The sequence below is a fragment of the Manihot esculenta genome, chromosome 9 (genome assembly GCF_001659605.2).
Source record: "Manihot esculenta cultivar AM560-2 chromosome 9, M.esculenta_v8, whole genome shotgun sequence".
NCBI classification, from domain to species: Eukaryota; Viridiplantae; Streptophyta; class Magnoliopsida; order Malpighiales; family Euphorbiaceae; genus Manihot; species Manihot esculenta.
In genome coordinates, this window is record NC_035169.2 from 28,462,628 (window position 1) to 28,533,981 (window position 71,354).

Here is a 71,354-nt window from a genome sequence, read left to right on the forward strand (position 1 = left end):
CCATGCAACTTTCGGCGGCCGAACTTCACCTTCGGCGGCCGAACCTGGCTTTTGTCCCCTTGGCCTTTTCATTTCAAAACTCAATTTTCTTAACTCAAAACATGCAAACATGATAAAAACACTTAAAAACATCTTAAAAACCTTTCTTATACCCTTAGGGCAAGCTCCGACATCCTCGAATCCCGACTTCCAACGGAAAATCCGCCGGAACGTAGGAATTCCGATACCGGGGTCTAGCCGGGTATTACACAAGGGCAAGGCAAAAACAAGCATGCTATATATTTACAAAGTACTCTTGAATTTCCTCAAAAGAAGCAAGTTTAGCATCCAAGTTAGGCTCAACTCCAAAGATGGAAAGAGTAATACGAGTAGCCTCAATAGTCAGGTCTGTAATAATAACATCTCTCGGGAGAGAAACTTAGGCATTTACAGCCTCTAGTGCAGTAAGATTGTCAATCATCTGACCAGCTGGATCACTATCTTTCCCTAAAGTACCACGAGAAGAGGAGGCAGGAGCCTTAGAAGTTAGGATCTTCGAGACAAGGGCCTTGGCAGGCTTTTGAATTGGCAAGTCGTCAGGGATATACTGCATGTCCATACCATTAAAATCACACTCAGCTAGTTGAAGAGTACTAAGAGGCTTGCTTGGCTCATTACGATCGGCCTTTAGCCCTAATTATAGCCGCTAGCATAAAAACGCATAGCAGAGTTGAGAATCTTAGACTTGTGCTCATCAGACTGCAGGTATTTTCGATACATGGTCCTGATGATGCCTTCAGTTTTCCTACCCATGTCCACAATAACTACCTCATACTCTTTACAACGAGCAGAGAGCTCGGTCACCTCCAGCTTATACTGATTCTTCATAGCCTCACTAGTGTGAGCATCCTCCCGAGACCTTTCTAAATGATGACAAGCCCCCTTCAAATCTTTGGATATCTTCACAAGCTCACCCTTGAGATGGGTAGTCCGTGAGAGCAAGCCTTCAATTTTCAGCTTTGCATCAGCTTAGACCTGGGACAACTGAGCTGTCGTCTCAGACAGCTCTTTAGCCAATTGACTCTCCAGATAAGCAGTCCACAAGACAGCTCTACTCCAATAACTCATTCAATCTCCTCACCTCTGCCTTGTGCTCCCCTTTTCGCAAGGGAGCAACATGAGCAGCCTACTCTTGCTTAACCCTTTCAACTTCAACACGAGCAACCTCTTGAGCACCCCTCATCTTCTCCTCCAACTCGACAAGGGCACTGAGAACTTGCAAATATAAATAGACATTTAGTATGATAATGAAAAAAGCTAATAATATAGGAAAATAAAGAAGGTACTAGGAGGACTTGTCTTTTAGAGTCAACAAAAAGCTCTTCCATCGGCTTCAAGTTGCTGGCCTCTGACTGAGCATTTGGCTTGACCAGATGGAAAAAGGTCCCCAGGAGCCGAGGGTCGGAGATATCAAGAGAAGACCTAAAAATGTAGTTATAGAGAAGCTCTGCAATAGAAGTAGAGGTCAACTCCTGGTTTATGGTGTAAGCAACCCTCGACTCATGAGGAATAAGAGTTTGAGGAAACTCTATGCTGACACTAGCAGATAAGCCCTCCTTGCCTCCCCTTACCGCATCGGGAGCACCTCTCCTATGATCACCTGAGGTGGTCTCCCCACCTTGAAGCTCTAACAAGATCAACCCTTTCCTCCTCCTCTGAGAAGCGATCAGAGTGGAGCACATGGACAGCAGGGATCCCAGTGGAACAATGAGGGTTGTTTCGAGCAGTCTTTAGGGCATCTACTTCACCCATAGACCCTGTGGATCCCTCCTTAACGACCCCCTCGGAATGTGGTCTCACAATCACCAATGGAAGCACATCTTCCAATGCCTCGTGAACGGCCTCTATGGTCTTTCGACGAGTGAACTGCTCGACTGCTTGCTTGATAAAATCCCTGAACAAGGTAAAATTCCTGGACGCTGAAGTCTCTCCCATCGAAAAGACAGAAGTTGCAAGACCAAAAAAATAAGCTTTAATTAAGAAAAAAAGAACCAGAAACATAAAAATCAAAGCAATAAGTACTAGTAGCACAACAATCACTCCCGGCAGGGAGCTCGAGACTCCAAAATTCATTATTTGATTTGGTGATCCTAAAGAAATACCTAAAAAGGCTAACATATGGCCTGAAGCCCCAGCTCCAGCCCCAACACACTGCCTCAAAGACTCTCATAAACAAGATAGAATTAGGAGTTAACATCCTAGGAGATACTCTGTAAAACCTAAAAACCCCAATGAAAAAATGAAAAAGAGGAAAAGCCAACTCGTACTCAAATTATTTAAGGAAAAAAACTAACTCCTTCTCGTTTTGAGCATCCTCAAGACCAGTGGGAGGATGAGTTGAAAAAAGCATGATCCGCTCAGTAGAATAAGGAGCTTGAATATAACAAGAAGGAGTGGACAAAAGCTCCTTAAGAATAGCCCGACGGAGGTTACTAGAGGTAAAGTTAGAAGGGAGCCTCTCCACCATAGAAAACTCAATAGGAGCCATGGTAAAAGGAGACATACTTATAGTAAAAAAATCCAATAAAGAAAATAAAGGGAAAGGAGATTTCGAAGTAAAAAGACAAAATTCAAAATGTCAAAATATACTAAAGCATCCAGAAAAAGGCTTTTATAAGCCACATAATTCAAATTTCAAATTCCCCAAAAGGTCTCAAGCGGTGATTCTTCGAAAATCTCTCAATAATCATTTTCTTCATTTAATGGCACCTGTTCGAGAAACAGTAATGATGAGGGCTTGTTTCTCGAAGGGAAATGCGTTGAAATCCATCCATAACGGCTCAATAAGATTAAATTTGCTCCTTCAACCATCAAAAATAACTCTTAGAAAAGCGAAAAAGCATCTGATAATATATAAATGACAGACCCATTAAGATCACGACACATATACATGAGATTTAGAAGGGTCATGTGAACTTTTCCAATTGGTCCGATTAGGTAGTAGGAAGCTCAATCTATAGGGTACGAAGATCCGGCCACCAACATCCCTGGCCTTACCAAAACCCAAAATGGATGGGCAGACCTCTTCAAAACTTGTGCCACAAATGGGAATTAAATACGGATACTACGGACCTAAGCGACCGAGGGGACCCCACCTCAATGCAGATCGGGTGAGCCAAGCACAACTAATGAGACTAAAATAGGATGTTGACTTCCTACGTGTTGGTCGTCTCCTCGATACTTCATCGGGGTTATAAATGTGCGTGTGGTGAAATAGACTGACATGACGTACACGATGGACAGGGTATGGATCAACCAGCTCCGCATTTATTAGCCAATCGTCCATCATTAATAAGCCGCCTGATGCGCCTGCAAGAGAAAACCTTAGCTGGGACACGACACAAGAGGTGTCAGAATGATTAGGGATATTTATCATTAATCTAGCCTAAAAGAGAGACAATACTCTCTCTCCGACACTCACACAGAAACTCTCTGACACATCCTCTCTTTTTCTCTCTAGAGCTTTCTCTTTCTCTTCCCTTCTCCTTGTATCTTGATACGGATCCAATAGGGCAAATTTCTAACAATGGTGTGGAGCAAACTTATGTCATTCAAATGGATCTAAAAGGAGTTCAAAATCATATTCATATGATCCATATATATTTGGGGCGTGCTTCAACTCATATGGGACAGATTTGGTGCAACACTTGCAATCATAGGCTTAGGGAGCCTAATCAAACCTATGGGCTAAAACTACACAAAGGGAAGCCTAAAGTGAAGATCAAGTAAGGTTTTTGTGAAGATTCAGCTTTGTTATGATGGGCTTGCAATGTTTTATTATTTGAACACTTATTTTATTTTAGCTTTGTTTGGGCTTGTATTCTGGCCATATTTTATCTTTTAAGTTTTAGAGTGTTGGGCCATGTTTTGGGCTTATGTTTTAATACTTATGTGTTATTTTAGTGTGTGATTGGGCTTGGGCCTTATGTGTTTAAGTCAGGCCCAAGAAGAGTATCTTAGGGTTTTATTTGTTTTTCTCCTTACTATATAAGGATAAGAAACAATTGTAAGAGGTAGCTTTTAATCAAACTTTTCAGAATTTCTTTCATGCCTTTGGCGTGTATTGCTTTGAGTGAGAGTGAGGATTTGCTTTCATCAATTGCACCAGGAATCTTGGCTAACTTATCAACTATTCGTTGTGGCGTTTGTCGGATTCTCATCTAAATCCTTCGATCATTGGTGTTTCAGCTTCTCTAAGTTTGGGGTGCCATAGGAGGTGGGTTTATCAGATCTTTGGATTCCGTATCTACTTGTGCGTGTGAGTTTGAGGCTTGTGCCATAGGGTTCCGCGTCAGTTGGTATCAGAGCCAAAGTGAGGTAAATTCTTATTTATCTCAGGATCTAGAGTTTTTTTTTTTTTTTGAGTTTTCCTTTGTCTTTTTTGTTGATTTCGGTGAAAGCTTTTGTATCCATGGCTGCACCTTCTTGATTATTAATGTAAAAAAAAAAAAATTGAAATCCAAAAAAAAAAAAAAAATCGCCTTTGCTTTATTTACCTTGATCTGGCCGAAATTGTGATATACTTCCTTTTTCGTCCATATTGCCTTACCTATTTCAATTGATTGCAGTAAATTATAGGAATCAATTTTGAATTTTGAATTTTGAATTGGGTTGAAATCAGATTATGAGATAAAAGAAATTCTGCCTACTGCCTAAAGTGCACATTTAAGGCAATTGCATCTACATTGATTTGATGTCAAATCCTTCTTTTAACACCAGAATTTTCGTCCATGTCTCTGATCTGAGAGAAATTTACATTTTTTTTTTCTGATTCTATTTGCAGTGTTTTGATACTTTCCTTTTTGGGTAGATTTAATTAGATCCATATTTAATTTGCTTTGAAGTGAATTAATTTCAAACTTTTGTCCAGGTTCGTTTTTTTTTTAATTCAAAGTTTCTTTTTTGATTTAAACTTGCTTTTGCTTCCTTGACATTGCTGGAGTATTGTTTGCTTGGGTCTATACTCTAGGTGATATTTTCAAGTAGCACAAAACCTAGTTCTTGTGTTACTTTCCAAATTGTCAGTGTCTTCTTTCTAGTTTTTGCGCTCTTCGTTCTTTCTTTAGGTTTTCTCTTTTTTGTTTCATTAAATGCACCTTGTGGTTAGTTGGTTGACCTTAGTTTCTGAAGTGCAATTGAAGAATCAGCAAAAGAGTGGTAAGTGTGCAAACACTTGAGTTCTTTCTTTTCTAACACAATATTTGCTAGTTCTCTTTGTTCTTTGTTGATTAAAGGTAGGATGAGTAAAGATCAGAATGTCTCACCAGCGTCCATTTCTACAAGAATACCTCAAAGAACTCATAATTGCAATAATGACTGTGATGATTCGGATGTGTTTGTTAATAATGTGTTGCTTGCTGCACATTGTGAGATGCTTGTTGCTAGGCGTGCTCTGAATATGCAGGTTAAGGAAGAAAGCCTGAAACAACGGGAAAACATATTTCACACTAGGTGTTTGGTTAATGGAAAAGTGTGTACTGTCATTATTGATGGAGGTAGTTGTGCAAATGTGGCTAGTGTGTATATGGTGGAGAAATTGGGCTTGGCTTCTATTAAACACCCTAAGCCATACAGATTGCAATGGTTGAACGACTGTGGTGAGGTCAGGATTACACGCCAGGTGGTTATACCATTTTCTATTGGTAGGTATAAGGATGAGATCTTGTGCGATGTGGTACCTATGCAGGCAAGCCATATATTGTTGGGTAGGCCGTGGCAATATGATAGAAAGGTGCAACATGATGGGCTCAATAACAAGTACTCCTTCACTCATGAAGGACAGAAGCTTATACTCGCTCCTTTATCACCTCAAGAGGTATATGCCGATCACATAAAAATGCTGGAGAGGGAGAGGGAGGCTTCGGCCTTGGCTACAAAGGAGAGTGAGAGCTTGAGTTCTGTGGAAAAAATGAGAGAAAAGAGTGAGTTTGAGGGTAACGAGGCTGGAAAAGAATCAAGACTACTTCAAGGAGGGAAGATGGAGAAAGAAAAGGAGAAAGAAGAGGCTCAAGTTCCAATGTCAACTTCCATAGAGATTGAAATTGAAAATTCCATTAATGAACTTATAGAAGAGGTTGTGAATGATGGTGGACATGGGGAGCACATGATTGATGAGGTGGAGGAGGTGAATAAGACTGTTTTGGAAGTTGTAGAGGAGAATGGGTCACATCCACATGATCTTTCTATGACTAATATTTTTATGTCTAGTTCATTTGTTCTTGATGTGCAGGTTGTTGATGAAAACATCCATGATGAAAGTTTTATACTATTTCCACCTATTCAAAAGGAGGTCTTTGAAGATACATGGGTGCCTAAAGCTTTCCTTCTTGACATAAATATCAGCAAGATTCGAGGACGAATCTTTTCTAAAGAAAGAGGGAATGATACGGATCCAATAGGGCAAATTTCTAACAATGGTGTGGAGCAAACTTATGTCATTCAAATGGATCTAAAAGGAGTTCAAAATCATATTCATATGATCCATATATATTTGGGGCGTGCTTCAACTCATATGGGACAGATTTGGTGCAACACTTGCAATCATAGGCTTAGGGAGCCTAATCAAACCTATGGGCTAAAACTACACAAAGGGAAGCCTAAAGTGAAGATCAAGTAAGGTTTTTGTGAAGATTCAGCTTTGTTATGATGGGCTTGCAATGTTTTATTATTTGAACACTTATTTTATTTTAGCTTTGTTTGGGCTTGTATTCTGGCCATATTTTATCTTTTAAGTTTTAGAGTGTTGGGCCATGTTTTGGGCTTATGTTTTAATACTTATGTGTTATTTTAGTGTGTGATTGGGCTTGGGCCTTATGTGTTTAAGTCAGGCCCAAGAAGAGTATCTTAGGGTTTTATTTGTTTTTCTCCTTACTATATAAGGATAAGAAACAATTGTAAGAGGTAGCTTTTAATCAAACTTTTCAGAATTTCTTTCATGCCTTTGGCGTGTATTGCTTTGAGTGAGAGTGAGGATTTGCTTTCATCAATTGCACCAGGAATCTTGGCTAACTTATCAACTATTCGTTGTGGCGTTTGTCGGATTCTCATCTAAATCCTTCGATCATTGGTGTTTCAGCTTCTCTAAGTTTGGGGTGCCATAGGAGGTGGGTTTATCAGATCTTTGGATTCCGTATCTACTTGTGCGTGTGAGTTTGAGGCTTGTGCCATAGGGTTCCGCGTCATATCTCTTTCCATTAAGACATTACTCTAAAAGTTTTAGATATAACCTGAACGTCGGAGGGTTTTTAATGGAGCATTTTCAGCAAATCCCTGACCATTTTTCTATATTTTACAGGCTCTTTCCTTATAATCGAGTATGGAGGAACTCATATGAAATCTCAAAGACATTTAATTCTCATCGAATCAAATCACAGTTCAAGTGTATGCATTTGATGACCCATTAAATCTCTTTCATCATATATATATATATATATATATTAAAAAAAATATTTTTTGCCAAAAGAAAATACTTACACTTAATATCGAATTTTTTTTTTTCAATTGATTAAAAATTTAATTTTTTTAAATTTTTTTAGTAAGAGATTGGAGCATGAAATTTTAAATATCGACCTTTTAGATTCAATAGATTGTGCAAACTCTGTTATTTAGTGATTATTAAAAAAAAAAAAAAAAGAAATTATAGACAACATAGATACGTAGTTGAGAAGAAAAGACATAAAAAAATATGGAGTGGTGGGTCTGGTGAAAGCAGCATCTCTCTTAACTCTTTCTACTCAATAATTTCAAGTATAAAGCTAATGGGCTGGCTCTCTCTCCCTCTGCCTCTGATAATGACCCTTTTCTTTCTTAATTTATGTTATGATCTTAATTATTTTATTTTATTTAATTATTTTATTTCTTTATAATTATAATTTGCTGGACTTCTTAGCTTTCAGTAGGTGAGGGCGGTTGACTCAGAAAGCTACATCAACGGAGATCTTTTACACTCTTATTATTCACCATATCTAATGAATATTATCATTCATTTTCCACTATTTTTTTTTTATTTTAACAATGTGTTTCACGTTTCTGAGTTATCTGCATCGTTCACTGTTGTAATCGCTTTGTCCAAAAAATAATATTTTAAAATTAAATTTAATTTGAAAAATAATATTTTACGGTTCACGTTTCTAAATTCTCTTCTTCGTTTACTATTGTAATCGCTTTGTCTGGAAAATAGTGTTTTAGGGTTAAATTTAATTCGAAAAATAATGTTTTATGTGAAGTGAAATTGAATTTAATTTTATTAAAAAGATATTAAAAGTAATAATTTTATTAAATAGTAAATAAATCGAATTATTATATATTTGGTAGTAAAATTTTATATTACATATATTAAATTATTTGCCATTTAAAATTTGTGCCTCTTGAAGAGTTACAAAAGCTTATTCTTCATGATATTTATGAATTTCATACTAAATGCTTAACCTATAAATTAAAATTTCAAAGCAATGATTGAAGTTTTTTTATTATTATTATTATTTACAAAACCTACATATTCTCCACTCCCTATCTGTTTGTTTTGATTCAATTTTATCAAATATCACTACTAATGGCATGAAAACTTTAAAAGTATTTATTTCCTTAGTAAATTTTTTCTTTAATTTAATTTAGTTCAAACAAATGGCAATATAAATTGACAAGTGAATTTGCTTGTCACCTTATTATATTAAAAAAGAAAATTGAATTTCCAAAGTAAAAGAATCCTCTAGTGCTTGACTGCATTATGGGAAAAGTTGCCAAATTAATTTCAATGGCTGAATTGGTCAATAGTGCAATTGTTTTGATTTATGTTGATAATCAACCCTATGAAACAGCTCTGCTTTCAATACAATTTCCTTCTAAATTCCAACCCAAATAAATACAGTATGTTAATTAGTGAGTATAAGAAATATTCTCTTCTCCATCCCATAAGTTTTATTCATTTTATTTTTTTATATATATTGAAAAATATAATTTTTTATTAATTTTCTAATTATATTCATTTTAAATACATTAAATTATTTCTTTAAAATAAAATAGAATTATAATAGTTATGGGTTATGTAATGACAATTAATTAGTGTTCAAACTTTGTCTTTAACGTTGATTAGAAAATTCTATAATATGAATAAGTTCATAAAGAAAAATGAAAAATTGCCAAAAGAGGAAAAATCCCACTTATTTTCAATCCACCACTAATTGCTTAGAGGAGCAATAGCACATTTTCTGTTTTATTAGGACAACCTGACATTGAAAACATCTCATTTTCTGTTTTCAATTTTATTTTCTTAATTATTTTTATTATTTTAAAATTATATAAACTACCATTATTAAAAAAATTTAAATATTTATCTAGTTAAAATATTTATTTAATATTAATATTAATATTTAAAATAAAAATAATGTAACAAATAATAAAAAATGAATTAATTCAATGTCCTAAACTTTTTTTACTTTTTCTTTTATTAGCATACTTTATTAAATATTAGCAATCATGACTTAAGAAGTTTCTAAGATATTAGCGGTGTAGTTAGACAATAACTGAAATGGCTGGAAAAGTTTTCAGTAGTAGTACTAATAACTATAATATTATTATTATATTTAACAAATAATATTTTACTTTATAATTTAAAAATTGTTGGTATTAAAACTAATAATATGTATTTTTTTTAAAGAGAGAAAAAAAAATAGACAAAGATTATTATAAAAAAAAAAGAGAATATATATATATGTGTGTGTATTTTTTAACCTATAAGATAATAGGAAGTTTTATGACAATAAAAACAAAATTGAAAGAATTTCAAAAGAAATTTAAATTAAAAATATGATCAAAGTTGAAATATTGTGGATGAAAATTAGCATGGAATGTGTTTGCTTTCCAACAAGGAGACCATTAATATGGGAAGTTATGGGCAGCCTTTTATGCATAAAAAGCAGCTACAGTTTTCAGTTTTGTCCAGTGTGATTTCCAGGTAGACCACTGAGTTTGTGACCTTACCCTAATCAAAATTTGCAGTCTCCTATCCACACAAATCCATTGCTTCCAAAAGAAATGTCAAGCATCTTCTTTGAACAATGAACTTTACACAAGTGTGTGAATTTGTGGCTGATAAGATTTGGTGACTACTGACCACATTGCTTGTATACCTGACATTCACTATGTATCAGTTGTTATCTGCTGTTACGAGATGCCTATTCATCTAAAAGAAACTAGAATCCTGAACTGATGATGCATTCCTCAATTCCAAAATCTTGGCAATAAAAAAATTTTGAGGTTAAGAGACTCTGAAGGGTGAGCTTGTTCTTTTTGAAGGAGACAAATGTTATTATCACACAAAAGCCTTGTGTGTGGAGGGGAGGCAATTAGGCAAATACAGTTGATGGGGATACATTTCCAACAGCCTAATTTGGCCAGTCAACATCACAATCACAAAGTTATATTAAATAAAAATAAAATTATTTTAAAGAGCAAACCTACATCACAAAATTATATCTTAATTAAAAGAAATTTAAATAAAAGGGCAAATTATATTTTAATTAAAAGAAATTTAAATAAAAGGGCAAATAGGCACCGTGCATCCACATCCTTTCAATTTTCTACTAGTTAAATTTAGCCGTCACCGCCAATGAGGAATAAGTAACTACAAAACTTAGAATCCTCTCCCTGCTTACGCAAAGATGCTAGAAATTAGAAAAGCATTCTTTTTTTTGTGCATCCAATGATTTTAGCATCTTCCAAAGTAATGATCGTAGAAGAAAAAGAAATGAGAGCTGATGTATTCTCTTATAAAATAAACCGACCAAACTCTGTTGAAACCGATAGGCCAATTCATAATTAGCTGTATATGCATTTTGAAAAGCTTTTGGTATCAATCATCAAATTTCAAATTCAGCATACAGGTCCAGAAGAACCAAGTTGTTGAAGATGATCTTTGCATATTTCTTGAATTTTACAATTTCATTTAGTTCATGTTAAGTAAAACTAGCAAGTTAATTTGAAGAAGAAAAAAAATCCCATTTTCACATCCGTAAATTTATTATCCGCCGGCTAAGCTGGAACAACTGGCGGTTCCAAGTTTGATGATCCATCCTCCTCCGAGGTCTCAGCTTTAGTTGTTTCTTTAGGTTCATTGTCATCTTGGAATCCTTCCTTGAACCTATCATAATTAGTGGGCTCACTTGACTTGAAAGGACGTTCACCCAGAACTCTAACCAAGTCATCTTGATGAAGGACTTCCTTCTCAAGCAACAGCTCTGCAATCTGAGCCACTTGCTCCTTGTGTTCCTCTATCAACTTAACAGTGCGTTCATATGCTGTGGTCACCCATTCTCTTACTTCACTGTCTATGATTGCACCTGTCTTGCTACTGTAGGGCTTAGTCATCTCAAATGTATCCTCTCTCTGGGGAAAGGATAAAAGACCCACCTTCTCGCTGAAACCATAAACTGCGACCTGGGCATATGTCATTTTTGTTACTTTCTCCAGGTCATTCTGGGCTCCAGTTGAAATCTTCCCCAGCAAAACCTAATCAGAAAAAAAACCACAGCACAAGTATGTAATTCAAAAGCAATGTATGCATTTTCATATGATCAATTAGAGTATAAACAAAACTTATTATTATCCGCTCAGCTCACTAACAAATTATTGACTATGAATGACCGGTTATTTATTTTTTGAATTGTCAAAACCTATAAGAAGTTATTGATGGAATGAAAAAACATCCAGCAAAGATGATTCAACAACCTACACCTGAAACATTGTAAGCTAAAGTATAAGAGCTAATTTAGTTTTTTTTGTATCAGGTCTCAATTTCAGACTCCAAGGCCTTGACGTGTAGTTTATTCCATAAGCATGTTCCCAAGGCTAATGAAGATACTATCATTAATTCCTGGAAGCACGTACAACTGGCCTCCCATGTTGCCTGACTCCCTCCATTTCCATATCAAGTTTGGTTCATAAGGAACTAATATATATTTTATGGATTCTCTCACCCTTAAATAGGAGGTCTTTCCCTTTGTGGTCGGCTTAACCAGTTGCTGCCCAATTAGGGAGCAAGTGCATATGCCTGCATCTCTTAGGCACAACAATTATAGTTCAAGTATTATCACAATAAGAAGTTCTAAAATAACAAGGTGATGCACAAGCACAATTACAATTCAAAATAATTATCATAATAAAATGTTTTCAAAATTAACAAGGCGTTGTGTAAGCAATGCGACAACCTTTAGATGACATTCCCAAGATAAGGGACAAATTTAAACATTAAATACACATGTTTAAAAAGCCAAAGCCAGTGGGATTATTTTCTTTAATCCAGAAAGCTAAACCATAATATGCATCTCAAATCAGATTCATGAAATTAAGAACTTGTCAAGACGTATCAAGATTTTCAAACTCTAGATTCAAACAATTATCCAGAAGGCCTGAACCCATAACCTTAATCCTCAAACCTAACCCATTATGCATTTGACACAGACATCTCAAAATGTTATGTAAGTGCTCATGTTGATAGATCAAGATTTCTTGCTTCTTCACAAGTGCTGACTTGGCCATTCCTGACAACATAGAAAGATAAAAGGAAGAGGATGGATGGAATCACCTGCTCAGCAGCTCGACCACCAAGTGTCATGCAAGTCACATCAAGAAGCTGCTCTTTGGTCATCAAAAGATTTTCATTGGGAACATACTGAGCAAATCCCAATGCTGCAGTACCACGCGGAACAATTGTTACCTTAAGCAAGGGCTCTGCATGTTCCAAGAACCAACCAGCAACAGCATGACCTGATTCATGGTAAGCAACTGTCTTCCTTTCAAGCTTGCTAATAACCTACACTCAAAAAGATAAAAGGTTTTGTTTTCATTTTCACAAACTATGGAATAAAGTAATGGTCTAACAAACTAGAGGCCAAATAGGAAGGACAAGGAGAACCTTATGTCCAGCATAAATGCTCAAAGTTATTAATACAATTACAAATGACAATGTGACACACAGTCTTTTGAGGTGCATTTTGACTTGCATGTTATGGGGGTCATACAAATGAAAAGTTCATAGCCTTAATGAATTAAATCCGCATAATGTAACTGGCTAATCGCAACATACTTCATATTGCAACTGTATATTACTCGGAAGAATATAAAACAACATATTATTTTATCAAACTCATTGAAACGGGCTACCCACAGCTACAGATTATCAACTGTAAGATTTTAAGGACAAGCTCCTGTACAAGCTATCACCATTTAGTAAGCATGCATTATCCAGGTTACTAAAATTAAACTCACATGCCCAGAAAGAAAGTAAAAATGATTGATCATTTCAAACTTCCATCTGATTTAGAGGTTGATTCCTTTCACGCCTAAGTTTTTAATATCATAAATGTGATTTCTAATGCAAGTGATATCAAAATGTTATTTTCAGGTTGATTAACAACAATGTTAACAACTTTAAGCATAGAGTTGCTTTGTTGTATTCAAAATGTTTTGGTGATTTATCATATGGCTAGGCTAAAAGCAGAGCTGGAAGCTATATCAGGGGTTCTTGAAGATACAGTTACATATCAACAGGTCGCAAGGCATTTGGAGAATCCTAAGCTGTGTTTCACTTGTTGAAATCCAAGAAGATAAAATTGAGTCGGAAAATTTTGAGCAACCTATTCTAGAGAATGAAGCTGTTGAGAACGAGCAATAAAAGTTTGACTATTCAATCCCAGGAAAGAAGGAAAATGGAGCATTAAGGAAACAAGGTAAATGAAAATTTATCTAATTCTTTTGCTCCTAGTCAATTGAAGAACCTTTCAACTGTAATTGTGACTATTTTTGTATGTTCAAATGTTTTCAAGCATGCGAAGAAAAGCAGTTATTCATTTCAATCTTATTGCTAACATCTAAGAATATAAAGTTTTATACCATCCAAATTCAGTTTTTGAGTCAAGGCAATACAAAACTTGAAGTTCGTGTTCTCCGATCAATGGAGAATGATGCAATGAAGGAAGATCAAGTTTACAATCAATTTTTTTTAGTATTAGGAAGTTTAATAATTCTATTATTATATAATAAGTAGTATCTTTATTTAGAAAGTTTGAGTTTGTTTAGTATTTGCTTAAAGTATTATCTTGTTTGGAATGCCACATCCTAATAGTAAAACGATCAACAACTGTGCCATAAATACGATCCTCTAAGCTCTACGTATTTTGGCAGACTTCTTATTTACAAATTGACAACAGAGATTGAGAGTTAATAAAATATTGAAATTGTTTCTTATTCCCTTTAGGAGTTCTTGATCCTATATCAGTCTATCTCCAAAACAGTTAAACTTGAAGGAATTGATTATAAATGTAGCATTTATATAGACACACAATTGTAAATTCACTAAATTAGACTTAGTTCAGTATCAACCAACCAATGGTTAATATATTAGCCATGCCCGTGGAGAGCATCAAGAACAAACAAATGCTACCAAATAGAAAAATGCAGAAACAATGAGACAAAATACCTTATTCTTCTTTTCCAAGCCACCAATTACCCTGTCTATCGCTGCCTCAAAGTGTTCCATGGTGACTTGCGCACTCTCATTTCTTGCTGCAATTAAAGCAGCTTCATTGCAAACATTAGCAATGTCAGCTCCAGCAAATCCAGGAGTAAGAGCAGCAAGTCTCTGAGAATAATAAGATGGATCATTATCAAGTTTCAGCTTTTTCAAATATATCTGGAATATCTGGTTACGGCCTTTGATGTCAGGTTTATCAATTGTAATTTGACGGTCAAACCGACCAGGTCTTAATAAAGCTTTGTCTAAGATATCAGGCCTATTTGTTCCAGCAAGTACAACTACTCCTGAGGTGGTCCCAAATCCATCCATTTCTACTAGCAACTGATTAAGAGTACTTTCACGCTCATCATTGCCACCCGAAAAGCCTCCACGCCCTCTTGCTCGACCAATTGCGTCTATTTCATCAATGAATACAATACTAGGTGCACATTGCCTTGCCTCCTGAAATAAACTTCTGACCCTAGATGGCCCAACTCCAACAAACATTTCCATAAAATCTGACCCAGATATAGATAGAAAGGGCACACCAGATTCACCAGCAGTTGCCTTAGCAAGAAGTGTTTTTCCTGTGCCAGGTGGGCCTACAAGAAGCGCACCTTTTGGAATTTTAGCACCCAACTCCTCATATTTCTTTGGATTTTTCAGGAAGTGAACAAACTCCATAATTTCTTGCTTTGCCTCATCACACCCAGCTACATCTTTAAAGAATACCTATACCACCAAATGAAACATCGTAAGGGACTAATACGCTGGTCATTTTCAATTTTAATTCATTATTTTAGAAAAAAAAATGTCCAAGCATGTAATACTTCAAGTAATAACAATTAAAAGAGAGAAAAGAAGAAGAATAAGAAGTTGCATGAGGTTTCCTTGCTGTAGCCTGTAGCTTCTACAAGAGAATAACATACTGATATTATTCTCATCTCATCTACCCAGGAAATTGTGTGCAACTAACCTTATCTTTGGCATTCTTATCCATTTTCGTGAAAGGAGCCTTTCCCATGTTAAATATTCCACGGCCCCCTCGTCCACCAGTGCCACCAACACCAAGACCACTCTGCATTCCTCGCCCCATGAACCAGAGCGTTCCTAAAAGCAAGACCGTAGGAGCAAACCTCATTAACTCTTGATACCAGTTCACTTCATTCACATAAGTTACAGGAACATAATCATGGGGATCTATTCCTAGCGCTTCCTGTGCCTCCTCCAGCTTCTCCTCAAAAGACTCTATACTTCCTATGTTAAAGTAATATTTGTAGAGGCTGGTATCCCTTCTAGCAGGGGTACTGTTGGCAGGAACCTGAACAATATCATCACTGGTTTGATTTCCATTCTTTGGTGAGCTTTTTACATACACCTTAGCAACTGATTTATTTGAAACGATAATGCGATCCACCAGGCCTGGTTCAAGTAGCTTGGTTTTGAACTCTTGGAAGCTAATCTGAAACAAATTAGACATGGAAAAAGGGTACATAAAGAAAGTTTTAACATAATAAAAAAACCTATAAGACACAAAGCAGCAGAGTGGAGTATCAAATCTGGAATAAGAATGAAACCACTAAGATACATGGCATGCAATAAATTAATCCAGAAATGCATATATACACAAGCAATTCTCATCTAATTACAGCGTCATTATTTAGCCCCTTACAGGATATAATAGCAATTATATAGCCAGGCTGCCAATGCTTCTTCAAGAATGTGCCTATGTGGCTGGTGAGATGTTTTTTGTTTAGGGAGACTGGTTTTTCAAAGATTGAGTTACATAATACACGACATTGATGCATAATAAGAAGTTGGAGCAGAGTGAAACTTGGAGCACTAGAATGTTATCATTCTTGCATAATAGCAACAAGTGCTTCATAAAAGATCAAACTACAGAGAAGAGGTGCTGCTTACAAACTTGACCTCAGACTCATTAGCATTCTAACAACATCATATACTTGAGCCTAAAAGAGAACAAGCTGCAGCAAAGAAAAGAAGCATAGCAAAAGGAGTTTCTTGCATACTACTGAATGTCCATGTCTGGACCAATTCAATTCATATCAAATTTAGCAGGTAAAATATGTTGAAGCATTTATCAGCTTATTTAAATTTCTGTAAGATTGTTGCAGAATCTATAACCTGTTTCTGGTCGTGAGGACCAAAAAGAACTGATGAATACAAAAAGGCAATCAACAATACAGGAGCAATGAAATTTTGGAACTGTTTCATAAAGTTCTGGGAGTTTCCACCGCCACCACCACCACTGCCACCAGCAGCACCTGAGTCCTCTGCAGAAGAACATAGCTTTCTCATTGTGGGGTCTAAAACTATGCATTGTTTCATTGCAAGGAACTAATTAAGGTTAGAAGAGCAAAAGCATATACAGAATCTATTGAGCCTATGGAGATGACCAATAAGACAACTGTATCAACCATAACTTGGATCATTTATAAAAACATTGGATTTCCTTTTCAAGCCAAAATTCAAGAATTGGACAAGCAAACTAATCATACAAATTGTACTACTAAAGCTCCTTGGAGTAAAAATATATCAGTACCATTTCTTCTCTCTCTCATATATAAATTCGACATGCAAACACAATTACACACAGGGTTAGAAGAAGATATAAAATATGGAAATTCTATTTGCAAATCAATTAACACTATCTTCTTCACTGATAGCAATAAGATCTAAATGATGAACTTCATTCTGTCCTTCACGTCTCTGAAAACATCAAACATATTTAATCAGGCACAACTAGAGTAGAAAGACTTTTCCATTCACTAGGAAGTGGAACAAGAGAACTAGCTAAATCCTAAATTCCCATCATCTTCTTTATGTGTTCTTTTTGTTGTTTCCTTGTCTTCTTGATGATTTAGTTTTCTTCTTTACCTAAGGATCTATTGCTCATTCTCATCAGCTTATTTCCCTAGCAAAGGTTCCTCTAAAGTATCCAACTTAATCTTATCATTTAAATTTTCAACCTCTTAAGTCTCTATTTAGATTATTCAAATTTCAAACTACTCTTCTTGTTCTTCACTATGAAATTTTGTCATCACTTGCATTTGAGTTTTTCTTTTTTAGGAAAAAAATTAGCTAGTTTTTGTTAAATTAACATTAGTTTTTAACACTAAAAGATTTAAAATAGCCTGATAGCCATTAAAAATTAATAGTAATGGATTAACTAACACAACAAAGTATCATGGTACTGTTCACAGTTATCAAATCGAGAATCGAATTGAATTGTAAGATTGATAAAAATTCTACAACTTAATTAAAAATAATATATATTCTACAAATGAGTAAAAAAATCTTATAATGACATATTTTGATAAATATATAATTATCACTTACATAATTAGAAATATTCTTTATAATAGAATAAAATCTGTTTTTATTTCACAAAAAAAATAAAAGAATAACATGTGTTTCTATATTATATGGCTTTATGTTATAAATTATAAATTTTGAAATTGTAGACGATAGTTATCATTATACAGATGCTGAAACTCTCATTTAAATTTAATCAAATAAGCAAATAGTAAGAAAAGATAGCAAGTTTTAATATTATTAATACAAGGAAAAATTAATCTTTCATCCTTGAGGTATAACATAATTGACAGAATTGTCTCTCTATTTTTGAAACCCAATACTTTAATTCCTGAAATTTAATTTCATCAAAATTAAAAATCTCTCCGTCCAATATTTCTATTAAGTCAATGATTTATGCATGGTCAAAGGAAAGATATTAAAATATAGTTCCAAAAATATCCTTATTAACGATAAAAATTACACCTCTACCCTTCAAATTCCTAAATCCTCTTCATCCCTCTTCAAATCCCTAAATCATCTTCATCCTCTCCAAATCTTGTTCATTATTCATGCCTGGTGAAAGGAGATGGAGATAGAGAAGCAAAGGGTGACGACAAGCAATGAGCAACAACCGGCAGCTAGCCGTGTGAGATGATCACGAGTAACAATGCGCGATGGCAAGCTATGTAAATCACGAGCAACAGTGAGAGTCGTGAGATGATGAGCAGCGTGAGCTGCACACAATGGCGAGCAACGAGAGATGTGAGCGGTGGGGAACAATCGGCGAGCGATAGTGAGCAATGGCAAGCGGCAAGGAGGGACCTCTATTGAGTTTTGATTTTTTATTTTTGATAATTTGGATTTTATCTATTTTGATTTTGTTAGATTTGTTGAGTTTGAATCCTGAATTTATTGAATTTTTTTTTGTGGAGATTGACTTTGAGATTTCAATTTGTTGCTTCAATTCTTTGAGAGAGAGACCTCTTATTTTGATAGAATCAAACTTCAAAGACTAAAATATTGAGTTCAAAAAAAGGGTAATTCGGTCATCACTCCTTTCACTAACGACATTTTTTGATGGAAAGATTTCAAGTTTTGATAGAATTAAACTTCAGGAATTTTAGTATTGATTTCTACAAATAGAGGGATAAATATATTATTTATACTATATTTAAGGGATAAAAAAGTAAGTTTCTCTTAATATAAATTGATATAACTTGACAACTATAATTAGTTATGTAAATTAATTAACTACAAAAAAAGGGAAATGAAAGAAGGAGAGGGAAAAGAATGGGTGGTGGAAGAAAAAAGTTTTTAAAAAAAGTTCTATGTACACTTTTCACAGCAAAAATGAACGAGATCTTAAACTTTAAAAATATAAAGTTGACTGAATTAGGTGAAGATTCGGCCAATTCATATTAATTCACTTGATTTATTATTGATTCTTCCAATTGAGTTACAATTCAGGTGCATTTGCAATTTACTCTATATATTTGAATCGCTAGGATGTAGAGTCGAAACCAGAATCATAAAATTCGAATCAAATTGTAAGATTCAGGTACATTTAAGATTTGCTCTTTAGATTTGGATCGATTTGTTAGGAAATTGATCGAGTTGTAAGATTTGAATCGAGAATCATAAGATTCTGATAATAATGGTACCATTTTAATGTTGAAGTGTGACAGTGACAAGAGCAAAACCACCTGGTAAGTTGACCTTGAAAATAATCAAATGAATACATTTCTCATACAAGTGTTATTAAAGGGACAAAAGGCATAGTGCGAGGCGAGTTTCCTCACCTAGCTCAAGGCGCAAGGGAAGGCATCACCTCTTGAAAATAACATGGATGGCCTTTTTTTCTTTCTCTGTAAAGACTAAACCCTAATACATATTTCCTTTTATTCGAAAACTAAATTTTAGGTATAAATTAGAGGATATATTCCAATAAATAATCTAATTAATTAGGGATTTATATCCTATAATTAGGCTAATTAATTAGAGATGTATTCCTAATTAATTAGCATAATTATATATATATATATATATTAACTAATTCGGAAAGAAATAATATAATATCTACATAGTTGACTTCCAATCTTCAAGTACATTCCAATATTGAAAAAGATTACATATTAATATATAAGTATAACTATAATTCAGCTAACTAATTAGGAACATATATCCTTATAATTATGCTAACTAATTAACTAACTAAGAAGGAATTAATACGATATCTATACATATATGTATGCATATATATCTATACATTATACATAATACATATATATACACAATATGTATATAACTAATATAAGTATGGTGCCTCACTTCAAAAAGGCATCACCTAGCCTCTCGTCTTAGGCGAGAGGGAACCTTGTCCCCTTAGTGTCATGACTCACCTTGCTAACATTTTCTCATACTTTTACCACAATAGTGCATTGACAATCACAATACTTCCAATCCATGGTATACATTCTATTAATCATCTTACAAGAACCTTCATTTTATTCTATTATATTTCAACATTAAAAAATGAACCAAATCAATTTGGCAATCAGGAGGAGAAGAAACCCGTAGACTGGCTCACAAACAGTGTATATCCTCACATAAAGGAAAACTTCAACAAAAACCCATTAGCACTCAAACTTCATTGCTGCAACATAAGCCATAAACGTAAAAGCACAGGCCACTCTCAAGACTAGCTTCTAGTCTTTCTCAAATAAATAACTATTGCATTAACATAAAACAAATAAGTCTGGCAAAAACAAGAACTTTATTTGGAAATAATAACAATAAATTGGAAAAGGGACGATTTGAAGGAGCAAAAGTTTCGCACCTTTATATTCAAATTTGCTCTCATTTTCTTTTGGATTTTGCTTTCTATCCTTCGGGAAGTAATTCTCATATTCTATACTAACCAACAAAAAAACAAAAACATCAATATATAAAACCAAAACAGCATCTTAAAAATAAATAAATAAATAAATCAAACGCCACTTACTTCTCTTCTTTGGAGCTTGACTGGAGAAAAATAGACGAGCCCTAGGTTTTGCAAGAAGAGACTTCGAATTAAACAAATTTGTTTTTGACAGGAGCTGCCTCACACCTCCAGCAGAAGTTAAATAACCTCTAATAATCCCTAATCCGCCATCCACGCCAGAAATGCACGTATTCTCTACTGGCATAGTCCGTGCATTACAACTACTGGCTATTACATTCTAAAAAAAAAAAAAAGGAGAATCGGGTAACCAAAAGGAGAAATCAAATCAACAAAATCCATGAGAACAAGGGAAAGCGAAAAAAAAACTTGCTTTTGCGTTTCCTCTTTGGAGAGCGGAACGAGAAGAGCGAGATAGAGAGTGAACGATCCTTGAGAAAATCATTTTACATAGAAGATTGCGACAAGAATAGAATCGGTTCAATTGATAAGAGGGCGAAACCCAAGTAGGGATCTTAGCGAGTATGTTTGGATGACGAGAAAATATAATGATCGCAAATTTATAGGATTTCTAGTGCAATCACAGGTTTAGAACCCGAGCAAAGGAAAAGGAAAGAAGACAGGGACTTGTACTGTGGGAAGCCACACTTTGAGTGATTTTACGTAGTTACCCTGACGTTTCTTGTGTCAGCAGCATGATGAGGAAGTGTAATTTCGTCATTAAGATGGTTTTACGTTACACTTGCCTGGGCCGTTCCCTTCGGCTGAATTTAGCAACAGAACAGTTACTGGGCTGAGCTCTTTCCTTTAATTCCAGACCCAACCAAATAAGTCAGATAAGCCCAATCAGCTCGAGTTATTCATCAAAGAAACAACTCGCCTAAATTGAGTAACTATAAAATAATAATAGAATTTATATAAAATCTTATATATTTAGTCCATAAATTTTAAATAAGAAATACTTATTTTTTAAATATAATTTTCAACAAAATCATTATTTTAACTCATAATATTTAGGTAAGAATTATCTATTTTTTAAATATAATTTTCAGCAAAACAGTTACTGTTAACTCATAATATTTAGATAAGAATTGCCTAATTTTTAAATATAATTTTTAGCAGAATCGTTACCGTTGATTCATAATATTTAGATAAGAATTACCTATTTTTTAAATATAATTTTCAACAGAAAGGTTACAGTTGCTAATTAAGATAGCTATAATTAAAATATGATTCAAGCTATATTAATTAATATAATTAATGTAACTTAATATTAAAATATATTAAATATATACAATTGTGATTAAACCACTCTCAACTCTTATTATATTTCATTTTGAAGGAGGCTAAAACGGTTCAGGTGGCATGACAGAGAGACTCGCTGTACAATAATGGGTTGAAATATTTATTTTTCATTACTTGGCAACCAGGTGACTTAGGATGAATAACTGTTAACACAGATATTAGAGTGAATTCTCATAATAGAGATTGTACTCGTATTTTCAGGGACCATTTCGATCGCTGGCTTGACGGTTTTACACTTGTTTTTGTGGTAGATGTGATCATTTGGAAACGAAGTTGTGGGGGATTTACATTGCTTTAAGGTTGGTTTGGGAAAGAGGGCGGAAGAAGATTGAATTACAATCTAATTATGCAGCTAGTGTGGTTTTAGCTCAAGGATAAGGTCAATGAGCTTTCAGAATTATTAATTTATTAAAGAACACCAATAGGCTTTTGCAGTAAGGTTGGAAAGTGGAAGTTAAAAAAATTTTTAGAGAAGCTAATAGTATTACGGATCATTTTGCAATATTAGCAATGGCAAGAGAGGCTAAACTTGTGTGGTTGGATAATCCAGACTGTGAGACTGGTTTACTGCTAAATGCAGATTGTATTAAAGTTGTTTAGTCTAAATTAATTCAATTGAGAATTTTTCTTCCTATATATATATATAAAAATATATTAAATTTAAATTTTAATAATTCGTGTCAATTATTCAAATATTCTATATAACTTCAAATAAAGTGGTAGAATATTAATCACAATATAATAGGTTACATATCAGAATATTATATATAAAATTTCATATTCTATCTTATTTAAGATTTGATATTCTATTTTATTTAGAATTCTATATCATATTAAAACTCTATATAATACACTAAATTACTTAAGTATTAGAGAGTATACAGATCCATATCCGAAAAATTATAATATAAACAACATTAATAATTATACATTATTACACCATAAAATTATCTAATCATTATAAAAAAGCATAAAATAAAATAAAATAAAGAGGGATTATAGGGTTATACATGGACTTATTCAACGTAAATTCTCCTTCTGCTTGATCAAGCCCTGATTCTTGCATGCACTCATCAATCGAGCTAGTTATAGTGGCAGCAATTGGGCTTGCTTGTGATGGGCATTCTTGGGTCTCTTCTGCTGTTTGATGGGTTGTAGCCTGTGAATTCTTGGGCTTCTTCAATGGTGGGTTGATGAGACGAGGTTGGTCCATTACAAAATATGGGTAAGCAAAGTGTAAATGGAATCCTTCACAGGTGATAATGAGTGTGTCTTCTTCCTCTCTGCATCTTTCAACCTGCTTTTTTGCACTGCATTTTGGGTTTGTCCACTTGTAATAGCTCGTCTCCGACAAAATAATGTTTGTGTTGAATTTTTTATAGGCATCTGAATGTATTTACATTCATTTAATAAAATATTATTAATTTAAATTTAAATATATATATATAAATTTCTTTAAGGTGTTTTGGTATATATTTCACCATTTAATGCAAGTATCTAAAGTATATTTTTCATATTACAAGAAGAATTCACTTTTTTTTAATAAGGGAAGTACTATGTTCATATATTTTTAAAATATCCTATAATCTTTGGCTTACTTACACTAAAACAAATTTATTTATAGTTATTATACCATATTATAAAATAAATATATCAGTTGAGGAGATTAATTAAGTTAAAATTCATTCATTCAATTAATCTAAATTCGCAGGTTTATTATTAAGCAAAACACTTTCTTCTAAATTTTTAAAAATATTCTATATTCAGTGTTCAAAACTCAATATTTTTAGCTTTAGGAGAAAGGATCCGTGCTATCTCATTTAACGTGTCGAAATTTTAATATAATATTAAATATTTTAGGTGATGAAAATTATTGGTTTGAAATATTTTTAATGAAAAATATTTTTTTAAATTAATATACTTCTATTTTTTAGGTATGATTTAAAAAATAAAAAAATAGTATAATTAAAATCTTTAAATTTTAATAAAAGTTATTTTCTTTAAAAGTAATTTAATTTTTTTACATATTAAAAAGTATGAAAAATATATTTTTTTAAATATTTTCCAGCAAAATATTTTGTTTGAAACAAAATATTAACACTTTGAGAATCTCATTTTGTGGAAAATATTAAGTAACAAAATTTTTCTTAAATATTTTACTCAATTCAATTTAAGGAAGCTATGGTCATTCCTACTCCAATGAGAGAGTTTCTCAACTACGAAGCCACGTTATTTTCTCTACTCCTCTTATGCCTTTTTTTTATTTTTATTTTTATTTTTTTTCCACTTACCAGTAATTTTATGGTGAATAAATAAGAAAATGTAGCTCAAATTAATTTGAAAATTCTATATGATTTTTAATTATAATAACTCTAAAATAATTGCTAAATTATTTTTTTCAAATAACTTTTTTAATATTATATAAAATAACTTTTTATCGTAATTTCCAGGTTTCTTAGTGTCAAATCTTTTATTTTTAAACTTTTTTATTTTGACTTTTTAATTGTAGTAGCGCGCGCTGTCTTTTGTTAGTATGAGCAGTGCGAACTTGAGTTTTTTTCACTAATTTCTTTTAAGTTAAATTGCTTTTCAATTTATAGTCATTGATGTCTTAATTAAATTTGATGCGTAGGGACTTGTAGCTCGATGGTAACTACAATTTCGGTGCTGAACACAAATGCAAAATGGTGTTTCAAGAAAAAAGAGTATGATATTTTTTTAAAAAATAATAATAATATGATTTAACTGATTCCAAGTTTGATATCCAAATTAATCATAAATAAATTAAAGTTTCTGATTACCATATATAAAAAATGCCATTGGTACTAGTAAATCTGTGAAGCAAAATAATAATAATAAAAAATTATTATTATTATTATTATTATTATTATTATTATTATTGTTAATAGCGATAATAATTATAGCTCTGTTAGTGGAACCAGTAGCGATAATTCATACTTTTCTCAGAGATTGCTTTAATTTTTTTTTTGTTAGGCAGCTGCGTCGAATTAGTGTGCCAATCTTAGCTCGGATTAGTAGCTTAGTTTGTAGATACTGTTTATTAAAATAGAGTTTGCAGTAGTTTTTTAGCTGTTATTTTGCTAATAACAAATCCAAGAGCCTCTTTAGCACTATGATTTTTGGATCTGCACTCCGAGGAAGTCCAACCCTTATAGTGAGTTGAACCGAAATGGTTGAGGCCCTCCATGTGAAGTCCAACCCTCATTAGACTAATAAAATATTTAATAGACGAATCATTAAACTTAAAAACTTTAATTTTTTATAAGGTGGCGATAGAGTTCTAAAAGCAACGTGCATCTATTTTAAATCGGCATTATTTATGATTGATATTAAAACGGTATCTGATTGTCTTTGAATCTTATTCTTAATTAATAAAAATACTATTAATAAATATTTTTGCAGTTAAATTAATAAAAAAATGTTTTAATTTCAACATAAAATTTTAAAAATTTACTAATTAATTTTAATAAATCTCCAAAAAACCATAATAATTTTTTTCACAATTTATTTTAGGCATTTTGCCAATCAGCTACACCATTTATTTGAAATAAAAACGTGTTTATCAAGTGGGACCAATACGCGAGCACCGACTAAAGAAATGCAGAGGCAACGTGTTCCACGTACAACCACACGTAGATTTTTAAGCGCAGTAATTAACTGCCACGTCATCACTTCTAGTTGTCGGTCTACTGCGCACACGCATTACCACCGCCAACCCCACCGCACGATCCTATAATGGAGTCGAAAGCTGCTCCAAATCTTCATCACATCTTCCGTTCCCACTAAAATTCCCTCCGTTCTATCCTATTTTTCAAATCTTCAAACCCTTACATAATTCCTCTTTAGCCTTTCTTTTTAGATGATTCAATTCAAAACTCTTGCTTCTGGAAATGGAGATAGACGAGAGATTCGAGATCCGGGATGGTGTGGAAGAATGCACGACTCCGAAGAGTGATGAATATCGAATACCAGCACCGGCTGTTTGTCCGCCACCTCCGAGGAAGAAATCTGTGGTGGGGAAAATGCGAGAGCCACCTAAAAAAGGGTATTTTCAATCGCCTGATCTTGATCTTCTGCTTTCCATGCCGCCTCGGCGGCGACAAGCTTGGGTTTAGTCTCTTAACGTGTGTAATCTTGTTTACGGTGTGCATTAATTAAACAGCCTGTATAGAAATTGTTATTTTTTTTTTTTGGGATTTATTATTTAGTTGTTTTTGTATTTTTAAATTTTTTTTAATTAAATAGTTTTTTATTTTTTTTATTATAAATAAATAGAAAATGATAGAAAATTTTTTTAAATTTTAAAAATAAAATTTAATTTAATTTTATCTTTAAATAAAATTTTTTATTTAGCTTTTATATATTATTATTAATAAGTTAATTTTTATATTTATAGAAATTTATTAAAATATTTTTATTTTATTTTAAATTTATTAAAATATTTTTATTTTTCTTTTATTTTTTTATAATAAAATAATTATTTTTAAAAAAAAGGAAAATGAAGATAATAATGAAAAAGAAAATGAAGATGATGATAAAGGAAAAGATAAAAAAAAAAATTGAAGAGAAATAAAAAAAAAAGAGAAGAAGATGGTGATAATAAAAAAGATGAAGCAGAAGAATTTTTCTTTTTATTTTAAAAAAAGAAAAGAAAAAAATTTAAAAAGAAAAAAAAGAAGAATAGAAGACGGAGGAGAAAAAAATAAAAAGAAGGGAGGAGGTAATTTAATTTTTTTATTATATTTTTATCGATAAAAATAAATAAAAAATTATTTTATTGATCGAGAAAAAGAATTAAAAAATAAAATATAAGAATTGATTTATTAATAATGAAAATATTTAAAAATTAAATTATAAATGGTTTTTTAAAATTATTATTTAATTTTTATAATATAAAATATTATATTCATTAATTAATTTTTTAATTTTAAAAAATATATTAAAATATTTTTAATATTTTAAAAAAATTATTATGTTTTTTTATTAATTTTAATCATTAAATATTATAAAAAATTTTAAAATATTTTAATATAAAAAAAGTAATTAATAAAATTTTAAAAATTAATTAATTAATTTTTTAAAATTATAAAAATTAAATATTAAAATATTTAATAGTAAAATTAAGGAAAAAAATAAATAATAATTTTTTTAAAATATTAAAAATATTTTAATATATTTTTTAAAATACAAAAATTAATTAATTTATTTATTTATACTAACTAAATAATAATTTTTTTTTTTTAAAGTGATGGTATTTTGTTGGACTTATGCATTTCTATTTACACCGATGAGACTAATTAAAGAAAAAAATTATGTCTGAATTGAAAGTGATATTTAATTAATTTCTTCTGTGGTAGATTTAAAACTAAAAATCTTAAAATTATAGCCTTCCTTTCAAAAATGGATTTACCAGAAAAAAAAAAATTAAAATACATTTTTATAAAATCATGATTCTACTTTTTTTTAGAAATAATTCATTAATTAAAAAATTAAATTATTTCATTTTAATATTAATAATAAATTAATTAATTAAATTGAAAATTATGGATTTCTCGATTCCAAGGATAAAATTTATGCTTTATTTTTTTTTTTTGTGAAAAAAAAAATTCAGGTGGAGATTTTTTAATTTTTGTAATGTTTAAAGTATTGAAAAAATTAATTAATGAAAGTATTGTTGATTAAAAAGAAAATAAAGTAGGATGAATTCGTATGATAGAAAAATTAAAAAAAAAATTATTTATTTGTTAATATTGCGTTTTTATTGTCACGTTGTTTTTTTTTTTTTTTTACAATTTTTATCAAATTATTATTAACAATTCCAAATTTTTTATTTTCAACAATCAAATTATTTTTGTAAATTCAGGTTCATTTAATTAATTTACAAAATATATTTTTATTTTATAATTACAAAAAAATTTACTATTTAATTCCTATTATATTAAAAAAATTCATTACTTAATTCTCCAATTTTAAAAAATATATTAAAATTTTTTTAAAAATTATAAAGTTAAGGGAAAATTACTTTTTAGTCCCTGAGATTTAACGTAATTAACACTTCTGTCCCTCTATTTTGGCGACCCAACACTTAAGTCCCTCACTTTCTCTTCCGTCCAAATTCGTAGTCCTTCCATCCAAAACAGCCGTTTGGTCAAAGAGTCAAAAGTGAGAGATAATAATTTTTTCCAGAAATACCCTTCTCTGAATGTGAAATTCCTTTTTGTTTTTCTCTTTCATGTTTTTTCAGTTGCATTTCTCCAGTTGCAGAAGAAGAAGAAAGTTGCAGAAGAAGAAGAAGAAAGTTGCAGAAGAAGAAGAAAAGGAAAAGGAAGAAGAAGAAAGAAGAAGTGTAAATGAAAATAATTTATAAATAAAATAATTTTATTTAAATTTCTAATCATATTAAAAAATTAATTTTAACAATAAATTATAAAATTAAATTTGGCTAGCGAGTCCATCTTCTACCTTGAGAAGATGCTCTCGCCGTTGCCCCTCTCACGCCGTACGCCCGATGATCGCCAAATGCTGCCGCCAGCCCGAGTTCCAGCAGTTCGTGCAACGATTGCTCCACCGTCGGCGCTACGAACCATCTCTGGCTGCCTTCATCGTCGATAGCTCACGAGAGGTTGCTTCGGTCTTCCTCAAATCGCCGATTCACACAGCAACTTCCTCCCCGGCGACGTCGAGGCTGCTAGGTTCATCCTGCTACCACTGTGTATGCCGTCCGTGCAATGTCGGTCGACAGCCCCTAAACCGGCGGATCGAGCAACGATTGCGCCTCTGTCGGCGCTGAGCCAACTCGGACCTCACCTTGTTGATGACAGCTCACGACGAAAGCCCAAACCGAGACCATCTCGATCTCGACCTCTACGAACGTGGGGACCGACGTGCTCCATGTCCATGTCGCGGCCGTTGCAGTCAGGCAAGTATCACCGGGCGAGCATGCTGCAGACAGATCAGTCATGCATCCGCTAGCGATCGGCACTCATTTTCGCCTCGAGTGGTCCACAAAGAAGGAAGAGGGTTAATTTTGTCAATTCACGTGTCCCAAACGGCTGTTTTGGACGGAAGGACTACGAATTTGGACGGAAGTGAAAGTGAGGGACTTAAGTGTTGGGTCGTCAAAATAGAGGGACAGAAGTGTTAATTACGTTAAACCTCAGGGACTAAAAAGTAATTTTCCCTAAAGTTAAATTAAATTGTTTATATTATTTATTATTTAAAATTAAAATAGATTCATATAAATTATTTTATTTTTATGAAATGTGTAAATTTTTATATAATATAATGAGATTTTTTAAATTGATATTGTTCTAAAATAATTTTTTATCTTATTTAAAATAATTTATTAGTTATAATTTTTTATTTAAAATTAATATATCAATTATCAATATAAAAAAATTTATCTCAAAGTTATTGTAATAGATTTATTTTAAAAAATTAGAATATTCAAGTAATAGTATTTCAAAAGGTTAAAAATTATATACGATGGTAATAAACAAAAATAATAATAACTTTAATTGGCAATAAAATGAAAAAATATAAAATTATAAAATTTATTATGTGAAAATTATAATTCATATATTTATAGAATAAAAATACGCCTTTACTTTTAAAAAAATGATTGATATTTATTTTATTTTTAGAAAAAAAATATTAAAAATAATGTTTGTTGTTGCAGTAAATAAATTTAGATATTTTTTAAGAAAATCTAGATTATTACTAATAGTGTAGTGTAATTATTTGATATTTAAATATATTAATATTTATGAAAATTTTAATTTGATATTAACAATATATTATTGTGAAATAAAATAAAATTATCGTATATTAAAAAAATTATATTATAATTTTACAGTATTTAAATATATAAATATATTTAATTTTTAGACTGGTTTAGTAAATAAATCAAACTTGAGTTTCATATTATTCGACTCGTTAAAACTCATGAGCTCATATCGTTTTCGAGTTCATGAGCAAACTTACGAATAAACTCATAATCAGTCTCATTAAACATGTTTAAATTAATATTATAAAAGAATTAAACTCAACTTTGCGTATACTTTCACAAGTCAATTTAAATTTTTAAAAATTTAGTTCTACATTATTTAATTACACTTTTAAAATTTATAGATATTTAGATCGTTAATACTTAAAGATTCATTTTTATAATGAGTTAATTTATATATATTTATATTTAACTAAAATTATTTAATTTTAAATTTATTAATTTTAAATTAAAATTTATTATATATATATAAATAAATTGAATTATTCATAAACTAAACTCATAAAATTAAAACTTATTATATATATAAATAAATTGAATTGTTCATAAATTATTCAAGATTAATTTTGATAAAAACTCAATTCGTCTAAATTTGAATTTATTAATATTCGGTTCGAATTCAAAATCAATAAAATTTAAACTCGGCTCAAACTTAAAAAATTTTTAATTAATCTCGATTCATTTACGCCCCCTAAAACTTAATTAATGATATTAGTGCTGTACACATCTATTAAAAAGAGCCATTGGCAAACAATCCTAAGTAGTGATGATCTTGGTCTTACCAAATTAAATTTCAAATAACTTATTTAATATCTACAACACCTTTTTAGTTTTATTGTTTACCATTTATAAAATAATTTATATATGAAAAAATTTTGCATAAAATGTTTTATTACTTATTTTTAATTATATTATTAAAAATAAATTTATATAATACAAATATTAATAGTTTTCATTAATTAATTTTCTTAAATGCTTTAAATATGAGATAATGTGGAAATTTAAATTTTGAATTAAAATTAATTTGAAAACTAAAAGTAGTTACTTTTAACTTGAAATTGGATTCACCTTTTTATTTAATTTACAAATGATTCATATTTATAAATAACTATAGATCATGTTTGTCAAAATAAATAAATTGAAATAGAATTTAGAGATGGGAAAAAAGATTACCAATGCAAATTGTTGGCAACTTGTGACCAACACATTCACCTTTTATCACAATGGAGTGTTATATCATTGCTAAGTTAATAAAAAAAAGCATAATTAGATTCATTCATTTACTAATGGAGTAGTGTGAGTTAGAAAAAGGAAAGTGGCTAAATGGTAAAAAAATTAAAAATTCATGCGACTAATCTCCAAAGAGATGACTTCTGATTAGGGGTGAGCAGAATCCGGTTCGAACCGAAAAAACCGACCGAACCGAACCGATTTGAAAATTTGGTTCGGTTTTTTATACATTTCGGTTCGGTTCGGTTTTAAATTTCAGAAATTTTGGTTATTTCGGTTCGGTTCGGTTTTGATCAGAAAAAAACCGAAAAAACCGAACCGAACCGATTAGGAATAATAATATGTTTTTTCAATAATATAGAGAAATTAAATTATATTAAAATTAAAATATTTTAATTAAATTTTAAAATACTAAAAATAAAGTGTAAAAAATTAAAAAAATATTAAAAATCGAAACCGATCAAACCGAACCGAATCGAACCGAATCAGACCGGTTCGGTTCGATTCGGTTTCTGACCAAAATCGGTTCGGTTCGGTTTTCATAAAATCTAAAATTTCGGTTTTCGGTTTATTCGGTTCGGTTCGGTTTTGAACCGAACCGACCGAATGCTCACCCCTACTTCTGATGCTATAACTCGCTTCTTATTTAACTAGATTTAGATTTTGAGTTTGAATTTTGAAAATGAAAATTTTTTAATAGATATGTTTGATGTGAATTTATATTAATCGACGTAATAGATTTTGAATATTATATTATATATGTCTAAATAATTCATAAAACTAATTTAGTTATGTATAACCCATGAATTTTATTGCATGATATTAAAGTTGTACTTAGGGCTGTGAGGCTATTTGAATTTGAACTAAAGCTAATGTAACAGCCCGGAAACCGAACTGCTACCGGCACTAGGATCCAGATCGACTTAAGGTCGCGGGACCCGTAGTAAGCCTGCTATACGTTCTGTGTACCTGTGACATCCCATACATGATCATACATTTTCTGTCAAACCATTAAAACTTTTCTTTTTCTCCAGGGTTTAACCTGTGCATGCACGATTTCTGGTCTATAAACTCATAATATTAAGCTTGGTTTTCTCATATACATCAATAAGAAAAGTAACATACATAAACTGATCATGTGTCTACATCAAGGGATTATAACTCTATAAGTCAAACACTAGTCTATACACTGTACACTATCTCTTTTTACAAGACATGTCCACACTAGCTATTACATAACTATTCTTCTTGCAAACCCTGCTGGACTCCCTCTGAACGCTGAACCTGCACAACTGGGGTTACGGGAGAGGGATGAGTTATACAAGCCCAATGAGCAGAACTATATAAACCATACGTTGAAAACATGATCTCATGGAATGCACTACATCACATCATCTCAGGGATAGACATGACCACCAAAAATCCCTACTCAAAGGATGCCTGGCCTAGCCAGGTCTTACAACCTCAATCTGCCTGGCCCGGCCAGGTCTTCCAAACTCTGCTCACCTGGCCCAGCCAGGTCTTACGATAATCTGCTGCCTGGCCTAGCCAGGTCTTACCTACAGAAGGCTGCCTGGCCCGGCCAGGTCTTACACAGAGCTAAGGCTATTGGAGTCGCCTTGGTCTATCCACAGCCTCATACACATCGTATTATGCAATGCGTCAACTTCGTGAAACTAATGCAAACATCCTACTATAATCTTATGACATATGCTCAAAGCAATTTAGTTCTGAAAAGAGAAGTTCCACTCACCTCTGGCTGACTCTAAACTAACTCTACAGGTTCTGAAACAGTGCTCACTGCTGCTCTCTGGGGTTCCTCTGGTCCGTACCTACACAGGTGGACTCATATGAGGGACCAACCTAACTCAAGAACATCTCTAAGAAACTCCCCAAAAACCCTCTAAACGATCCTCAAACACTCACATAAATCATGCAAAAGAAAGCTGGACAGGGCACTTTCGGCGGCAGGTTCGGCGGCCGAAACCCCTCTCCAGAGACGAAACTCATGCATGTTCGGCGGCACCTTCGGTAGCCGAAAGTCTCGTCCAGAGACGAAACTCAACCTTCGGCGGCACTTTCGGCGGCCGAACCTTGCCTCCAGAGACGAAAGTCCCAAGTTTCGGGGGCAAGCTTTGGCAGCCGAAACTGCCTCCACAAGGGGTTCGGCGGCCGAACCTTCCTTCGGCGGCCGAACCTGGTTTTGCCCGCTGGGCAGAACCCTGCTCTGTTTCATGCAAACCTTCCCCCAAACTTACCTAACATGCATATCAACTACTCCCAACTAGCACATACCATAAAACATGCATAAAGAGGTCCAAAACTAGCCTAAAACCTCAAACAAACACATCAAACACCACTTCACATGCTTGAACATACCCATCTCCCAAAAACCTCACCTAAACCTAATCATGCATACTACCCATCAAACTTCCATAAAATCTTTAAAAATCATCAAAGAAGTTCAGGATCCACCCTTACCTCCTTAAGAACTTGAGGATGAGTGATCCTAACGTGGAGATATGAAGAAAACCTCTTCCAAAGCTCCAAACTTCCAAACTTGCTATTTTTGCTCAAAACCTTCAACACACACCAAAACTCTTAAAACCCTTGAAAGATTTGGTGAAAAACATGAAAAACATGAAAGTCAACGTGGAAGAGGCTTGAACTCACCTCTGGCTGCAAGTGGAGGAGAAATATCCTCCTTCCACCGATCTTTGGCCCTTTTATAGGTGGCTGGCCAGACCACCTTCGGCAGCCGAACGTGAATCCGAAACCATGCAATGTTCGGCGGCCGAAAGTGACCTTCGGCGGCCGAAAGTGACCTTCGGCGGCCGAAAGTGACCTTCGGCGGCCGAACCTTTGCATTTCTCCCTTATTGCTTTTCTTTCAACACTCATTTCCTTTCACACTTGAAACCATTCAAAACGCTTAACACACACATGAAAACATAGGTCTTACCCTTCTCGAGGGTTCCGACACCCGAGATTCCACCAGACGATAGGAATTCCGAGGCCGGACTCGAGCCGGGTATTACAGCTAAATAGTTATATATATATATATATATATATATATATATATATATATATATATATATATATATAATATTAAGTTTAAACGAGAAAACCAATCCAAAATATTATAATATAATGAATTACTGAAATAGAGTTTGTATTTCACAATAACGATATTTAAATATTCTAGAATTGTCGTCATTTAATTCCATAGAATACTAGAGATCACCCAATGCATATAAAAAATAGTCCAACTAAAAAGAATAAAATGGAAGAGAACAACTTTTTATTCTTTCAAAAAACTGTTTTGATAATGGTTAGTTATTTTGAGAAAAAAAGAGCATTGAATATTTTTTTAGGAAGAAGATAATGGTTAGTTATTTTGAGAAAAAAAAAGAGCATTGAATATTTCTTTAGAGAGAAGAGATTATCTGAAATTATATATGGCAGTGTATTTCATAATAATTCAAATATCTGGATATTTATATATTTCACGATTATCGTCCTTTAGTTTCATAAAATATAAGAGGTCATCCAAGACATAAAAGAAATAGTCCAACCAAAAAGAATAAAATGAGAGAATAACTTTTTGTTCTTTCAAAAATTTATTTTGATAATCGTTAGCTATTTTGAGAAAGAAAGAGCATAGGATAGAGATCTATTTTCTTTATTGACGATGGATCCAGAGAAACATGAGCTGTTGCCAACCACTCACAAACGAGCAGTTACACGATCTTTTACAATGTAATTGGCAAAAATTTAAAATTTAAAATTTAAATATTTTTTTCTTTTTTTTTAATTTATTTAAAATAAATCAAAACTGGACTATTATAAATAAGATACATAACTTATTTTGGGCTTTTTATTTTATTTTCAGTTCTATGTTGGGTGTAGGAGGTGAGCATTCGATCGGTTCGGTTCAAAATCGAACCGAACCGAATAAACTGAAAATCGAAATTTTAGTGTTTATAAAAATCGAACCGAACTAATTTTGATCAGAAATCGAATCGAACCGAACCAGTCTGATTCGGTTCGGTTTGATCGGTTTTGATTTTTAATAATTTTTTTTTATTTTTTACACTTTATTTTTAATATTTTAAAATTTAATTAAAATATTTTAATCTTAATATGATTTAATTTCTCTATATTATTGAAAAAATATATTATTATCACTAATCGGTTCGGTTCGATTTTTTTGATTTTTTCTGATCAAAACCGAATCGAACCGAAATAACTAAGATTTCTAAAATTAAAAACTGAACCGAACCGAAATGTATAAAAAACTGAACTAAATTTTCAAATCGGTTCGGTTCGGTCGATTTTTTCAGTTTGAACCGAATACTGCTCACCCCTAGTTGGGTGTATTATGTATACTGCAATCTTAGAAATTAACAAATAGACTTGTGACCTGTGCATATTTTGAGGGTTTAAATATTGTATATTTGTTAGAACAATGTAACCGCTCAAATGATGAAATTAAGAGTAGTTGTAGTATAGAATAGCCTAGATCATTTATCATATTGAATATCCAAAATAATTTCAATTATTTTCTTTTATGTCCATAATTATGATTTATCCACAAATAAACATAATTAATTGGACAATGAACACAAAATAAAGGTGATACTTTTATATGATCTTTCTCATATCTCGATACTTTCAAAATTAATTTAATTTACTTTTCTAAGAATATCTCATCAAATCGAATTATTCATAATCAACTGATAATATTCTAAGATAACAAATATTAAATTAAGTCTCAAGTAACAAATCAGAGTTTTAAGTGTATTAGTAAGTTTACTTATAATCTTTAGGGTCTCACACAATAACAAGCATATACTACCATCATTGATCACAAGCACATGTGGTATAAATCACATACTACGATATCTCTTTTCATTTATAATGGAGTGTATGTCTCTATTTAAGATATCATACGGATAATAATTTGAGTATACTTAATATTTAAATTTGAGTTCTCTAAACTATTCATTTTAAAACAAAATTTCATTTGGCTATTAAGACAAATTATGTACCTTAATTCACATAAAATTATTGTATTTTAATACAATGATTTTCCTCAATTATTTTTAATCTCTTTGAGATGATATATTGTATTATAAATTTTAAAACTCTCAATTTTATCCATAAATAAAAGAAAAATTTATAATTGTCTTAAGTTTTATTATTTCACTGGATAATAAAACTAATGCTGTGTGAGCAAGTATTTGTTATCTATCTGACACACTTCTCATATAAAATAGTATGTATAAATTACACTATTGCAATAATAATTTAAATATATTAGCGCATTATCTGATCCTTTACCCTAATTAGATGACTTCATAAGTTTGTATAAAACGTCTTTCATACTAGTCTTCATTAGAAGACTCAAAATTCACTTCATGCATAGAAAATACTTTCAAGTTATGTGTATTTATATCCTTAATATATCTTGAGGTAGATTTAAACTCATTGAAATCTCCTATATATATCTAAAATATCTCTATATCTATTTCACGACCTCCTGTATGCTTGCCTAAGGTCAAATTGATTTGCTATACTCATAGCATAGCATAGAAAGTTTAGTACACTTTATAGCATACATTAAACTCCTAACCTCACTCTTATATGGAATATTTTTATTTAAACTTTTTCTTTTGAAATTTTACGATATAATATACGGCTTAAAACTTTTTCTTTTAAAAAAAATGAGTATCTATAAATTTGAAATATTATGTATTTAATTATTGTAAAACTTTCATAATATATTGCTTTAGAAAAGGAAAATATTTTTCTTAATAATTTCTTAAAATCTCAACTCTAAAATTATATGCAACTTCTGCATACCATTTTTTTTAAAATTAGATATTACTATAAATATTTAATTAATTATTTTCAATATATTTATATAATTATTTTTAATATATATATATAATTATTCACATAAAATTTACTGACTAAATTATATATTTTAATTAAAATAATATAGTTTTAAATAAAATCTTTTACTTATATAAAAAATATTTTTAGAACTCATTAATTAAATTATCTAATTATAAAAAACACATAATTTTTGTTAAAACGACGTAGTTTTGGTATTACTAATAATAACCCAGCACTGCATCAAAAATTTGTCGAATTCACCTTTCTCGCCAGACAATCACGCTGCAGCAGCCATCATCGTATTTCAACCAGAGGACCCGTCGACCGCCTGAGCAGCAGCACGTCGCGCCAGCACCACCGCCGTATCGCGTGCCTGTGAGCCGCCGCACCACTGCATCTCTTGCCCGTGAGCCGCCGCACGCCGCACCTCTGCATCGACCGCTCGTTTGCAGCCCACCTCTGCATTGCGCGACTGTCGTTTGCCGCCCACCTCTGCATCGCACTCCTCTGCAGTTCAGCAGTTCAACGGTAAGCATTTTTTTTTTTAAATCTGAAGAAAATAGTTTCTGTCCCTAAAATGATGTGGGTTCTGGTTGCATACATAGCACTGCTAAATAGGTTTGAGAGGGTCATAGTAGATCAGAAGACATGCACATGTTACAATACATTGAATATGATCTGGTGCTAGTTTTTCCACAGGCCTTCCTCTCAGTAGAAGCTCCAAAAGCACAACCCCAAATGCATATATAGAATTATATGTTTGAGATGCTAGGCACATGCTAAACAGGTCCAAAAGCACAACCCCAAATAGCTGATTAGTTGCAGATGCTAGGCAGTGAGTACATAAGGACTGAAGACAGCTTTGTCTAGGAGAATGCTAATTATAGAATTATCAATATCATCATATCAGGTAACAACGGTTTCAGATGAAAATGCATAATTTTGTTTGTGAAATGCATGATATGTAGAAACTTATATGTTTGAGATTTAATGTAGAAACAAATTATTTTACTCAATTAACGTTATTTTCAGCTATTATTAATTCGAGCATGAACTCGAACTTGAGTCAAAGCCTTTTAATTTTGAGCTTAGCTCGAGCTTTATTAACGAGTTTCTTAAACTTTTCGAGCTTTAGCTCGAGTTGTTAACAAGCTTCTCAATTGAATTTATCTAACTGAGCTTGAAGTAGGTTTGTTATTATTATAAACGAGCTTTTCACGAGTCGAACTCGAACCCAGCTGGATTTTAATATGTAAGTCACGAGCCGAGCTCCATGCAGATATTAGAGCTTGAGTTTCTAAAACTTTTTAATAATAAAGCTTGAGCTTTACAAAGATTAGCTCGGCTCGGTTCCATTACACTTCTATAAACCATGAAGATCTATTTGAATCTACAGTGGTTCTAGAAAGATTAACCAGAAAAATGATGATAATCTTACAATTCAACTTTAATCTTATTTATCACAAATTCACAATACAACACACATATACATTCAAGGTTTAGGAAGAAGCTTCAGTCTGTCTCATTTATCACAACACAGTAAACATGTACCAATACAAGTTGCACATTTCATGGTTTATGCACAAGTGTTCTTGCTACAGCATAAGCATGGAAAAGTACTGCTCAAATTCTTGATCAATGGTTGGTTTTCTGGTGCCGGGCTGAGCATCTGCATTCACAATATCAGTCACTAAATGAAAGAAAACTCGTATATTTGAATTATTCCCATTAGAATATAAAATATCATCAAGATCCTTATCCATATTTGGTTCAATGCTGTCTATTCCATCTTGAGAACAACTGTAAGCAAAATGGCTTCCCAATTCTACAATGGGCTCATCAAGATTCTGATGTAATTCATGATGGTGAAGACCATGCTCCCCTGCTTCAAAAGCAGACTCATCTTTGCCGGCACCAACTGTTGATGTTGCCATAGTGCTGTTCAAGGAACTTTGAATATCCTTAGAATTGCTCTGGCCGAAATCCAACAATGAGGAACAGGGCTCATTAGAAAGCCCTGGCTTTGAAACTTCTGTGTCAAATTTAGCTTCCCCATATACTGACATGAACATAGTCAGAATCTCCAACAAAACTGTTGCTATCTTTTGCTGATTCAAGATCTGACCCATCTTCTATATCTTGTTTCCCAGCACTTTCCTTAACTACTGCAAATAGGTCTTCTGCTTCTTGGTTTTCTTCCAATATTGAAAGAGTTTTGGGTGATGAATGATTACCCAGCACTTATGCTTTGGGAATGGCAAGCCGAATTGCTCTGCCTGTAACTTTCTTTTTTTACCCACATCAAACATATTCTCACGGTGTGCTTTATTGTGATGGAAGCAAAAAATAATAGGAAAAAATGTGCAACATACGATTAAATAATCTTTGAATTACTGTTTGCTATAAATCTTTTTTCATGAAAATAACTACCACATCAAGACATTTAAACCAAGGACAACAGGTAGAATTTCTAGAGGGCCAGAGGCTATAAAATACCACAAATTATCTATGGAAGTTCGTAACGCAGTTCAACCAAACTCATACATTTCATGTGCATGTTGTTCCTTATTATCTTGGAAAACTAAAGCATAGCCTACCCTCACAGATGCTCACTACATATATATTGATTGGCAAATACGAGATAACCAAAAGAAAAAAAGTAGCACTAAGCTCTATATGTATGCGTGTGTGTGTGTGTATCTCTTTAAGAACCACAGAAAAATTAAAAAATAAATAAGAGGAGCTTTCAGAAAATCCGGAGACTGGGAATCTAGTAACAAGATCCAATCACTTCAACTGAAAATCATGAACTATATATTGACTATCAAATTGCTGCCTATTAATGCAAGAACGTCCAAACGAAAACAAAATATTGAAGTGAGAAAGCACAAAGGATTTGGCAAGTATGGCAGGATTTGGCAAGTATGGCATTAAATCATGAAGGATTAGTTTTTTACATCACATAATATTTACCATCAAATATATAATAGTTCCCTTTGCAATACAGTAAAGCAAGCAACACAAATAGTTAAGCAGCAAAAGCAAGCTGCTGGCAAAGGAGGAGGTGGCCAAGAAGCTGAGAGAAAAAGAAAGTTATAGCAGGAGTGGCATTATGAAAACCAGCTGAGCAGGGTGTCAGCCGAGAAAGGTGGCTCTGCCCACAAAAGTGAGGCAATTGATTCAACGTTTTCTTTCAAGATATACACCAATAGATGCATGAGATTAAAAAAATAATAATAAATAGAGTGAAGAAAAGAGAAAAAAGGTATGGAAAATAAATCACAGAAGATACCTTTTACATAACACAAATTATATGTTTAAGAAATCCTAGAGAAATTACCCTTAATTCCGCATCTAATACAATGTGAAGAGAACATCTTATATTCCCATTTGAGACCTATTGAACAAAGGCCAACCTAATCAACTAAATAGATAAATATTCCAAATTTATGCTTCCCATTTTCCACCAGTTTTTCACTAGCCAAAGAGAGAAGCAGGAAAGAGAAAATATAAAAGAAAACAAAGGAACAATTTTTCAGCAAAAAGAAAAAAGGATCCTGAAGATCTGAAATTGGAAAAATACAAGCAAACATACATTCACAAAAATAAAAGAGAAATAGGGGTACCACTCAAGGATTGGTCTTCAAATCGTGAGGTAATATCTATAAAAAGAAAGCTATGGCCTTGCATCTGCCACATTTCTTTAAAGATCACAATCATCAAAATTGTTTAGAACCAAGAGACACAGATGATTTTCGAAACACCACTATTGGGGTCAAAAGTAGCCGACTAAAATCGAATGTCACAGACCAAGGTGCAGGAGGTACGGTCTTTGGCATTCCAATCGCACCTTCTGAACTGTACTCCACGACGGACCACTATCCAACCTTTGTCTGGCTTAGAAGCAAGATGAAGATCAAGATGAAGATCAAGATCTAGCAACTACCAACCTTTGTTTGCAACATGTACAGCAAGGAAAGGAACAATAAAATACATTGATAACTAAAACCAAGCAGATCAAATGTCTCTCTCTCTTTTCATCTCAAATCTGCAAAGAAAACAATAGAAAAGAAAGGAAAAACAACATTAAAGCAAAGGAAAAGAAAATAAACAGAAAAACGAGAAAACAAACAAAAAATCCCAAAAATCCACCTCGGAGGCGGGAGGTAAACCCACACGATCAATTTATGCAATGAGTAGAAGTGATAATAAAGGGTCCTGGTTTTAGACATTAATCCCATGAACCTCTTATCTATTTTCATTCAATCACGACGGTCGGAACAAATCAAATAAGAAAAACAAACATTGAGTTTAGGAATAATCAGACTTGAACCGATGACTTCCACTACGACACTCTACCGCTGAATTATATCTCTCCCGCTGCCCCTATCAGAAGTCAACACTCTATTTAGTAATACTGAATGCCCTGCATAACTTTGTGAAGTATTCTCCACACACTTGACTCTTTGATCAAGCTGAGTGGCTACAGGTAGTAGAGAGACGAGCTCTCATGGGAGAAAGACTTCTGGCGAGAAAAATCTCTCTAGATGTGACTAGAGAGAGGACTCAAAACGTCTTTAATTGCAGGTTGATTAAGCCTAAAATGTAGATTTAGGCTTTTTTTTTCTTTCTTTGATGGAAAGTATACATTTTTTCCATAATTATTTTCATAATAGTTTTTTGCTCATAAATTTGGTTGTCCATGGGAAATGAAAGAGTTAAATTAAATAATGATTTGTATGCATAAATATGATGTTATTTTTTATGATTTATTTTCAAGTGATATTATTTTGTGAATTAATAAAATGTAATGGTTATTAATTTTTCTTTGTGAATGTAATTCATCTAAGTCGATTGCTCACTTTACCTCAACATTTCCATTTCGGTTTATTTATTTATTTACTCTATGTTTTATATAATTTATTTTGTAAAAAAAATCAAATGAATACTTGTAAGATTTCAATTTTTTCAGAATAACAATTTTTTAAATTAAAAAAAATAATTTTCTTGTATTTCAAGCAAAAAAATTATTGAAAAACAAATCTAAGTAAATTGAAATTTTCAAAATCTTAATCTCAAAGTTTAGCAGCCAATTTACTTTCTTTTGGATTTTATAATAACTCATTTTATATCCCAAAATGCAGCGTTTCGGTTTCAGAAAGTGGGAAGTCCATTCTGCTCTCAGCGAGGGGCAGGAAATACTGCAGGCGAGCTTGAAACTTGAAATCGCAGGGTGATCAATTCAATTTTCAGAAGAGTTATCAATCAACATATCAAGAAAATGCCAGTGAGAGTGGTCGAAACCTCTGCACCTTCTCAAATTTCAGGTATTCCCTTCATTTCTTAGATTAATAATTGCATTTGAATCAGGACTAAGCTCTGTGCTACATTTTAGGGTTTCGTTTTACATGTATATAATTCCACTTTTCTTAACTTATATTTCGAGCTAACAAAAAGCTTGCTTATATGATTTTTACATTTGAATTTATTAATTCTCATAATGGGATTCTAACATCTATATTTAATTGCGAAGGTGCAAATTCTGAACAGATTTCGCCGCCATTTTGTACCCTCCTGAGTGTTGGACAGGTTATTGTTCATTTCTCTCTCTCTCTCTCTCTCTCTCTCTCTCTCTCTTTTTCTTTTTTTTTCTTTCTTTTTTTGGTATTTGTTGATTGCTCACTTAAGTGGGGGATTTTATGATTTGATTTCCCAATCTAGTTGGAATTGCATACATGGTATGCAGCCAGTCGCTAAAGATGGCTTAAGTTGAAATTATTTTATTGCAGGCTTTCTCTGGTACCCAGAATGTTTCTAGTCTACAAAAAGATGAAGCTTGGAGGGTTAATGTCCGTATTCAAGGATGTGACCTTGATCATGGTTACTTATGTGGCACTATGGAAGCTCTGAATGTTCCTATGGCTGACACGCCGGTGAGCATCTTTTTAACTTCAACTAGCTTATTTTGAATGAGCATTCTCCTCTTCGCTATTTTTTTTAATCTGTTTTTCTACAATTTATGAGAAGCAAAATAGGGCCTTCTTAAAGAAAAAACATCAATAAGGATAAGTAATGATTGAAGCTGCTCTCTCTCTTCTTTCCCCCCACCCCCCCCTCCCCCTTCTGAGAGCTTATCTGAATGTACTAATTTTCACTATTTGTTTGGCACATGACTTGGCCCTTAATCTTCTATCTGGAAAATAATTTGACGAAGTGCATACTCATACATGTATAATTTGTAATTAATCCACTGAACACGGAAACTAAAATCAAGACTTATTGAATACTTGAACTTATAAAAACCATACAATAACACAAACTAGCAGTGTATTGAAAAAAAGTTAAAATTAGTCTCATTAATTGTTGGTTATACTCTAACTTTGATGACTTTATTCTAAATTTTATTGATGTGCTCTAAATAGTCTCATAATCAGGATAATCTAGAGTACAATCAACAATACATGAGATTATTTTTATTTTTTTGACACTACATAATTAATTTGTGTTACGTTGTTATAGTTTTTTATAAATTCAGGTGTTTAATGGGTTATGGTTTTAGTTAAGTGTTCAATGGATTAATTCCAAATAGTACAAGGGTATAAGCATGTATTTAACTAAAATATTTTTATCTGTTGACAGTTTTAATATTTGTATCTCTGGGAGGTTATAATAGTGGCACTTGCAACATGTGTGTGTTATCAGTTCTGTTGGTTGTATGCCTTTTAAATTGTTATAGGATACTAGATGCAAGTATAACATATTATATATTGATGCTGCGTAATAAATTTTTCATTCATATCCCGTATATGGGGTAAACTTTTATTTGCTATAATGCTTCAGATGGGAATGGTCAAAGAGATATAGTAAGTATTTGTAATGCCACAAATTTCATTTTGGTGGAATCAGGCAATCTAGTCGAGTGATACAGGATATTTTTGAGCCTTCCATTTAAAATTGTTCCATTTCCGTGTTATGCATTCTCAGGTAGTAACCTTTTGGGAGGGGGAGATTGTTGATGGCAAGAATTACACTTTCTTCACTGGCAAATGGGAAGCAACGTATGTATTTCTTCTATTTCTTGAAATTGGATCATATATGGATATTAGGAATGGTGGAAAAGCAATCATTGGTGATGTGATTGTTGATTACTTGCTTATAGATGAACTTGAAATGTCAATGCCATTTTTAATGTGTTTTAGATATTTTAACAGATCAGAAGATGATATAAGGCACTGGACAAAGTTTCCATCCTTTTCTCCTTTCTTGGTAAGAAGTCAGAAATAACTTCTCATTCAGGAATATCTGCTCAATAGATTGACTTTCTCTTTTGTAGTGCCAAGTGGAGGTTGATGGTGGCAAATCTTTGGACTTGAGTAACTACCCATACATATTTATGGTAATCTACTGTTAGTCTCTCACCATAAGGTGAAAAATTCTCAACGTTTTAGTAAGCCAATAACTTAACTATTTTCTCCTATGTTCTCGTGTAGAGGTGGAAAGAGCAATATTTTGTCAATGTCGGAACTGACTGTGGGTTAACGATAGCTGGCTTTTACTATGTTTGCTTCTCTTGTACAGATGGCTCAATCAATGGGTTTTATTATGATCCTAATAGCAGGTATTCTCTTCTTTGTCTACAACGTAGCATTTGACATAGTGTAACTTCTGCTTTGCTATCAGAATATAAAATGTTAATGATTGATTGTGATTTCAAACTTTATTTCCAGAAATATGGATGTGCTTTCAACCAGCACATTGATCTTTCTACTTTAATCAATTATAGTTTTTCTGCACTTTGAGACAAAACTGATTGATGAAATATGCACTCCAATCAACCTGCTGCAGCCCATTTCAGAAGCTTGAACTGAAATCCACCAATGAGGGACGATCAGGCTTCAGTTTTTCATCTTATGAATTGCAGTAAAATGAATTATGGGCACTTCATTCCAGTACTAGCTACTGCCTGGAGTGAAATTGTTTATGGAGCTTGGCAACCTAGAACTACATCTTTGAGGATGATGAAGAATTTGCTGGGCCAGAAGAACTCCAACCTATATATATTTGAGAAATGTTTTGAACAGCTTTGTCTAATCGCTTCTTAAGCGTACTGATGTGCTTAATGCTGAATGATTTGTTCCAGTCATATTTATCTTTAACTGAATATGCATCATTGTATGGTTTGTCATAGTTTTGTGTGAAGATTACAATATTGTTATGCTACGATCCTCAATATCAATTGGTACGGTAATCTTTTCGTTGTTAATAAATAAAATAACATATAATTCTATTTATTATTTATCAAATTAATAATTTAATTATAGATTATTATTTAATTTAAAAAAAAAATTAAATTTTAGTCTCTCAGATCTAGTATAATCAATTATCAGGATTGGTCAAAAGTAAAAGCTGATTTCTTTTTCCAAAAATACCCTTATTAATTTTGTTAAAACCCCTAAATTTTAAATCCTAAAATCTTGTCAACCCAAAGATTTTGCATTCAATTTCATTCCATTATTTCTCATAAGTCTCTTTCCCACTGTCGAGTTTCTTCATCATTCTTAACAAGTATCTTTAGCATGAACACAAAGTCTCAGCAATCCATTAACAGTTGGATATAAATAAAATGGTAGAATTATAAAAAAAAATAATAATAATAAAATGATAGAAAATTATTAAATATAGGTGGTTCTAAGAATGTGAAAGATTTCTCATCAAACTTTTTGATTAATTCGAGGAGATACCTTTGATAGGGGATGAGCATCAAGTCGAGAGTCTACCATTTTCCTCTCACTTAATAGATTATTAAGACTAAATCTCTGAATACTACTCTTCTCTCTCTGATAAAAAGAGTAATTAATGACGTTATACTGCTGTAAACTGCTATTTAAAAATAGCCATTAGCAAACAAAACAAGCGTAATTTTATTCTCTAGTGTGATTTGACGCATTTAATGAATTAATTAATTTGAGAAATTAGTATGGTGAAGTCTCAGCATTTTCCAACCATAAGGGAGAGAGATAGAGATTGAGATATATCCTTAGATATAAAGAAAAGACATTTCCTAAGTAGTCATGATTTTGGTCTTACCAAATTAAACTTCAAATAACTTATTTAATATCTACAACACCTTTTTTTTTTATTGTTTACCATTTAACATTCCATTTTTTTAAATAATTTATATGTGAAAAATGTTTTGTATAAAATGTTTTATTCCTTATTTTTAATTATATAAAAATTAATATTAAAAAAAAATAAATTTTGTTGTCAAGTCATTTTATGATTATTTAATACCTTAAAACCATTGTTGAATATTAAGATAATTTTTATGTTTTTATCTATTTTAGGAGGGAGCAGAATTTGGTTCAAACTCATAAATCAATCAAATCAAATTAATTTGAAAATTCGATTTGGTTTGATTTTTAATTTTAAAATTTTTTGTTATTTCAATTCAACTCGATTTTGATCAGAAAAAATCGAAAAAATTGAACCGAATCGATCAGAGATAATAGTATATTATTTTTAATAATATACAAAAATTAAATCATATTAAAATTAAAATATTTCAATTAAATTTTGAAATACTAAAAATAAAGTGTAAAAAATTATTAAAATTTAAATTAATCAAACCGAACTGAATCAAATCGAATCAAACTGATTTAATTCGATTTGGTTTTTGACTAAATACCAAAATTTTAATTTTTTATTTATTCAGTCGGTTTTAAATCAATCCGACCGAATGCTCACCCCTAATATATATTCCCTAATAAATTTAAATATGTCAAATCATTAAATAATTATTTAAAAATAAAAATAAAATTTTCTAAGTGAATTATATAGCTACTGAACTTTTTAATATATTATTTCAAAATATAAAATTTCCCAATTTACATTTTGCTTAATTTCAACAAATCAATTTAATTAAAAATTATTATATGTATTTCCATATTTTTTTTTATAAAGTTGAGTGAGTCAATTCTAAAATATGGCTTCGCCCTAACAATGCTTACATCTAATAGACATAACATTCATATTCACAAAATTAAATAATCAATTATATATATATATTGAAAAGTTGAGTGGGTCAATTCTAAGAGGGCTTCCCTCTGCTTTACCTATATATAATAGGTATACAAATTCATATTTACAAAAATAAATTATTAATTATGGACATCTAAGGAAAAATGCATGTTAATTCATTAATTTTTTTAAATAATTCTTATTTGTTTTACTACTCTAAATATATTAAAAAATATAATTTTTTTATTAATTTTTTAATTATATTCCCCTTAAATTATAAAATTTTATGCTATTATTAAATAGCATTGAGATTTTAAAAGATTTCTTAAAAGTAAAATAATTAAATAGAATTATAATAATTAATTTATATATTATTATAATCTAAAAACGAAATGTGAATAATAATTTTTTAAAAAATAAAAATTATTAGACACGCGTAGTATTCGGTTTAAATAAAAAAAATTGATCGAACTGAATTAATTCAAAAATTCAGTTTTTATTTATTTATTTCAGTTTAATTAGATTTTTAATTTTAAAAAATTCAATTATTTTGATTCGGTTTAAATTTAATTAAAAAAAATCAAAAAAATTGAATCAAATTGATTAGCGATAATGGTATATTATTTTTGATAATATAAAAAAAAATAAATCATAATTAAAGTTGAAATATTTCAATTAAATTTTAGAATACTAAAAATAAAGCGTACAAACTAAAAGTGCATTAAAAATTCAATCGATCAAATCTAATTAAATCGATTCAATTTGATTTGATTTAATTCCTACTCAAAATCAATTCAATTTGATTTTTATAAATATTAAAATTTTAATTTTTAATTTATTCGATTTAATTCGATTTTGAATAAAATACTTACATTTTCACACAGTTTATTTTTGAAAAGGTACTAGATTGTAAACATTAATTAGTTACCAATAATTCAATCATTTCATCAAACATTAAATGAATTAAACCGATTAATGAATTAATCTTTGAGTTGAAATCTTAACAATACAAGTGAAAAAGTAAATCCAATTAACAATAAAGGCTAAGTTTAGTATCCTTAGATCTCCAAAATGTCCAGTTGAGCAGACATCACTCTCTAATCGTGGCATTATTCAGTTGAGACATCCTCATCCCCCAACAGAGTTACCAAAAAAGATTAATTTTTCACCCACAAAAACAATTAAGACTACCCAAGTAATTACTTAAGGATCCAAAATTTTACTATTTAGTATCTGAACTTTGAAAAAATTCATTGATTAGTCTATCAAATTTTTATAATTTTTAAATTCAAACTCACATTAATATTCTAAAATCCACAGTTTAGCTTGAGTTTTTATCCTTTTTTCCTTATCCACCTATACGTCCGAATGTATCAGTATATCCATCTCTCAGGCGGCCATTTAATTTTTCGGCACGCATGCTGATAAGGTTGCGAGGTAGTTGGATCTGCTTTTTTACCTTCCATCACGTCTCTGGACTGGGCTCTCTTTTAGTGAATTCAAACACAGAGTCAATCTGACCTATTTTAGTCACGGACTGGAGGGTGCATATTAATTTTGAGTCTAGACTCGACCTCAATCCGAGTACTATAAGTCCGGCGATTATCACACATTAACAATAATTATGAGAGGTTATATTAACTAGGTGAAACATCTCTAATCATATTATTGAAAAATGAAATAATTAATTTCATTGACTAACACAGCTATCTATGGACATGAACCTAACTATAATAATTAATATCATTTTTTTTTAAAAATCTTTGCTTATATGAAAATCATATTGTTTATATAGTACATTCTGCAAATAATTTTCCTTAGTTTCAAAGACAGAATAGGTGAAATCAAAAGGCCTAGATAAAAAGAATTTCAATTCAAAGCATCTAAGGATCTATCTTCAAAATATCCTAAGATTCGTATGGACTTTAAGTATTTTTTTAATTAGAATGATAATGCAATGTAGTCTTTTTCATTAACAGCATGAAGTTAAATATTTTAAAATAAATAAATAGAATATAGGTATTCCATTTACAACCTTATTAAAAGTAAATTATAAGAGAGAGTCATTTCAAAATTTTAAATTGATATATATGTTTGTCCGGTCTAAATCAACTTAAATAATTTTTAAATTCATTTTCCACTTAGTTTAAAATGATAAAACTAAATTATTTAATAGTTTCGTACTAACTATTATATATGAGTTCGATTTATTATATTCTTCTGATGGATGTTTTTTCACATCGTATTCCGCTCTAAATTTGTAATGTTTTCGTTATAACTGAATCGGATACAATTACTAAGTCAGGACCGAATTCTCAGATATTGTGGTTTGCTTAGTAGTCCAGGCGGCTCCACCTCGTCTCACACGATACCCCTTTTAATTTTTTTTTTAAATTTAAGATGACTCTAATATCAATTAAAATAATTTTATTTAAATTATTTTAAATAATTTTTAAATTCACTTTCTATTTAATTTTAAATAATTAATTTAAATTATTTAATAATTTCATTATTAGCTATTATATATAATTTTAATTTACTATAACTTCTTATACGGGACGCTTTCTCACCCCGTAAGCTATCCATATAGGACGCTTTCTTAACAAGCAGCCAGGTAAACATTACACATCATAATTAATTTCATACCATCGTGATAAGCAGTATTTTGCAGCGTTAACCTAAGCTCTCCTTGAATTTTATGTTATCTGACAAACGCATATGGGTATTCGATCAATGCAAGTCAATGATTTTTCTTTGGGATAATACTGTTTAGTTTTCTAGATTGTCGTTTTCTTATACTGCTACGGTAATTTTAGTTGTGACGTTTTTACTATTTTATTTAGACTAGTTATGTTTGTTGACATGTCAGCTAATTTAGTGCTGATATCAGCACTACGTCAGCAATTTTTATATCTTCACTAAAATACAGTAGAATGTTCAAAAGGTTGAAATTATTTGCCCTGAATTGCTAATGAGAATTAAGAAAAGTTCTTGATGTTGAAAGTATGAAATTTTCAAAAGCATATGAAAAAAATAAAAAAACTATATATTTTTCATAAAAATAAATTTGCTATCTCTGTCATGTTATCTAAGGATACAATGCTATGAAAATTTATGAAAATTTTTTACTTTATCAACACTCTAAAATTCAGCTCAACCAAAAAAAGCAAAACTGAGGAGACAACAACTACATTACCATCTCAACTATCAATTCCTTGTGCTCTTCACGACATTCCTGCCCCCTATTTTACTCTTTCTCCTCTCTTTATATAACACAATTCTTGTTTGATATCCCAGCGTTCTGCACATTCTCACTTCTCTTCCATTCACCAAATACACAGACACACAGAGTGAGAGATTAAGCAATGGCTATCTACTGGTATCCTTCGCTTGCTTCAATGGCAGCCATTCTCCTCAGTTCTTTGCTACTGCCATACTCTGTAGAGGCCATAACGAGGCACTACACGTTCAATGTACATGCACTGGATTTTACTATATTTACGTTGCACTTATTTTTGTTTGTGTGTTTCCTCTGTGCATGTCCTAACTAATCTGTATTTCTCTTATTGATTAATAAAGATTACGTACAAAAACATCACTAGATTATGCAATACAAGGAGCGTAGTAACTGTGAATGGGAAGTTCCCAGGGCCTCGCTTGGTTGCAAGAGAAGGTGATCAAGTTCTCGTCAAGGTTGTCAACCAAGTTTCATACAATATCACCATCCACTGGTAAGAATCTATAACAAGCATTAACCTTGTTCAGACAAAGAGCTCAAGTGATGAATATTAGACATATATAATTTGGTTTATTGGTTTTATGTCTCCATAGGCATGGGATAAGGCAGCTTACTAGCGGATGGGCAGATGGGCCAGCTTATGTAACACAATGTCCAATAAAGACTGGGCAGTCATACACTTATAACTTCACCATTACTGGGCAGAGAGGAACTCTCTTATGGCATGCTCATATCTCATGGCTAAGGTCATCCGTTTATGGACCCATCATTATCCTCCCAAAACGCAACGAATCATACCCATTTCGGAAGCCTTATAAGGAATTTCCCATTCTCTTTGGTATGTTATTATGTTTTGAAATGAATGTAGTTGAAGTTTTGGGGTTTCTTTTTGGCATTTGTAGAATGATATTTGATGGATTTGGAACTACAGGAGAATGGTTTAACGTAGATCCTGAGGCCATAATTGCACAGGCTCTTCAGACTGGAGCAGGTCCAAATGTTTCAGATGCATATACTATAAATGGTCTCCCTGGGCCTTTGTACAACTGTTCTTCTAAAGGTATTCTGTGGTCTTTTTTTTTTGTTAACATCCTAAAAGATAATGTATTATAATGGGAAATTCTTATATACGTATCAAGAATAGAAGAAGATTGTATATCAAGAGGAATTTTAATAGAAATATAATATTTATTTAAAAAGATATTATTTTTTTACATGAATAAATTAATATAATATGTCATTAAAAAATTTTGTTCCTCATTATGCAGACACATTCAAGCTGAAGGTAAAGCCAGGAAAAACCTACCTTCTCCGCTTGATCAACGCTGCACTCAACGATGAACTTTTCTTCAGCATCGCCAACCATACTCTTACCGTCGTCGAAGCAGATGCCATTTATGTTAAGCCATTCGACGCCGATACACTCCTCATCTCTCCAGGCCAAACCACTAATGTACTTCTCAAAACCAAGCCTGCTTCTCCTAGCGCAATATTTTTCATGTCTGCTAGACCTTACTTCACCGGCAGAGGAAGCATTGACAACTCCACCACCGCCGCTATTCTCGAATACAGCCACCCGTCAAATAGTTCAAGAAAGGTTCCCTTATTTAAGCCAACTCTGCCACCAATCAACGCAACAGGCTTCGTTGCAAATTTCACCAGAAAATTCCGCAGCTTAGCCAATGCCAAGTTCCCTGCTAATGTACCACAAACTGTGGACAGAAAATTTTTCTTCACTGTCGGACTTGGGACCAATCCATGCCCAGCCAACACCACCTGTCAAGGACCTACAAATACTACAAAGTTTTCAGCTTCGATTAATAATGTCTCCTTTGCATTACCCTCTGTAGCTCTTCTGCAATCCTACTTCTTTGGAATGTCTAATGGCGTCTTCACATCTGATTTTCCTCAGAACCCACCTGTAACTTTTAACTACACGGGTACTCCACCAAATAATACTAATGTTAGCAATGGCACCAAAGCCTTGATTCTACGGTTCAACACGAGCGTGGAACTTGTACTTCAGGGTACGAGCATTCTTGGTGCGGAGAGCCATCCTCTTCATCTCCATGGATTTAATTTCTTTGTGGTTGGACAAGGTTTTGGCAACTATGATCCTAATAAAGATCCTGCCAACTTCAATTTGATCGACCCTATTGAGAGGAACACAGCTGGGGTTCCTGCTGGAGGTTGGATTGCCATTCGCTTCCTCGCTGACAACCCAGGTACGTGGATCTCCATCAGTTTCTTGTTAGAGAAGTTTGCTCCTCCATTTACTACCGATAAAAAAATCGCGACTGAATGTATAAAATTTGCCAGTAAAATATTGAATGAAAAAATTAAAATTCGCTATTAATATACTAATAAAAATTGAGATGCTAAAACTTTTAGTGATGGTTTTTTTTTTATATTATTAAAAAAATAAAAATAAATTGATAATAATTATCAATTAAAATAAATAAAATTAGTTGATAAATCACTTTATCGATTAATTACCTATAAAAAAATGAATCATAAAATATTTTGATGGTAGATTAATCTTACAAAACATTTGGTTGGTAACCAAATTTTTTCCATCAAAATTTAGTTAGTAAAATTTTGAATTTGGTTGGTATTGATTTTAGTCATCATCAATTAAGAATTATTTAGCGACTGATTCACCAATAAGTATTAATCAATATTGATTGATTATTTTATTGATTGATAATTATCGACTATATCATACTATAAATATAGTCGATATATTTTATTTTTTTTATAATGTTTAATGGTAAAATTTTAGTATTTATTATAAACTTTAATGTTTAGAGATGATTTTTGGTCACAAAAGGTTTATGATTGATGAATTTTTTTTCAAACTTGCATATCAGGAGTATGGTTCATGCACTGTCACCTAGATGTGCATACGAGCTGGGGGCTAAGGATGGCATGGGTAGTGTTGGATGGACCACAACCCAATCAGAAGCTACAACCACCACCGTCAGATCTTCCAAGCTGTTGATTTTCTTTTTTGTTTGTTGACCAACCATTGGTCCGGATTGTTCTTGTACATTCACTTGACTTGATTTTCTTATGTTTTTTAATTTGATTTGTTTAAAAGTTAATAAGAATTTTGTGAAGCAACAAAAAAGAGAAGGGTTTTTCAAATGTTTGGTCGTGATCTTGTACTTTGGTTGGTCGAAGCTCAAGAGCAGATCAAATTGTAAACTTCGAACAAATTAATAAGATTTAGCTCACAATTTTTTCTAATTCAGTGTACTAATTTAGCATTTTAAAACTCAATAGAAAGGATGAGAAACCCATTTCATTTGGTTTAATCATTTCATTAGTTTTTCATTTTTTCGATCAAAACAGAAATTCGTTTCATTTTTGAAATTTTTAAAGTCTTGAAATATTTTATTTATGCAACATATAATCGAGAAATTCGTGTTATAATATTTCTCTTTGTAGGGTTATTTTATCTTTTATTGATGTATTTATTTATAAAAATTTATAATTTAATTTTTAAAATTAAAAAATTAATTAATAATTTTCTTCCAAATAGTTATTTAAACATAGAAAACTTCAATGAAAAACTAATTTAAAAAATATTTGTTGATTTGGGAAAGGAGAGAGTGTGACCTATCGTCTAGTATACATTAATTATTTAAAAAAAATAATAATAAATAAAGTGTCTGTCGTGCTTATGCAAGGCTGCACAAGGCTCACTGTCAGCGTTCTAATGTTTTTCTTAAAATTTTTTAACTATTATTATTATTATTATGATATAACAATATATTTATATTATATTAATTTAATAATATTATTTACAATATAATTTTTTAATAAAATATATTCATAATTATTTTAAATATATTTTATTATTTTTAATATATTAATTTTATAATATTAAAATTAAATAGTACCAATGATATATTTACTAATATATCATAATTATATTATTTTATAAAATTCTATCTAAATTATATAAATAGTTATAAAATTCATAATAATTTTTATTTTTTTTGAAATAGGAGTAGGGGAGTCGAACTTTTGACCTCACAAGGCTACAGGGATGCACTTTCCACCAGGATAAGGGAGTGCAAAATTCATAATAACTTTAAATAATGTTTTAAAATAATACTTAATTTTCCCACCAGACAAAAGTATGATAGTTTTTCGTAATAAAAAATATATTTAATTATTTTTAAAATATAATTTATTGATATGACGAATCCAAAAATTTTGTTTAGTGTCTGATTTTAATTAATAATCACATAAAATGAAATATATAAAATAAATATATATATTAAATAATTTATAAAATATTAACGGGAATTGAATACCAATTTACTTGTTATAATATGTTGTAATATAATCTACAACTATATGGCTCACAATAGAAATACATTGTACATATAATAAATTTTAATTTCTTCCCTTAAACACGAGATTACATTGTCCAAAAATTGCGTTAATGTAAAATTGTAACAATTAACTTCATTAATCTGCATTTAACAACATATTTCTTAAATTTTCATAACTGATAACATAATTTGTCAATTACTTTGAAAATGACTCATAAACTCATAATAATTTTTATTATATGATATAGAAAAAATTGTAAATAGAAAGGACTTATCAAGTTATAGAATCAAATGTAGGTTAAAAATTATCGAAGAAAACTCATCCCGTAATTTCAACACCCACAAAATCGCCTATTTAGATTGCCGCTAGTCCACGAAGTTTTCAAATCTGCATTATAATTATATATGCATATTAATCACATACTTCTACTGTTTCCTTCAAACACCGTAAATAAGCCTTTTACTTCGTTGAGATGTGTGAGTGAAATGGATCACTTTTCTCTCTTTTTTTTTTTTTTTTATTTCTTCTGAGATGTGTGAGTGAAATGGATTTATAAACAGTGGGAGGTTAAGTTTAAGCAAATAAACTTTTTATTTAAATTTTTTGAGTAATGTAAAACATGTTATATATGCGTCTATTGAAAAATTTATTGGAAATTCACTCAAATGATTATTTTAAGTAAATATCAAACGTTCATAATTTTTTTAAAATAAATTAAAATTCAATAAGTAATAAAACAGTGATTTAAGTTTAATAACCGTGAATCAAAATTACCCCAATCTCAATTTTAGTACAAGAGCTTTAAACGTGATATTAAAAAAAAAAATACAAGAAACCTTCTCAAGTTCTAAACCATGATAAGTGAGTGAAAACATCCTTAACAGTAGCTTCGATTGCACTAATATTCCACCTTCTATTAGTGCAATCTCTCAAATTCCATTGCTTCATTGGTCTAACAGCATTAGTGAAGGTGTTTGGGGTTAAAAATATATTTTTTGCAAAAAGCACTATTTTAGATGTGGTAAAAAAAATACTTTGGAAAAAAACAACTTTGTTATTTTGGTGTTTTATGATCCAATTATATAAAATTATTTTTTAATATTTTTTAAATAATATTTTCAAAAAGTATTTCTCTAAACAGCTCTTCCAACTAGAATGACAACGATCAGGTATTTTTGAGTATCCGATCCGATCGAACTTTAATAAGACGTATTTAGATAGTTATAATCGGATTTGAGAGGAGTTCAAAATTAAAAAATAATACCCATTGTAGTTTCAGATGAATTCGAATTTTATATATAAGGGATACACTATTCGAATCCGTTTATATAAATAATTAATTTAATATAAAAATTATATTTTACAATAATATTTATAAATTTTTTTTATATATTTTTATTTAAAAATTAAAAATTAAAAATTAAATATTTTTTAAAAATGTTAAATTTTTTAAATGAAAATTATTAATGAAAAATATTTTTATATAAATTATTAGTTAAAATATATAAGACTAAACAGGTTAGGATAATAATAATTGAGTTTGATTAAAAAAAAAAAGAGTTTGAAACATATTTGAATAGTTTAATTTAATTTTTAGTTTAATTTTTAATCAGAACGAGTTCAGATATTGCTAATATAAATCATATTCAGATTTAGTTGATATTACTAATATTACTAATATAAATCGATTTAATTGATATTGCTAATATTGGTAATATAAATCGTATTATAGTTTAATTTTCGCGGTACCCTACATGTTTACCTCCCTAGTTCCATGAAAACCTTACTTTGGACTTAATGCTGCTAAACGAGTCATTGAGAGAGATTTGCCTTCCGCTGCTAATACCTGCGCACCCTGACTTTACTAACCATGACCATGGACTTAGTTTTGAATTAACCATGAACACAGCTGAACTCTGGAGTTTATGCAGAATCACTCCTAAAACTGCCATCTTGGCAGACATAGCAGATCATCACTCATCAACTGTACAAGCAAACTTTAAACTAAAGCAATCATGGGCAAACCATGAAGATCTATTTGAATCTACAATTGTTCTAGAAAGATTAACCAGAAAAATGATGATAATCTTACAATTCAACTTTAATCTTATTTATCATAAATTCACAATACAACACACATTACATTCAAGGTTTAGGAAGAAGCTGCTTCTGCAGTTTTCAGTCTGTCTTATTTGTCAGAACACAGTAAACATATACCTATACAAGTTGCACACTTCATGGTTTATGAACAAGTGTTCTTGCTACAGCATAAGCATGGAAAAGTACTGCTCAAATTCTTGATCAATGGTTGGTTTTCTGGTGCCGGGCTGAGCATCTGCATTCACAATATCAGTCACTAAATGAAAGAAAACGAATTACCCATATAAACACAAGCAGAAATTAGATAATATAGTCCCACGGACTTTGCAATCTCAAGTAGCATGGCAAGTTAAGATTACCTTGGTTAACGCTCCATCTTCCAGAAGATAGGACATACCTATTTGGATTAACTCCATTAGAATATAAAATATCCTCAAGCTCCTTATCCACATATGGTTCAATGCTGTCAATTCCATCTTGAGTGCAAGTGTAATCAAAATGGCTTCCAAATTCTACAATGGGCTCATCAAGATTCTGATGTAATTCATGATGGTCAAGACCATGCTCCCCTGCTTCAAAAGCAGACTCATCTTTGCCAGCACCAACTGTTGATGTTGCCGTAGTGCTGTGCAAGGAACATTGAATATCCTTGGAATTGCTTTGGCAGAAATCCAACAATGAAGAAGAAGGCTCATTAGAAAGCCCTGGTTTTGAAACTTCTGTTTCAAATTTAGCTTCCCCATATACAGACATGACATGGTCAGAATCTCCAACAAAACTGTTGCTATCTTTTGCTGATTCAAGATCTGATCCATCTTCTATAGCTTGTCTCCCAGCACTTTCCTTAACTACTTCTGTAATTAGGTCTTCTGCTTCTTGGTTTTCTTCCAATATTGAAAGAGTTTTGGGTGATGAATGATTATCCCAACACTTATGTTTTGGAAATGGCAAGCCAAATTGCTCCGCCTGTAACTTTCTTTTCTTACTCACATCAAACATATTCTCTCACTGTGTGCTTTACTGTGATGGAAACCAAAATTAATAGGGAAAATGTGGAATAAACGATTAAATAATCTTTGCTTTACTGTTTGCCATAAACGATTAAATAATCTTTGCTTTACTGTTTGCCATAAATCTTTTTTCATGAAAACAACTACCACACAGAGACATTTAAGCCAAGGACAAAAGGTAGCATTAATAGAGGCTACAAAATACCAAAAAATTATCTATGGAAGTTCGTAACGCAGTTCGACTAAACTCATAAATTTCATGGACAAGTAACTCCTTAGTTTCCAGGAATCTTAGACACTAAAGCATGGCTTACCCTCACAGATGCTCACTATACATGTATTGATTGGAAAATAAGAGAGAACCAAAAGAAGATAATAAAAAGTAGCATTAAGCTTTAAGGATAAAATAAATATGTGTGTGTGTATATATATATCTATCTTTTTTAAGAAACACAGAAAGATTAAAAAAAATAAATAAATAAAAGAAGGAGCTTTCAGAGAAGCAGAGATTGGGAATCCAGCAACAAGATCCCATCACTTCAACTCTATGAACTAGATATTGACCATCAAATTGCTTCCTATTAATGCAAGAAGGTCCAAACTAAAACAAAAATTGAAGTGAGAAATCACAATCGATTTGGCAAGTAAGGGATTAAATCATAAAGATTTTTGACATCACATAATATTTACCATCAAATATATAATAGTTCTCCTTGCTATACAGTAAAGCAGGCAACACTAATAGGTAAGCAGCAAAAGCAAGCTGCTGTCAAAGGAAGAGGTGACCAAAAGCTGAGAGAAAAAGAAAATTATAGCAAGAGCTTCAATAGGAAAACCAGCCTAGCAGTGTGTCAGCCAAGAAAGGTGGCTCCGCCCACAAAAGTCAGGCAATTGATTCAACGTTTTCTTTCAGGATAAATAGAGTGAGGAAAAGAGAAAAGGTATAGAAAATAAATCATAGAAGATACCTTTTACATAACACAAATTATAGGTTTAAGAAATCCTAGAGAAATTCCCCCTTAATTCCAGATCTAATACAATGTGAAGAGAACATCTTATATTCCCATTTCAGACCTATTGAACTAAGGCAACCTAATCAACTAAATAGGTAAAGATTCCAAATTTATACTACCCAATTCCCACCAGTTTCTCACTAGCCAAACAGAGAAGCAGGAAAGAGGAAATATAAAAGAAAACAAACGAACAATATTTCAGCAAAAAAAAGAAAAAAGAATCCTGAAGATCTGAAATTGGAAAAATACAAGCAAGCACACATTCACAGAAATAACAGAGAAATAGGGGTACCACTGAAGGATTGGTCTTCAAATCGCTGAATATCGTGAGACAATATCTACAAAAAGAGAACGATGGCCTAGCATCTGCCACATTTCTTTAAAGATCGCAATCACCGAATTGTATAGAACCAAGAGACAGATGAATTTCAGCAACTATGGGAGAGAGGAAATTGAACTGGCTGTGGCGATGGTGGCAAATGGTTTAAGAGGTGTACGTCGATTAGGCAACAGGGAAATAGAAGAGATAGACGGAGGCGATTAGGGTGGGTGGAGACGGCAGCTCATGGAGCAAAAGGGATCAGAAGATTCAGAACTTCAGATGCTGGAACTGCGAAGAGGTAAGACACAGGAAAGGTGCAGCCTGCAGAAACGGTAAAGCGAAGAGAAAAGTTCGAACTCGTACGTTTGATTGGGTGGTTGAGATTAGAAGATTATCTTCATCCAACGGCTAATGACAATCTCATTTCAACAATGTTTTGTTTTTGGGTAAACTGCAATTTAGTCCCTCTGATTTAGTGAAATACAACCTTTCGTCCATCTGTTTTAAAAAACCTTCAATTTAATCTTTCACATTTAAAAGAACTGAAAAATAGTCCCTATCGTCAAATTTTCAGTTAACCTTCCATTTATTTTAATGAGAATTACTAAACTACCCTTTAAGTAAAAAAATACAGAAGAAGAAGAAGAAGAATAATAAGAAGAAGAATGAGGAGGAGGAGGAGAAGGAGGAGAAGGAGGAGGAGGAGGAGGAGGAGGAGGAGATTTACCCATATTCGCATAATCACCACTACCATCTCGCCCAATTACATGAAATCAAACACAGAAGAAGGAGGAGGAGGAGGAGGAGGAGGAGATCGGGAAGAAGAAGATCGAAAAGAAGAAGAAGAAGAAGAAGAAGAAGAAGAAGAAGAAGAAGGACGTCAAAATGGGTCTTCTTCTCATCCTCCATCTCCTTCTCTGGCTTTGCCATTAATGGACAAAACTATCATCACATATTCAAACCACATAACCATACACAAACTGTTCTTTCCTCTGTTTTTTTTCTTTTCTCCTTCTCTTTCCAAGAGAACTTGATTGATTCATTGATATAATATAATATTAGTATATTATATATTTATGTTGTGAAATTAAGCTGCAGCTACAGTTCCAGTGTAATACCCGGCTAGATCAGGCATCGGAATTCTTATCGTCCGGTGGAATTCGAGGATGTCGGAGTTTTCTAGAAGGGTAAGGAATCGTTTTCTAAAATGTTTTTAATGTATTTTACAGGGTTTGAATTGAGTTGTGAAGAGAAAAGACTATGGGAACAATTGCCATGTTCGGCCGCCGAAGGTAATGTTCGGCCGCCGAAAGTGCTCTAGATTCGGCTTCCGAAGTTCATGTTCGGCCGCCGAACGTTGTATGGTTTTGCATGCAGGTTTGGCTGCCGAAGGTGAGTCGGTCAGCCCTCTATATCAGTGCCTCCAGTCAGTGAAATGGATAAGGGTTGCCTTCTTTTTACTTCCTGAGGTGAGGCCACGTTCTCCATGAGTCATCTTCATGGTTTTATCAAATCATGCAAAGGTTTGAGTGTTTTTATGTGGTTTTGAAGGTTTTGAGTTCAAAAGCTAAGGTTTGGTGGTTTGGCAATGTTGAAGGGGAGTTGCTCTAGGTTTCTGAGTTCAGATCGTTCAGCTTCTTGTTATCAAGAGGTAAGTGAAGATTCTGAGCTTCTTTTGAGGATTTATAGAGATTTTATGGAGGTTATGGGTAGAAATGCATGTTTAGGGTTTAAAGTACGTTTTTGGTATTTTGATGATGAAAACATGTTTATGTGTTATGTTTGTTGTTTTTGTTGGGGTTGTAAGTTAGTTTTGGACCCCTTTGTGCATATACTTGAGTATATGTAAGTTACGGAGTTGTGTTATGCATGTTTTGAGAGTTGGAAAGAATTGAGGAGCTAGGTTGTGCACGAAGCTGAGTTCTGGATGAACTCAGGTTCGGCAGCCGAAGGTGCATTCGGCCGCCGAACCCCTTGAGAGGTGGCTTTGGTTGCCACAGCTCACCCCCGAGAGTTTTGAGATTCGGCTCTGGAAGGGGGATTCGGCCGCCGAAGGTGCCGCCGAAGGTTAGAGACTTTCATCTCTGGAGTGTCTTTCAGCCCCCGAACCTTGCCCCCGAAAGGGTTCGGCAGCCGAAAGTAGAGATTCGGCCGCCGAAGGTGCTTGAGTTTCGGCTCTGGAGAGGACATTCGGCCGCCGAACCTGCCGCCGAAAGTGTTCTGTCCAGCCTTCTTTTGCATGCTTTATGTGATTGTTCTAAGAGCTTTTTAAGGGATTTTGGGAAATTGTTTATGAGTTGTTTAGGGTATGTTTGACACCTCATTCGAGTCCATTTGTGTAGGATTGGACCCGAGAGATCGAGGAGGTCACCAGTGTTAGGTGGTGCAGAGTCAGTTCAGTTTTCTGCTAGAGGAGCAGAGGTGAGTAGAACTAAACTTAATCTTTTATACTGAGAAAATGGAATGCTTTAGCATAGTTCATGCATCATGGATGCCATGTTATGTACTAGGGTGATTGCATTAGAATCACGAATATGGTGCATTGCATTATTGTTGATGGGGATTGGACCCAGGCGACTTCAATAGCCCACGATCTGTTATGGCTAGATAAGACCTGTGTGAGCTCCGTAGGAGGGGCCGGGCGCTAGTGCATGTAGTGACCTGGGAGTCCATAGGGCCGGGCACCGACATAGGGAGTTTTGAGGTCATGTCTAATCCGAGATGTGTAATGTTTGTGTTGTGACGCATTTCATGAAAGTGTGTATTAATGAACTGTTTTCAGTGTTTCTACTCACTGGGCTTTAGAAGCTCATCCCTTTCCCGTAATTCCAGTTTTGCAGGTTCAGAGTTAGCTGGGAATTCAGAAGCAGCAGAGCGTTGACTAAAGGATTGCTTATGTAATAGAATAGTATGGACATGATGTAAATTAAAGAGATATATGTAAAGGCATGTAATAGATAGTAAGTCAGTGTGTTATGGGTTAGAACGTGCTTTGCCTAGTGTATGCTTAATCCCTTGTGTATGCATGTATCCTGTTTTATGTTTCTTGATGAGAAATGAGTCAAACCAGGCTTAATAGATGTTGTATTTCGAAAACGCCAGTATAATATAACTGTGAGGGAAGACAGGGTTTGATTCCCTTGACCCAAGATCAGGCTGTGAGGGAAGACAGGGTTTGATTCCCTTGACCCCAGATCAGACCGTAAGGGAAGACCGGGTTTGATTCCCGTGACTCTACGGACAGAGTTACTGGTGTAAGCCCTGGGGGCTATTTCAGATTGGTATATCTGAATGTTTTAAGGTTAAGTCTGGTAGTTTTTACAGAAAATTTTTCCAATTGTCTATTTATGTCGGATCATGTATGGGATTCTGTCAGCTATTTGGAATGCAGGTTAGGCTTGCTACGGGTTCTGGCGGCCTTAAGCCGATCTGGATCCTAGCGCCGAGCAGTTTGGACCGTTACAGAGAGGTACCGATTTTTGGGCTGTTACAGATGGTATGAGAGCATAGGTTCCTCACGAGTACGGTGTGTGAGCATTTTTGTTCAAGGATTAGAGAGATCCCACATCGGAAAGAGGTTGGTTTAGAGTCATAGAAAGGCAAGCACAATAAGTAAAATCATGTCCACGAGGATAGGATGATGAGTTTTGTTTTGCATGATGCTGTGAAATGCCATGAATATATGCAGGTGCATTAATGTTATGCGATGTATGCTATGCATGTATATGTTGTAAGTTCATGTGTCTTGCATATGAACTATATGTGTGCTAATGTTTGCTTATTTGTGTTTTGTGTTTTCAGAAGAGCTAAGATGAGTGGTGTTAGTCAATCTGTGGACTCAGATCCTTCTGAAAGGTCTTTTGATGAAAGCAGGGAAGGAATGGCTCTAGGGAGAGTATCTGGAGATAGGAGAAAAGTAGAGTTAGATGTGCAGAAAAGGGAGGTAGTTCTGCAGGTGAATATGGACGAAGAATCTATAGAAGATGCTCAAACCAAGGATTCTAAGATTGCAGGTTTCGGAGAGAATGATCCCTCTACTTGGAGTACAGCTACCTCAAAAGGAGTGAAATGGGGGAGCACGAGTAAGAAAAAGGTCAGAGGCCTTAAAGGGTCAAAGAAAAAGGAGTGGGGTAGGACTAGGAAGGGCAGGTTGTGGAAGCGATTGAGGGTAAATCAAGATGTTGGTGCGTGTGTGAGATGTGGAAGGCTGCATAAGGGAGTTTGTCGGATTGGGACCACAGCTTGTTTTAGGTGCGGACAGGAAGGACACATAGCACGTGAGTGTCCTACTGCGCCTTGGATGGCTCAGTCCCAGCGGACATTTTCAGGTAGAGCTGTTCAGCAGGAGGCCGCCACATCAGACCCAGTGGTGCCAGGTATGCTCATGTTTGTGAGTGATCTGATGTGTGTGTATGAACCCTAGTAGGATGTCAATTTTATGGCAAAACATAAAAGGTAAAGAGATAGAGATTTAGAGATGAGTTAAGAGCTAGAGGTTAGTGAACCAACGAAAAGCTAAAGAGAGAGTTGCTATGAGATGTTGTGGCCTAGAGTGTTCCAAGGTCAGATATAGTGAGATTAATCTTCTCATCTCATAGTATAGAGAGAAAGTAAAAGAGAAAAGAAGAAAGACTAAGCTTAGGAAGAGGTTAGAACCAGTCTGGGACTAGGTGGTAGTTGAGGCAGAGAAAAGGGTCAGTCTTTTCTTCAGTAGATTCCCGAAGGAAGTTCCGTTAGCTTTAGCTTGGATCTTCACCCTGATTCCATAGGAGGCTACCATATCAAACACGGTGACGTCAGATACGTTCACTTGGAAGTGTTTGGATGTGTATGCTATTTGTTTTGGACCCTAGTGTTTCGCTTTCCTTGTTGTTTGTGAGCCGTTAATAGGGTGGGTGTGATGACTTCTGGGCTTCGAGAGTTGTCTTTGGGTTGGTAGACCCGAGTGTGATCCATCTGTGGCAGAGTCAGTCTATCGGTTTAGTTCAGAGTTTGTTGAGAGTAGTAGATGCCTTCCAGCTGACCTTATGGTTCTAGGGGTGACTGGTGATGTCAACCTAGGGCGGATTGGCTAGCTACTCGAGGTACTACCTGTGTCTGCAGAGACAAGGTAGGAGAGTTCAGAGTTCAGAGGCTAGGATGGATCAGAGGGAGTCCTTTAGGGGGACAGTGTAGGAGTGCCTAGAAGTTAATGTCAGCCCCGCAGGCTCATAGTTATTAAGGAAAGGTGGTCAGAGGGTTCTAGCTCTTGTGAGCGAGTTTAGTAGTCAGGTCAGGGAATCAGCCTCAGTGCCTGTTGCTCGTGAGTCCTAGATGTTCCCAGACGAGCTGTCAGGTTTACCATCTGTCAGGGAATCAGAGTTTGGAATAGGAGTGGTATCTGGACACAGAACCATTTCTTTCCTTTCCCTACAGGATGGCACCTGCAGAGAGAAAGAGAGAGAGAAAGAGAAAGCGAGTTAAGAATAGTAAAGAGGCTGGGTAGATAAGGGTTTTATCCGACCTAGTACCTCACCCTGGAATATTCCAGAGTTGTTATGGGAAACGAAGGATGAATTCTTGAGATTTTATAGTAACTTTAAGCGGTTACCAGGTATTCCTAGTTAGGATTGATCTAGTAGAACAGCTAGTAAGAGTTGATTGTGGTTTTCCTAGATAGATCAAAGATTTGAGTATCATCTGATGAGAGTTAGCAAGTAAAAGTTAGAAAAGAGATTAGTGGAGGAAAGATGAAAAGAAAAAAGATAAAGATCAGAGTGCGCAGCGGAAGCTGTGGAATTCAGGAATAGGTTAAGGTCTTGATTGTTTATGTGTTTGTTTTTAACATTCGAGGACGAATGTTTTTAAAAGGGGGAAGATTGTAATACCCGGCTAGATCAGGCATCGGAATTCTTACCGTCCGGTGGAATTCGAGGATGTCGGAGTTTTCTAGAAGGGTAAGAGAATCGTTTTCTAAAATGTTTTTAATGTATTTTACAGGGTTTGAATTGAGTTGTGAAGAGAAAAGACTATGGGAACAATTGCCATGTTCGGCCGCCGAAGGTAATGTTCGGCCGCCGAAAGTGCTCTAGATTCGGCTTCCGAAGTTCATGTTCGGCCGCCGAACGTTGCATGGTTTTGCATGCAGGTATGGCTGCCGAAGGTGAGTCGGTCAGCCCTCTATATCAGTGCCTCCAGTCGGTGAAATGGATAAGGGTTGCCTTCTTTTTACTTCCTGAGGTGAGGCCACGTTCTCCATGAGTCATCTTCATGGTTTTATCAAATCATGCAAAGGTTTGAGTGTTTTTATGTGGTTTTGAAGGTTTTGAGTTCAAAAGCTAAGGTTTGGTGGTTTGGCAATTTTGAAGGGGAGTTGCTCTAGGTTTCTGAGTTCAGATCGTTCAGCTTCTTGTTATCAAGAGGTAAGTGAAGATTCTGAGCTTCTTTTGGGGATTTATAGAGATTTTATGGAGGTTATGGGTAGAAATGCATGTTTAGGGTTTAAAGTATGTTTTTGGTATTTTGATGATGAAAACATGTTTATGTGTTATGTTTGTTGTTTTTGTTGGGGTTGTAAGTTAGTTTTGGACCCCTTTGTGCATATACTTGAGTATATGTAAGTTACGGAGTTGTGTTATGCATGTTTTGAGAGTTGGAAAGGATTGAGGAGCTAGGTTGTGCACGAAGCTGAGTTCTGGATGAACTCAGGTTCGGCAGCCGAAGGTGCATTCGGCCGCCGAACCCCTTGAGAGGTGGCTTTGGTTGCCACAGCTCACCCCCGAGAGTTTTGAGGTTCGGCTCTGGAAGGGGGATTCGGCCGCCGAAGGTGCCGCCGAAGGTTAGAGACTTTCGTCTCTAGAGTGTCTTTCAGCCCCCGAACCTTGCCCCCGAAAGGGTTCGGCAGCCGAAAGTAGAGATTCGGCCGCCGAAGGTGCTTGAGTTTCGGCTCTGGAGAGGACATTCGGCCGCCGAACCTGCCGCCGAAAGTGTTCTGTCTAGCCTTCTTTTGCATGCTTTATGTGATTGTTCTAAGAGCTTTTTGAGGGATTTTGGGAAATTGTTTATGAGTTGTTTAGGGTATGTTTGACACCTCATTCGAGTCCATTTGTGTAGGATTGGACCCGAGAGATCGAGGAGGTCACCAGTGTTAGGTGGTGCAGAGTCAGTTCAGTTTTTTGCTAGAGGAGCAGAGGTGAGTAGAACTAAACTTAATCTTTTATACTGAGAAAATGGAATGCTTTAGCATAGTTCATGCATCATGGATGCCATGTTATGTACTAGGGTGATTGCATTAGAATCACGAATATGGTGCATTGCATTATTATTGATGGGGATTGGACCCAGGCGACTTCAATAGCCCACGATCTGTTATGGCTAGATAAGACCTGTGTGAGCTCCGTAGAAGGGGCTGGGCGCTAGTGCATGTAGTGACCTGGGAGTCCATAGGGCCGGGCACCGACAGAGGGAGTTTTGAGGTCATGTCTAATCCGAGATGTGTAATGTTTGTGTTGTGACGCATTTCATGAAAGTGTGTATTAATGAACTGTTTTCAGTGTTTCTACTCACTGGGCTTTAGAAGCTCATCCCTTTCCTGTAATTCCAGTTTTGCAGGTTCAGAGTTAGCTGGGAATTCAGAAGCAGCAGAGCGTTGACTAAAGGATTGCTTATGTAATAGAATAGTATGGACATGATGTAAATTAAAGAGATATATGTAAAGGCATGTAATAGATAGTAAGTCAGTGTGTTATGGGTTAGAACGTGCTTTGCCTAGTGTATGCTTAATCCCTTGTGTATGCATGTATCCTGTTTTATGTTTCTTGATGAGAAATGAGTCAAACCAGGCTTAATAGATGTTGTATTTCGAAAACGCCAGTATAATATAACTGTGAGGGAAGACAGGGTTTGATTCCCTTGACCCAAGATCAGGCTGTGAGGGAAGACAGGGTTTGATTCCCTTGACCCCAGATCAGACCGTAAGGGAAGACCGGGTTTGATTCCCGTGACTCTACGGGCAGAGTTACTGGTGTAAGCCCTGGGGGCTATTTCAGATTGGTATATCTGAATGTTTTAAGGTTAAGTCTGGTAGTTTTTACAGAAAAGTTTTCCAATTGTCTGTTTATGTCGGATCATGTATGGGATTCTGTCAGCTATTTGGAATGCAGGTTAGGCTTGCTACGGGTTCTGGCGGCCTTAAGCCGATCTGGATCCTAGCGCCGAGCAGTTTGGGCCGTTACAGAGAGGTACCGGTTTCCGGGCTGTTACATCCAGTACGAGAAGGGTAGTCTCGATTTCTGATTGGGGAGGTGGATTTCTTCTGGTCATTTTTCCTTATAGCTTTCTTCGAAGCAGAAAGATTTCAATTCTTTTCTTTTGCTTCATCTATCTTTATTTGCTCTTGTCTACAATCTTCACTACAGAATGGTGTGTCCCCTTTGCATCAATTAATTTCACCATTAATCCAAACAGTTCTCAGATTTATAATTAAAGAAGTGAAATTCCAGAAACCGTAAAATTAGAGAGAAAATAAGGGGAGAAAAAAAGTACCTATACATGAAGATGTCTCTGTTGTTACCCAGTGGTCTCTTGCAAAGAAAACAAGCTTCTAAGAAGAAGAAAAAGAAGAAAAGAATAAGAAGAAGAAGAAGATCGGGAAAGAGAGAGAATGAGTATTTTAGTCTTTTAATTAAAATTAACGGTGACTTAACTGAAAATCTAACGGGAGGGACTAATGACATAATTTTTAAAAATCACAGTGACTAAATTGAAGGTTTTTTAAAACAGAGGGACGAAATGTTGTATTTCACTAAATCAGGGGGACTAAATTATAATTTACCTTTTTTTTTAATAGCGTTAAGAGAAATTTGGAATTTTTCCATGGTATTAATTATGATTTCTGCTCAGTTTTAACATTTTTTGAGAAAGTTAGAAAAAGAAAACACCAGATAATTTTATTTATTTTCATTTTAAAATTTATAATATGTGAAATGATATTTCATAATATTATATTATTAATAAGTTTTTATATATAAAATATAATTATTAATTAATATTTTTTAAATAATTTTAAGAGGAAAAGAGTCAATTTGTATCAAAATAATCATTTCACATCAGCTTCTTCTGATAACTCCTGCAATTGTCCTGTATCATAATCATATCACACCTCCTTGATTTTCACGAGATGATCTGAAATCCAGACAAATAGAGTTTTACAAGAGTCCTATAAATTTAGTCAAAAAAGCCCCATGAGAAGAGAATGTTTCTTTCTTTTATCTGTTTTCATTGTCTGTCAATGACGTGTAACGACCTGGCTTCCATTGGGCCACCTATCTCTGCCATACTGATACGATCGTACGAGGATATCAAATTTCTGCCACATACGTAATAGCCTTTGATTTTTCCCGGATGCGCATGCAGATGGTCCCATAAGGCGAATGGACTGAACTCCTTCCTGGTTCCGAGCCGGGCCAGAAGATAAGGTTAAAACTGAGTCCAGAAAGGGTCTGCTCGATGGGCCATATGGACTGGATCGGCCCGATTGAGGAAGATAACTGGAGCCCGGTCTTAAAGCTGAGCGGACCGGACCTGATTTATGCGGGAGACTTGAAGGCCTCCAAATAATAGGCTGGTACTATGGGAAGGGCCCCAGACCGGGGTGAAGAAATCCAGTGGTCATCAATTGCCCCTTTACCTTTTCGCCAGTTATTGTCCGACTGGCGAGGGGGTAAATACCGAGAATCATTATGACCGCGCCGTCTAAGTACGATTCGCCTCAGAACACCCTTTCACCTTATTGTCATTTCAAATTTCAAATTTCCTCTGTCTTCTCCAAGTTCTTGCATTCCTCTGTTCCCCGAGCACGTTGCTGTCTTTGCCTTCCTATTTTTATTCTCCAAGTACGCCTCTTCTTTTGCCATGGATAGCTCTAGCCTCCCCGATGTCGTCAACCTAGAGTCTAGCATCAACCCGTCCAACATTAGGAGTTTCATCTCCAGGGAATACCTTGATACCCCTCTTTTTCACATCCGGGCTCCTTACCGGAATGAGAAGATCGTTCTCCCTGATCCTTCTCCCCCTGGCTTAGTCGACCCTCAAAGAGACGTCAGTCTAGTCTTCTTCCTCAAGTAGAGGGAGTATGGTTTGTCTTTCCCCTTTTCTCCGTTCTTCAAAGAGGTCTTCTGGTATTTTGAGATCACTCCTCGAATGCTAACCCCTAACTCCATTCTTTTCATGTCTTCCTTTGAATCTATGTGTCTGAGCTGGGGGTTCACACCCACGGTTCATCTATTCGTCAGCTTCTTCAGGTTAGTCAAAGCGAGCCAAAAATTTTACTACTTTGCCCCTCGAGGAGGACTATCCATCTTCACGGGCTATAAGGACTCTATCAAAGGCTGGGTAGAGGGGTTTTTGGTGTAGAGTTGAAGAAGGAGACGGGGTTGGCTTGGGAGTTTGATCTCTCTTGGGAGGATGTCTCTCTGGGTTGCAATGACTTGCCCCAGCTGAGCCTTTCCGACCAGGTCAGATACCTTCGACTGACTTCTGTGGAGAAGAAGTATGACGTCGAAAAGTGCTTGTTCGCGTCCAACCTTCGGGATATTAAGGACGCGGGTATCTTATTTTATCTGCCTTAATTTTGTCTTTATGACGTTTTGCTGAAAATGGTCCTAACCTGTCTTACTTTTGTGGCTCTTGCAGCTTCTTCAGTGAAAATGGACCAGATTAAGCCCCCCAAGAATCTCGTGCTATCCCGGGAGAGCATGGACGCTGCTCTGGATGCCCTCCTGTCTAGGCAATCAGTGAGGGAGGCTACTCAAAGGGTGGCCGAAGCTATCTCTTCCAGGTCGGCTATCCGACCTCCTCCTCCTCTTCTGGTCTCCTCTCAGGCTCCTAGACCGAGCTCTCGACGTAGCAAGTCATCTCGTCCCTCCAGCCGCAGCAGGTCGGGCTCGGCTCACCAGTCCTCTCAAGCCCCCCAGCCTCGACGTGCTTCTACTGAGAGGATGGGAGAGGCTCCAAGAGTTATTTCTGAAGTGGCTGAGGACACCGGGCTGGCGAGGACGGATCCTGTCCTTCCTCCTATGGATGCTTCTGATGTGGGGCTTGAGGTCTCCGCTGTTGCTGAGGAGGAGGTCCCCGAGGTGAGGCTCGAGGCCCCCATTACTGAAGAGGAAGCTCCAGGGAAAAGAATGGAGGCTATTCTTGTGGAAGAAGATGTCCAGGAGGCCCCTACCGAAGATGCCCCTGCTCCTGAGGAGGTTAGATCTGACCCTATTAATGACGGAGGTGTCACAGAGAAGGCTGGGGACAAGCGTCTTGCCCCCCCTGAAATGTCCGCCCCAGCTCCTGCTCGGAAGAAATCCAGGGCATCCAAGGGATCAGCTTCAGCTCTCCCTCCTATTGGAAAGAAAAAAGAGGCTTCCAAGGGATCAGCTCCAGCTCTCCCTCTTCTTGAAAAGAAGAAGGATGTCCCTGTGATACCCCTGTTGTTTGCTCTTGACAACGATATTTTGAACGCGGAGGACATCACTCATCAAACTCCGGCGAGCCTTGTAGCGGAGATCTTGCGGGAGAGAATGTTCGGGGGAATCACGGAGGCTTTAGACTCTCGTCTGCTTGCTTTGACCGGCCATTTGGCTGGCTTCACACGAGACCAGGCAGCATTCCGGTCTCTACCTCGAGGGGAGCTCGGAGATAGGATCAGGGAGATGCTCCTGATGGTAAGTCGTTCGTTCTGGTTTCTGCTCGTATTCTAGTTTTCTTTGTTTCTTCGTTCTGACAGTTTTCTCTTTTTGCACTAGGTGATGGGCCTCTTCATGGAGGTGGATGCTCGTGACCACTCTCTCCGGGAGTCTGTGGATCGTCGGATTGAGGAGGCACGTCTGGAGGAGAACCTGTCAGCAACTAGCGATGCCCAGAGCAATCTAGCCACGGCCCATGAGCATGCCAAGTCCCTGGAGGCAGAGTTGCCTCATGCCCGGAGGATTCTTAAAGAATCTGACGAGAGGGCAGCTGCTCCTGAGGTTCGCTGTGAAGAAGTCCTGAAGCAGCTGTCCTCCACGGTGGATGCCCTTCGTGAAAGGGACGAGGCTATGAACCAGAGGGACGAGGCCCAGCGTTAGTACGAGGCCCTGAAGGCTGATTTCGAAAGAGCCCAGGCTCGTCTTAACAAGGTGGAGGTCCAGAAGGAGGGGGCGCTAGCTCGGGTTGAGGTTCTCGAGCAGGAGCTGAGTAAGAGTTCTGATCGTATCAGAGACCTGGCTTCAGCGGCAGAGGAGTCTAAGCTTC

General features: G+C 33.9%; 6 protein-coding genes across 14 annotated transcripts; 3 read left to right on the forward strand and 3 right to left on the reverse strand.

Annotated features, from left to right (window-relative positions):
• Positions 1–10,935: 10,935 nt before the first annotated feature.
• On the reverse strand, positions 10,936–21,407 carry LOC110622662 (ATP-dependent zinc metalloprotease FTSH 8, mitochondrial). 4 transcript variants are annotated; one of them, XM_021767252.2, is made up of 8 exons: positions 21,178–21,407; positions 20,868–21,084; positions 20,703–20,774; positions 16,694–16,842; positions 15,525–16,010; positions 14,513–15,280; positions 12,620–12,847; positions 10,936–11,544 (listed from the first exon to the last, which is right to left on the reverse strand). In XM_021767252.2, exons 1-8 carry the CDS (start codon positions 21,247–21,249, stop codon positions 11,068–11,070), a joined length of 2,469 nt encoding a protein of 822 aa, XP_021622944.1. In that variant the 5' UTR covers positions 21,250–21,407; the 3' UTR covers positions 10,936–11,067. The 4 variants fall into 4 exon arrangements, with proteins under 4 accessions (XP_021622944.1, XP_021622945.1, XP_021622947.1 ...); XM_021767253.2 differs by lacking the exon at positions 20,703–20,774; XM_021767255.2 differs by lacking the exons at positions 16,694–16,842; positions 21,178–21,407.
• A 4,406-nt stretch (positions 21,408–25,813) lies between these two features.
• Positions 25,814–26,312, forward strand: LOC122724681 (cyclin-dependent protein kinase inhibitor SMR4). The gene has a single exon (XM_043960398.1). The coding sequence runs from the start codon at positions 26,021–26,023 to the stop codon at positions 26,243–26,245; it is 225 nt and encodes a 74-aa protein (XP_043816333.1). The 5' UTR covers positions 25,814–26,020; the 3' UTR covers positions 26,246–26,312.
• Positions 26,313–37,298: 10,986 nt separating this feature from the next.
• On the forward strand, positions 37,299–45,231 carry LOC110622539 (glucose-induced degradation protein 4 homolog). Of its 2 annotated transcripts, XM_021767079.2 has the most exons (10): positions 37,299–37,574; positions 37,746–37,956; positions 42,191–42,373; positions 42,580–42,635; positions 42,836–42,979; positions 44,031–44,104; positions 44,258–44,312; positions 44,380–44,442; positions 44,537–44,664; positions 44,774–45,231. In XM_021767079.2, exons 3-10 carry the CDS (start codon positions 42,328–42,330, stop codon positions 44,817–44,819), a joined length of 612 nt encoding a protein of 203 aa, XP_021622771.1. In that variant the 5' UTR covers positions 37,299–37,574; positions 37,746–37,956; positions 42,191–42,327; the 3' UTR covers positions 44,820–45,231. The 2 variants fall into 2 exon arrangements, with proteins under 2 accessions (XP_021622771.1, XP_021622770.1); XM_021767078.2 differs by lacking the exon at positions 37,746–37,956 and having other exon boundaries at positions 37,302–37,574; positions 44,892–45,231.
• LOC122724578 lies at positions 38,398–39,299 on the reverse strand. Its single transcript, XM_043959900.1, has one exon. It carries the CDS (start codon positions 39,173–39,175, stop codon positions 38,642–38,644), a length of 534 nt encoding a protein of 177 aa, XP_043815835.1. The 5' UTR covers positions 39,176–39,299; the 3' UTR covers positions 38,398–38,641.
• A 5,110-nt stretch (positions 45,232–50,341) lies between the features above and the next one.
• On the forward strand, positions 50,342–53,550 carry LOC110622537 (laccase-17). Its single transcript, XM_021767073.2, has 6 exons — positions 50,342–50,536; positions 50,643–50,794; positions 50,895–51,139; positions 51,233–51,361; positions 51,570–52,526; positions 53,172–53,550. The coding sequence occupies exons 1-6, from the start codon at positions 50,429–50,431 to the stop codon at positions 53,300–53,302; spliced, it is 1,722 nt and encodes a 573-aa protein (XP_021622765.1). The 5' UTR covers positions 50,342–50,428; the 3' UTR covers positions 53,303–53,550.
• A 3,181-nt stretch (positions 53,551–56,731) lies between these two features.
• On the reverse strand, positions 56,732–59,511 carry LOC110622538 (protein FAR-RED-ELONGATED HYPOCOTYL 1-LIKE). Of its 5 annotated transcripts, none has more exons than XM_021767076.2 (3): positions 59,064–59,511; positions 57,146–57,768; positions 56,732–56,983 (listed from the first exon to the last, which is right to left on the reverse strand). In XM_021767076.2, exons 2-3 carry the CDS (start codon positions 57,745–57,747, stop codon positions 56,950–56,952), a joined length of 636 nt encoding a protein of 211 aa, XP_021622768.1. In that variant the 5' UTR covers positions 57,748–57,768; positions 59,064–59,511; the 3' UTR covers positions 56,732–56,949. The 5 variants fall into 5 exon arrangements, with proteins under 5 accessions (XP_021622768.1, XP_021622767.1, XP_021622766.1 ...); XM_021767075.2 differs by having other exon boundaries at positions 57,108–57,763; positions 59,064–59,506; XM_021767074.2 differs by having other exon boundaries at positions 57,108–57,768; positions 59,064–59,500.
• Positions 59,512–71,354: the final 11,843 nt, after the last annotated feature.

Coding starts and splice junctions, on each gene's coding strand:
- LOC110622537 (XM_021767073.2), top strand. CDS start 50,429: ATGGCTATCTACTGGTATCCTTCGCTTGCTTCAATGGCAGCCATTCTC. Junction 50,795..50,894: donor TACAATATCACCATCCACTG/GTAAGAATCTAT, acceptor ATGTCTCCATAG/GCATGGGATAAGGCAGCTTA. Junction 52,527..53,171: donor CTTCCTCGCTGACAACCCAG/GTACGTGGATCT, acceptor CTTGCATATCAG/GAGTATGGTTCATGCACTGT.
- LOC110622662 (XM_021767252.2), bottom strand. CDS start 21,249: ATGATTTTCTCAAGGATCGTTCACTCTCTATCTCGCTCTTCTCGTTCC. Junction 21,085..21,177: donor TCCAAAGAGGAAACGCAAAA/GCAAGTTTTTTT, acceptor TTTTTTTTTTAG/AATGTAATAGCCAGTAGTTG. Junction 20,775..20,867: donor TCAAGCTCCAAAGAAGAGAA/GTAAGTGGCGTT, acceptor TGGTTAGTATAG/AATATGAGAATTACTTCCCG.
- LOC110622538 (XM_021767075.2), bottom strand. CDS start 57,747: ATGTTTGATGTGAGTAAGAAAAGAAAGTTACAGGCGGAGCAATTTGGC. Junction 56,984..57,107: donor AAGATGGAGCGTTAACCAAG/GTAATCTTAACT, acceptor TTGTGAATGCAG/ATGCTCAGCCCGGCACCAGA.
- LOC122724578 (XM_043959900.1), bottom strand. CDS start 39,175: ATGGGTCAGATCTTGAATCAGCAAAAGATAGCAACAGTTTTGTTGGAG.
- LOC110622539 (XM_021767078.2), top strand. CDS start 42,328: ATGCCAGTGAGAGTGGTCGAAACCTCTGCACCTTCTCAAATTTCAG. Junction 42,980..44,030: donor TTCCTATGGCTGACACGCCG/GTGAGCATCTTT, acceptor ATGCATTCTCAG/GTAGTAACCTTTTGGGAGGG. Junction 44,665..44,891: donor TATTATGATCCTAATAGCAG/GTATTCTCTTCT, acceptor AACCTGCTGCAG/CCCATTTCAGAAGCTTGAAC.
- LOC122724681 (XM_043960398.1), top strand. CDS start 26,021: ATGGAGATAGACGAGAGATTCGAGATCCGGGATGGTGTGGAAGAATGC.